This window comes from Melanerpes formicivorus, unplaced genomic scaffold (assembly GCF_026170545.1).
Source record: "Melanerpes formicivorus ecotype bairdi unplaced genomic scaffold, bMelFor1.0.p_v2 SCAF_182, whole genome shotgun sequence".
Lineage (NCBI taxonomy): Eukaryota > Metazoa > Chordata > Aves > Piciformes > Picidae > Melanerpes > Melanerpes formicivorus.
This window is the reverse complement of record NW_027142534.1, coordinates 18,520-88,215: the sequence shown is the minus strand read 5'-3', so window position 1 is coordinate 88,215 and position 69,696 is coordinate 18,520. Positions and strand designations below refer to the sequence as shown.

Genomic DNA, 69,696 nt, shown 5'->3' with positions numbered 1-69,696 from the left:
GAAGGATGTTGACTTGCTGGAACGAGTCCAGAGAAGGGCAACAAAGTTGATGAGGGGCTTGGAACACAAGCCCTATGAAGAGAGGCTGAGGGAGCTGAGGTTGTTCAGCCTGGAGGAGACTCATGGGTGACCTTATTGCTCTCTACAACTACCTGAAGGGAGGTTGTAGACAGGCAGAGGTTGGTGTCTTCTCCCAGGCAGCCAGCACCAGAACAAGAGGACACAGTGTCAGGCTGCATCAGGGGAGGTTCAGGCTGGAGGTCAGGAGGAAGTTTTACACAGAGAGAGTGATTGCCCATTGGAATGGGCTGCCTGGGGAGGTGGTGGAGTCACCATCACTGGAGGTTTTTAGGAGGAGACTTGACAGGGTGTTTGGTTGCATGGGTTAGTTGATTAGGTGGTGTTGGATGATAGGTTGGACGCGATGATCTTGAAGGTCTCTTCCAACCTGGTCTATTCTATTCTATTCTATTCTATTCTATTCTATTCTATTCTATTCTATTCTATTCTATTCTACTGAAGGAAGTGAATAATTCCCAATTGTTTAACCTGCTACAGAAGCTGGTCTTTTTCCTAGATTCAGGGAAACACCCTTATTTTGTAATGCATGTCAGATCTCACACTTCTTTACTAGGATTCATTGTAGAAGGAAATCGTGAGGCAGATTTTATCACAGAATCACAGAATCACCAAGGCTGGAAGAGACCTCAAAGATCATCAAGTCCAACCTGTCACCACAGACCTCATGACTAGGCCATGGCACCAAGTGCCACATCCAATCCCCTCTTGAACACCTCCAGGGATGGGGACTCCACCACCTCCCTGGGCAGCCCATTCCAATGATGAACGACTCTCAGTGAAGAACTTTCTCCTCACCCTGAGCCTAAACTCCCCCTGGTGCAGCTTGAGACTGTGTCCTCTTGTTCTGGTTCTGGTTGCTTGAGAGAAGAGACCAACCCCTTCCCGGCTACAACCACCTTTCAGGTAGTTGTAGAGGGCAATGAGGTCATTGAGCCTCCTCTTCTCCAGGCTAAACAATCCCAGCTCCCTCAGCCTCTCCTCACAGGGCTGTGCTCAAGGCCTCTCACCAGCCTCATTGCCCTACTCTGGACACATTCAAGTGTCTCAATGTCCTTCCTAAACTGAGGGGCCCAGAACTGGACACAGTACTCAAGGTGTAGACTAACCAGTGCAGAGTACAGGGGTACAATGACTTCCCTGCTCCTGCTGGCCACACTATTCCTAATGCAGGCCAGGATGCCATTAGCCTTCTTGGACACCTGGGCACACTGCTGGCTCATGTTTAGGTGGCTGTCAACCAGCATCCCCAGGTCCCTTTCGGTTTGGGAGCTCTCCAGCCACTCTGACCCCAGCCTGTAGCTCTGCATGGGGTTGTTGTGGCCAAAGTGCAGCACCTGGTACTTGGACTTGTTGAATGCCATCCTGTTGGGCTCTGCCCATCTGTCCAGTCAGTCAAGGTCCCTCTGCAGAGCCCTTCTACTCTCTAACAGATCAATATCTGCTCCCAGCTTGGTGTCAACTGCAAATTTGCTGGTGACTGACTCAATGCCCTCATCCAGATCATCAATGAAGATATTAAAGAGGATGGGGCCCAGAACTGATCCCTGGGGGACACCACTAGTGATTGGACGTTGTCAGTGCAGGTATTGCCAGATCGTATTGCGCAAGCCAGGCTTAGCCATTCTTTGTTCCATCAGAATGAAGGAGGACTGAAATGGCAGTTTGGCTCTGCCCTCACAGCAAGCTGCTAACATCATAGCTGTGTCCTGACTGTCAGAAACGTTCTTCTCCTTCTGTTGCAGGAGGAGTCAACCCAAGAAGATTGCAGAGTTTACAATTGTGGCAAACGTTACACACTTTTCTTAATGTGGTAACCTTAACTACATTCACTCCTCTAGTGATGCCTTTTCTGGAGCCTTGTGTGCTTCCTGTCATCCAGGAGAAAAGTCATGAGATTCTCGCAGACATTTGATACAAGCCTTTGCCACATTAGGCATTCCCGCTCAGATAAAAACAGACAACAGTCCAGCATGTATTTCTGCAAAGCTTAAATCATTTTCTGACTCTTGGGGGATCATTCACACCACAGGCATTCCTCATTCCCCCACTGGTCAGTCACTTATTGAGCACTCTCACCAAACGCTGAAAGGGGGAATGGGAAATACAACAGTGGAGGAAAGATTGCAGAATGCTCTGTAGATATTCAATTTTTTAACCTGCTCCTTGGTAGCTAGTAACCCTCCTATCGTTAGACATTTTAGCAGTAATGCTTCTTCTGAAACATGAGAAAAAGCACCAGTGCTAATTCGAGACCCTGAAACAGGAAATATTTTAGGGCCATATCCTCTAGTAACATGGGTTAGAGGGTATGCTTGTGTTTCCATGGAAAGAGGCCCTCGGTGGATTCCAGCTAAGAACATTCGACCTTTTCGAGAGCCTTTATCATCCCCAAAGGAGGAAGCTGAGAAGGAGTAATCGACACAGCAAGACAACGAGCTGCAGATTTCTGATCAATCTTCTGGGAATTTTGAAAATGTTTATCTGTTTTGTTTATTTAATGATATTTGGAGTAGGATTTTTAGAATCCTTGCATTTCCTTCCCTTATCACAAACTAATGCATGGGTAACAGTGTAACTGGCCAAGACACCTTGTGCCTGGCTACAGCTTCTTCCAAGACCCCCTTTTTCTGCTTATTTAGTAGGACTGCCTCTGGATAAGTGGCCAGTTCCTTTTAAATTGCCTGGTAACTGGGGACTTTCTCCCTGGATTCATAGCTTTCTTAAAACAATTATGTATGCTTTTACTGCTTTATTCTTTTTTGCTACCTTTTTTACCTTGTCTGTTGTAATGCTTATCAGGTTTGATTAATTGCTCTGTTAAGAGGATTCTTGTTATTTAATAGAAAGAGGGAAATGAAGGGTTAAAACTTGGAAAGCAGAGCTCCAAGCACTGCTAGACTGATAAGAGGAGACAATGTTAGCCTTGATGGCTCATAAACCATGGGAACACAATGCAGCAGTGTAGTTGAAAGAGCACAGATACCTGATTACAAATGGTTATTATGACCTGAAAGTGTAAGACTTCACACATATCATAGATTGTTAGAACTGGAGTCCCTGGTCTCAATTTTTCTTTGATGCTTGCTGAAACCCTGAGAAGACAGAGGTACCTGTGTGATGCATTTTCTGTAACCAATCACAAACTACTTCTTTTTTGTGTTAGCTATTGAAAATAAAAGATTTTGAATAATAAAGTGGACACCTGGCCTGAATCAGGCTGAGCCCCATCTCTTAATCATGGCAAGGACACCCTCCAAACACCTAACATCCCTTGACATCCCCCCCTGCCAAAACACCTCTGAGATACCCCTAGCAATACACTCTCAAGACTCTTCTGAGAACTTCACTTTGACGTCCCTGAACTGGGCACACAGCTCCAGCCCCATTCCTAGGGAACAGATGTATAAAAGAAAAGCAAACAGACAGAATTTGGTGAGCTGGGATTTTTATTGACACAACTGGGAAAAGGACAGGGAGTTTTTCACCCCAGGGAGATACAAAGGAAGAGGGAAGAACCAGACAAACCATGGGTGGATTTATTTGTGCCTCCCCTGCAGTGTGGCCTGTTCCCTGATGTGGGTGTGGCGGTGTTTGGTGAGGTGTCCCTTTTGTGTGAAGCTCTTTCCGCAGGCGGTACAGCTGAATGGCCTCTCACCCGTGTGGGTGCGGCGGTGCCTGTTGAGATGACCCTTTTGTGTGAATTTCTGACCGCAGTCAGCACAGGCAAAGCCCTTCTCACCTGTGTGGGTGCGGCGGTGTTGTACGAGGTTAGACCTCTGAGTGAAGCTCTTGCCACATTCGGAACAGGTGAAAGGCCTCTCACCGCTGTGCAGACGACAGTGCATGGTGAGTGTGGAGCTGCATGTGAAACTCTTACCGCAGTCGGCACAGCTGTAAGGTTTTTCACCGCTGTGGATGAGTTGATGCTGGATTAATAAGGTGCTCGTGGTGAAATTCTTGCCGCACTCAGCACAGGGGAACAGTTTCTTTCCGGTGTGGATGCGGCGGTGGATGGTGAGGGTGTCATTGCGTTTGAAGCTCTTGCCGCAGTCCTTGCAGGTGAAGGACTTCTCAGTGCTGTGCACACTGTAGTGCTTGGCACAGTCAGCCTTAGTACTGAAGCTCTTGCCGCAGTCCGCACAGCTGTATGACCTCTCACCAGTGTGGGTAAGGCGGTGTCGGCTGAGATGAAAGCTGCGGTTGAACCTCTGGCCACAGTCGTCACAGGTGAAAGGCTTCTCTCCAGTGTGGGTGCGACAGTGTTGGATGAGGTGAGAACTCTTGATGAACCTCTTGCCACACTCACCACAGACGAAGGGATGGGGGCCAGGGTGGGGGCAGTGGTGCTTCACTGGCTCTGAGCCAGGTGGGAAGCTCTGCCCACATTCAGGGCACTGATTCAGTTGCTTGGGTGGCACTGAGGGACCTGTTCTGACTTCATCCTCCATATGTTTCTTCTCCTCATCCTGCTCACCTTCATCCTCATCATTATCCTCTTCATATTCATCGTCACAGTCATCATTTACCTTACCATCATCATCCTCCATCTTGTCCTCTTTTTCCTTCTCTTCCTGATCCTCTCCCATAGGGCTGAACTTTGGCTGGTCCAACTTGTTCTCTGGGTGCTTCTCCTCCCAGCTCTTGTCTGGGTCCTTCTGTGAGGCCATTCTGTAGCAGGAAGGGGTCACAGCTGTGCAATAGGGAAGATGGAAGCACCTGAGCCCAGGGCATCACTGAGATCCTGCCTGGGTCATGACAGTCCCTGACTCCCAACACCACCCAACACCCAGCTGGAGGAAAGAATGCAGCAGGGACCTCAAACCTTCAGTTTTTACCACAGTGTGGGCTCGGACCTCTAATATCTGTGCTGAGACCCCAGGTGCCTGTGATCAGTGGCTTGAGGTACCCTGGGACATATAAGTGGTCTTGTCCAGCTCTCCTTGAGCCTAGTGGCACTGGCAGGGTGGTTCCTGGCCCAGGCCCTGTCCTTTGATCTCTCCAGGCTCAGGCAATGGAGGCAGCAGCACTGACCAAGGACCACCACGCCACCTCCAATTTCTCCCACCACCCTCCACATCCCAGCCCCAAGCATCACCTTCTGCACAGAACTGAACAACCAGCAGCCTGGGGAGTTCCCAGGTTCCCACCACAGCTGATGTCCCTCAGAGCCCATGAAGAGGTGAAATGTGGTGGGCAGGAGGAGCTGGAGGATGTTGAGAGGTGCCCCAGGTGTTGGGGTCCTGCTGTTGCCTCTCTCTGGGTTACTTACCTGCTGGTCTGCTCCAAGGGGCAGATCTGCAAACTCTGCTGTTCCCCAGCACACAGGGGCAGGGATGATGGAGACAGAGGGAAACAGCTCCTGACAGAGAGAAGCAAAGGGCTCAGAGGAGAGCACTGACCTGCAAGGGAGGGATCAGCACTGCGCAGGACCAGGCAGCACAGCTCAGCCTTGATGGAGGCACCTCCCGAGCCAGGCAGCACAGGTACAGCACACAGCCAAGGCTGCTTAAGAGGGAAAGCCTCAACAAGTGCAGACTCAGCTCCTTGCCCAGCACACAGCCCCCAGCACACAGCTGCAGGCCAGCACCACAACACAGCTGCCTCCATACAACCTCTCCCAGGCCTTGCCTCAGCTTCCTCCCACTGCCTGCCCAGGGCTCTGCTGCCTACAGCTGCATTTGACAGCAGATCTTGCTCTGGACCCAGCTCTCCTCCCTGGCCCTGTGTCATGGGTATGAGAAGAAGGCCCAGAATTCTCCCCCCACAAAGAGAAAAAGAAATAAAAACCACAGCTAGCCACAGCCAGAGGAGCAAAACGGGGGAAGAACCTTTTGAACTGGGAGTACAGCAGAGTATCCTGGGCATTCCTGCACTTTTCTAGTCAGTCTTGCTTTTCCCCCCTTTGCAGCTCACAGTGTTCTGGGCGTTCGGCCAAGCCTGACCTTGAAACTGATAAACTGCTAGGCCTGTATTAACTGCTTTCCAATTAACACATAACTGCTTTTAATTTTTTTCTCTTTTCTCTCTTTCTAACCCTCTCTGGGGAAAGGGGGAGAGAAGGGGGAGCAGAGGTGGGGAACCCCCTCAGCAGAGGGGGGAACTCTCATTTCTATGCTACTTTATTGTATATTTTTGGATATATTGTAAATATTGTAAATTCTGTATATTCCCCTGCATATCCTATATTGCTTTGTAAATATACAGCACCCACTGCTTTGCTAATTCAGCTGTGAGGTTTTTTTTTCCTTTCACTCTTCCAGGGGGAGGAGGCCTTTCCCTTCCAACCCCTCGACACTCCTTTTCTTGGCTTACCCAACGTGCGGCAGATAATTAGTTTAATTTATTACTTGATTGATTTAATGTTTTCTTGCTGAATTAGCAAACATGAAGGTGTTGTGGTTTGTAGAGCAATTATTCTTTTCAATTTTTGGGCCTCTGGTTTACAGATATTGTTTGGGTCTGATTTTGGATTACCTGGGTAAATATTTGGTATGGACAATTTATCTGTGGGTTATGTATAGAGTTAGATTATGGTATGGAAAATGCCTGGATTTCTTTTGGCCAGAGAGATACAGAAATGTTACCTCCACCACTCTCCCAATTGAGATAAAGGGTTTTAAGATTCCGCTGGAGGGGAGAGCAACTTTAGGTGATGGCTGGGATCCAAAGATGATTTATGTGATGTGTATAAATCTGCTGCTGGTGATGGTGATTGCATATGTACTGTTTTCTTTGCGATGGGAGAGGAAGATGTCCAGAGCTTGTTTTGTTATTAAAACTAGATCAAAGAGGAAACGGCGTAGCACTGGGTCAGTCCCAGAGACATCTAGTGATGAGGAGTGTGGAGAATCAGTGTCAGTTAAAAAGAGGGCTAAGAAGGTAATTGGTAAAGCAGCCCTAAATGACTTTGCTGCTGATTCTGGCAAGCTGCAGCAAGTGAACAACGTCACTTCCGCCCACTCTCTCGTTGGGACTGGAAGTCACTGACCCAGCAGCTGATTTATCTCAGGACCTGTCAGCTTCTATTAAGGTGGCTGTAAATTCAAACACAGCGCCAGTTAAGGTGGCTGTTTTAAAGACTAGAAGTGGAAAGACCAAAGCTGATGGAGAAGAAGAGCTGGAGACTGATCCTGGTGAGGGGCCCTCTACTCTAAAAGATCCTGCTGAGGAGGAAGAGAAGGTTTGTTTTAAAGATCTAGCTAACCTAGTGAGAGCAAAGCAGGACAGAGATGCAGCTAGGATAGGAGCTGGTTCTCAGGTTAGAGAGATCCTTGAGAAAATGGCAGGAGGATTATTAGGGCAACAAGTTGAGGGGGAGGAGCAACAAGAAGATGACATAACTGACTGTTCCTCTCCGAGGGAGGAGCTAAGAAATGTCTATAAAGACTACACCAGGGCAGATAAGGAGCCAGTTCTAGCTTGGCTTAGTAGGTGTTATGATACAGGTGCTCCAGCTCTAACAGTTGGAGACAAGTCAGCAGCATAGTTAGGAACTCTCTCGAGGGATAATGGAATAGATAGACATCTAGGCGAAGCTCTCGGTAAGGTTAATCTTTGGATACGCCTTTTAATGGCGGTTGCCCTGAGATACCCTTCCCAATATGATCTTCCATGGAATCCTAAACCCTGGACTACCATAGATGAGGGAATTAAGCCCTTGAGAGAATTTGCTGTTAGAGAGATACTCTATGGTGAACATGAAACTCTGAATCCTGATGACATTCCTGTGGGTATTGGTCTTGCTAAAAAGATCATCAAACTTGCTCCTTCTAATTATGCAAACATTCTGGCAAGCAGAATTGTGTCAAGAAATTATGGTGGAGCTTCTCCTACGGTTGGCCAATTCAGTGATCAAATGAGACAATTGGAGGACAGCATGACATGTGGTTCTTTGGTTTCAGCCATTGAAACTCTGTCTGGAAAAATTGAGGGTTGAATGAAGGATCTGAAAGATTCCATATACCAATTGGCACAGAAAGATAATTCTAATTCTTCCTCCAGGTGGATGCAAGTTTCATTTGTGAGGAATACACGTCCTCCAAGGAGGTCATTCCAAAACAGATCAAATCAAAACAGACCACCAAGGCAATCACGTAGGACTATTTGGATAACTCTGCGTGATCAGTTTGGTGAGAACATGAACCGCTGGGATGGCCAACCAACTTCTAATCTTTTCAGGAGACTGAGGGAATTGCAAAGTGGCAGAACCTGAGGTAGCAATCCCAGAAGGGTAGCTGTTACTTCCACAGTTCCCCAGAACAACTCGAGTAGCTCCAACAGTGGCTCCAGTTGTAACATGCAAAGCTCTAACACTGCATACTGTGCACAATGCACATGTGGGCATGTTCCCCATAACTAGGGGTGCCCTGCCTCCCGCCAGGGGGAGGAGAGGGATAACACAGATAACAGAATCTATTGGGATGTGTACATCCAGTGGCCTGGCACATCACAATTTCGGAAGTACAGGGCCTTGGTTGACACAGGAGCTCAGTGCACCATAATGCCATCAAATTATCAGGGATCGGAGTCTATAACTATTCTGGGAGTCACTGGTGGATCTCAAGAGTTAAGTAAGGTAGAGGTTAATATATGTTTAACTGGTAAACAATGGAGGAAGCATACAGTTGTGACTGGACCTGATGCACCTTGTATTTTGGGAATTGATTTTCTGAGAGAAGGGCGTTTCAAAGACCCTAGAGGTTACAAATGGGCTTTTGGAGTAGCTTCCATAGAAATTGATGGACAAAAATTGAAGCTGTCTGCTAGACCTGAGCTTTCTGATGAATCTGCAGTTGTGGGACAACACAAGATACAGGACATTAAATTGCCGGTTGCTTCTCAGACTGTGCATCACAGACAATACAGAACCAACCGTGACTCTTTGTTGCCCATTCAGAATCTGATTCGTCAGTTGGAGAGTCAGAAAGTCGTCAGCAAAACTCATTCACCTTTCAACAGTCCAGTGTGGCCTGTGCGGAAGCAGAATGGAGACTGGCGTCTGACGGTAGACTACCGAGCCCTGAATGAAGTGACACCACCTATGAGTGAATAAACAGCACAATGAATAAACCAAACCAGGTTGGAAGACACCTTCAAGATCATCGTGTCCAACCCATCAACCCACCCAAACAGCTAACCCATGGCACCAAGCACCCCATCAAGTCTCCTTCTGAACACCTTCAATGACGGCGACTCCACCACCTCCCCGGGCAACCCATTCCATAGCGCAATCACTCTTTCTGTATAGAACTTCTTCCTAACGTCCAACCTGAACCTCCCCTGGCGCAGCCTGAGACTGTGTCCTCTTGTTCTGGTACTGGGTGCCTGGGAGAAGAGACCATCATCAGCCTGTCTACAACCTCCCTTCAGGTAGTTGTAGAGAGTGATAAGGTCACCCCTGAGTCTCCTCTTCTCCAGGCTAAGCAGCCCCAGCTCCCTCAGCCTCTCCTCATAGGGCTTGTGTTCCAAACCCCTCACCAACTTTGTTGCTCTTCTCTGGACTCGTTCCAGCAAGTCAACATCCTTCCTAAACTGAGGGGCCCAGAACTGGACACAGTACTCAAGGTGTGGCCTAACCAGTGCAGTGTACAGGGGCAGAATGACCTCCCTGCTCCTGCTGGCCACACTGTTCTTGATGCAGACCAGGATGCCATTGGTCCTCTTGGCTGCCTGGGGCACACTGCAGGCTCATGTTCATCCTACCATCAACCAGCACCGCCAGGTCCCTCTCTGCCTGGCTGCTCTCTAGCCACTCTGACCCCAGCCTGTAGCACTGCATGGGGTTGTTGTGGCCAATGTGCAGAACCCGGCATTTGGATGTGTTCAATCTCATGCCGTTGGATTCTGCCCATCTGTCCAGCCTGTCGAGGTCTCTCTGCAGAGCCTCTCTACCCTCCAGCAGATCAACTCTTGCCCCCAGCTTGGTGTCGTCAGCAAATTTACTGATGATGGACTCAATGCCCTCATCCAGATCATCAATAAAGATGTTAAAGAGGACAGGGCCCGGCACTGATCCTTGGGGCACACCACAAGTGACTGGCTGCCAGCTGGATGTGACACCATTCACTACCACTCTCTGGGCTCAGCCCTCCAGCCAGTTCCTAACCCATTGCAGTGTGCTCCCATCCAAGCCATGGGCTGACAGCTTGGCCAGCAGTTTGCTATGGGGGACGGTGTCAAAGGCCTTGCTGAGGTCCAGGTAGACTACATCAACAGGCCTCCCCACATCCACCAGGCGGGTCACCTGATCATAGAAGGAGATCAGGTTGGTCAGGCAGGACCTGCCCTTCCTAAATCCATGCTGGCTAGGCCTGATCCCTTGGCCATCCTGTAAGTGTTGTGTTATTGCACTCAGGATGACCTGTTCCATGATCTTGCCTGGCACTGAGGTCAGGCTGACAGGCCTGTAATTCCCTGGCTCATCCAACCGGCCCTTCTTATGGATGGGCACCACGTTGGCCAGCTTCCAGTCCTCTGGGACCTCGCCAGTGAGCCAGGACTGCTGGAAAATTATGGAGAGTGGCTTGGCCAGCTCATCTGCCAGCTCTCTCAGCACCCTAGGATGAATCCCATCTGGTCCCATGGACTTGTGGGGATCCAAGCTGCTAAGGAGAGTTCCAACCACCACCTCATGGAACATAGGGAAACTGTGCAGCTCCCTGGCTCCTTCTGGTAGCTCTGCAGGCCAGCTGTCAGGAAGACGTTCTGCCCTTCTAGTAAAAATTGAGGCAAAGAAGGTGTTAAGTATCTCTGCCTTTTCCTTATCCTTGGTTACAATGTTCCCCTCTGTATCCACCAAGGAGTGGAGGTTTTCCTTCCCCTTCCTCTTACTATTAATGTATTTATAGAAGGACTTTTTGTTGTCCTTCACAGTAGAGGCCAGTTTAAGCTCCAAGTGTGCTTTTGCCTCCCTAATTCTTCCTACAAGACCTAGCAACATCCTTAAACATTCTGTGGGTTGCCTCCCCTCTCTTCTAAAGGTGATACACCCTCTTTTTTTCCCTCAGTTCCATTAAAAGTTCATGAACCATCCAGGCTGGCCGTCTGCCCCGGCGGCTCATCTTCTGGCACATTGGCATAGCCTGTCCCTGAGCCTTCAACAATTCTTCATTGAAGTAGGTCCAGCTCTCCTGGACCAGCAGTGCCAGACATGATGGAGCTACAGTATGAGCTGGAATCCAAAGAGGCCAAATGGTATGCTACCATAGATATTGCTAATGCACTTTTCTCTATTCCCATAGCAGAGGAATGCAGGCCTCAGTTTGCTTTCACCTGGAGAGGAACCCAGTACACTTTCAACAGATTGCCAATGGGCTGGATCCACAGCTCAAGCATCTGTCATGCAGTGATCCACGATGCTCTGGAGAAAGGAGGTGCTCCAGAACACATCCAGTTCATCGATGATATCATCGTCTGGGGTAAAACTGCTGAGGAAGTCTTCAAGAAAGGTAACAAAATCATTGACATTCTTCTGAATGCAGGTTTTGCCATCAAGCGAGACAAGGTGAAAGGACCTACCACAGAGATTCAGTTTCTGGGAGTGCGGTGGCAGGATGGACGCCGACACATTCCAGTGGATGTGGTTAATAGAGTCTCTACCATGGCAAATCCCACCAACAAGCAAGAGACCCTACGTTTCTTGGGGATAGTGGGATTTTGGAGACTGCACATTCCTGGATACAGTCAGATTGTGAAACCTCTGTATGATGTGACTCGAAAGAGAAACAATTCCCACTGGGGACCTGAACAGCAAGCAGCCTTTGACCAGATAAAGCAGGAGGTAATTCAAGCAGTGGGTCTGGGACCTGTCCGAGATGGTCCAGACATTAAAAACATTTTGTACACGGCTGCAAGTGACAATGGTCCAACCTGGTGCTTGTGGCAAAAAGCTCCAGGTGAGACACGTGGACGACCTCTTGGTTTCTGGAGTCGAGGTTACAGAGGTTCAGAGGCTAATTATACTCCAACAGAGAAAGAAATTTTAGCTGCCTATGAAGGAGTGAAAGCATCTTCTGAAGTGATTGGAACTGAATCACAACTTCTCTTAGCTCCCAGATTACCAGTTTTGAATTGGATGTTCAAAGGCAAAGGCTCCACACCACATCATGCCACAGACTCCACATGGTCTAAGTGGATGGCTCTGATAACACAGAGAGCTCGAATGGGAAATCTTGAAAGACCTGGTCTAGTGGAGGTGATCTCAAGTTGGCCTGAAGGTACCAACAGTGCTAAACCTCCAGAGGAGAAAGTAACTTGTGCTGAGGAAGCTCCTCCTTACAATGACCTTTCTGATGATGAAAAGAAATATGCTCTGTTCACAGACGGTTCCTGTCGTCTTGTTGGAAACAAGCGAAGGTGGAAGTCTGCAGTGTGGAGTCCAACACGCCGAATTGCAGAGGCGAAGGATGGAGAAGGAGAATCCAGTCAGTTCGCAGAGGTAAAAGCTGTCCAGCTAGCTCTCGACGTAGCTGAACGTGAGAGATGGCCAAAGCTTTATCTCTACACCGACTCATGGATGGTAGCCAATGCTCTATGGGGTTGGCTAAAGGACTGGAAGAAGAGTGGTTGGCAGAGGAAAGGAAAACCCATTTGGGCAGCCGACCTGTGGCAGGACATTGCTGATCGAATCGAGAGAATTCCAGTGAAAGTGAGACACATTGATGCTCACATTCCTAAGAGCAAAGCTACTGAGGAACAGCAACACAACCATCAGGCAGATCTAGCTGCAAGAGTTTCTCAAGTAGACATGGACTCTAATCTTGATCTCGACTGGAAACACCGAGGTGAGATATTCTTAGCCCGGTGGGCTCATGATTCATCAGGGCATCAAGGCAGAGATGCAACATACCAATGGGCTCGTGACAGATCCATAGACATTTCCATGGATGCTATCACACAAGTCATCCATGACTGTGACATTTGTGCTGCTATTAAGCAGGCAAAACAACTTAAGCCCTTGTGGTATGGTGACAGATGGTCCAAATACAAATATGGTGAAGCTTGGCAGATTGACTACATCACTCTACCACGTTCTCGTTCTGGTAAGCAATACGTGCTTACTATGGTAGAGGCAAACACTGGATGGTTGGAAACTTATCCAGTTCCACATGCAACTGCACGCAACACCATTCTCGGTCTGGAGAGACAAATCCTGTGGAGACATGGAACTCCAGAGAGGATTGAGTCAGACAACGGAACTCATTTCAAGAACAACCTTGTAAAGAACTGGGCAAAAGAGCACGGTATTGAGTGGATATTCCATATTCCCTACTATGCACCAGCTTCAGGGAAGATTGAACGCTATAACGGTTTGTTGAAGACCACTCTTAAAGCCATGGGGGGTGGATCTTTGAAAAACTGGGAAAAGCATTTAGCACAAGCAACCTGGCTGGTAAATAGTAGAGGTTCAGTGAACCGAGCTGGACCTGCCCATTCAGATCTGCTACAGAAAGTAGAAGGTGATAGAGTTCCTGTTGTTAGAGAAAAGAACCTGTTGGGTAAAACTGGGTATTTTCACCCTCAGGAGAGGCTAAACCTGTCCAAGGGGTGGTTTCAGCTGAAGGTCTGGGTCACACTTATTGGGTAATGCAAGAGAATGGTGAAATTCAGTGTATTCCACAAAGAAACTTAACTTTAGCTGAAAGAGTTTAATTTCAAACTCTTGTACAGCTACATCACGTCCAAAGGAAGAGTCAATGAGGAATCTACGGTGCACAAACCCTGAGATCCCTGAGAGCCCTGAGTGAACTAAGAGACCCTGAGATTCCCTGTTTCCCTTTTTTTGCTTTGTCAGCGAAGAAACAAACTGTTTTCCATTTTTCTCATTTTCTGATTTTCTTGGACTTTTGAATCATCTACATCTGAGCATAGCCGGAATGGACTATGAACTTTACTCACGAACTGTAAATATCATCTTGGATTGGATAGACAGTATGAACGGCCAATGAAATTGTTTAGAAGGGGTGGACTGTGACCGGTTGAGGCTGTCCCCTTAACAAAGGGAACATTGTAGTCGGATGTTTGTAAACAAAAGATGGATCTAAACTAATTTCATTGGTAGATTGGGGGGAAGCAACTTTTGAACTGGGAATACAGCACAGTATCCTGGGCATTCCTGCACTTTCCTGGTCAGTCTCGCTTTTCCCCCCTTTGCAGCTCACAGCGTTCTGGGGTTTCGGCCAAGCCTGACCTTGAAACTGATAAACTGCTAGGCCTGTATTAACTGCTTTCCAATTAACACATAACTGCTTTTAATTTTTTTCTCTTTTCTCTCTTTCTAACCCTCTCTGGGGAAAGGGGGAGAGAAGGGGGAGCAGAGGTGGGGAACCCCCTCAGCAGAGGGGGGAACTCTCATTTCTGTGCTACTTTATTGTATATTTTTGGATATATTGTGAATATTGTAAATTCTGTATATTCCCCTGAATATCCTGTATTGCTTTGTAAATATACAGCACCCACTGCTTTGCTAATTCAGCTGTGAGTTTTTTTTTCCTTTCACTCTTCCAGGGGGAGGAGGCCTTTCCCTTCCAACCCCTCAACAGAGGTAAAAATCATCTCCAAGTAGGGATGGTGATGAAGGCAGGTCGGCACGGCCCAGCACCTCACAGAACCTGCTGGTTGATGAGGATGAGTCAGATCAGGAAACAATAACTATTACACCTCTGCCCAGAAAGAATTAAGGGAAACTTGTTTGCATTACGCACAGAAAGAGGGTGAGGTGAATACTAAGCTTGGCCCTGAACTGTTGGGATGAGGGTGTGGACAGGAAGGGTTCACAAGGGTAAGGAACAAGGATGGATGGGGAAAGTACGTATAGAAAACCAGTCCTTTGGAATCCTTTGAAGAGATGTGGATGTAGCAGGGACGAGGATCAGGCCTGACCATGTGGCAGAGAAGCAGTCCTCTCAGCCTGGCAAGGCAGGAGTGAAAAAGAGAGAAATCGCTGCAGCATCTTCCTTTTCATAGGCTTGCTGGACAGGGAGCGGGAGTGGAACAGACTAACTCACTTCCCCAGAAACATGGACCCATTCTGAAAGAGAAGGGGAAAAGGAGGCATCACTCCCCTTTTTCAGTTCAGACATGGAGGTCTTGATCTCTGACAATGTCTTTAGCCATTTTTTCTATGGCTGAGCTTAGGGGTTTCTGATTTACACTGTCCTCATATTCCCTTAAATCATTGGCAAACTCACAGACAGTTTTAGGACCTCCAACCTCTCCAGTCAGGAGTATCCCTCCTAATGTGGGTGCATGTTTGTGAGGGGCACCCTGGGTGAATTTCTTTATGAAGGGCCGTCTCATGGGCACCTCATCTGGGTCCGAGGGGAGCTGGCCATCCCCATGAATTATTTCCAGCACAGCCATCTGTCTCAGATACCGAATGCCCTGTTCCATACCTCTCCATCTAACTGGGGCCCAGGGCAGGTTGTCTCTTGAGTGTTACCAGCTCTTGATGGCATTGACAATCTGGGCCCAGAGAGTGTGTGTTCTATTGAGCTTGGCTAACTCTTTGTCCAGGCCAGCATCATGAGTCAAGGAACCTAAAAGCTTCACCTCCCTCTTATCCAGGTCCACCAGAAAATGTCATCTATCTTAGTTCATTCACACAAGGCCTGCACCCACTCTTTACAAAGGAACAGCACAGGCTCTCCAACCTCCTTTGTCCTTCCTCTCTGCTCCCAGGAACATCTTCTGGGATCTCTCTCTGCAGAGGAGCTTTGAGGCCTTGGCAATGCTGCCAACTGCAGCCTGCAGTGGCCTGGCTCACCTGGGAGCTGCCTACCAGAATCTGTAACTGCATCTCTTGGGTATGGGGGGAGGAGGGGCAGAGAGGCATGAGGGAGGGGGAAGGCATTTAGGGGCTGGGGTTCTGGCCTGGTTTGGTGGAGCTTTGGAGGAAGCTTTGGCCTAGGGAGGTTGCTTGGGTCCCGTGGCCCAGGCACACTATGGACTGTTGTGGATTTGATGCTTTGCACTGTAGGATGCAGCTCTGAACAGCACAGCCATGGAAACTGCCCAATTCTATCCAACCCCCTGGGCACAGCTTGGCATCAACTCCTTTCACAAGGCTCAAAGAGAGCCTCTCTGCCTCCTTAAACCTAAGACAATACCCTGCAGAACAAGTTGGAGGAGCTCAAGGGGACAAGCTGCAGAGGGGGCCCAGGGCAACCTCCTGAGCTTCAACAAGAGCAAGGGCAGGGTCCTGCCCCTGGCCTGGCACAATCCTCACAATCAGGACAGGCTGGGGGAGGAGGGGATAGGAAGCAGCCCTGAAGAAAAGCACTGGGGGGTACTTCTGGACAAGAAGCTGGACAGGAACAGACAGGGGGAGCCTGCACCCCAGAAGGCCAAGGGCAGCCTGGGCTGCACCAAAAGCAGCAGGGCCAGACATGGACAGAGGCCATCCTGGCACTTTGCTCTGCTGAGACTTCACCTGCAGCACTGCAGCCACCTCTGGAGCCCTCAATACAGGAAGGACAGGGACCTGATGGAGAGGGCCCAGAGAAGGGACACAAAAAATGATCAGGGGCTTGGAGCAGCTCTGCTACCAGGACAGGCTGAGGGAGCTGGAGGTGTGCAGCCTGGAGAGAAGCAGAGAAGACTCTGGGGAGTCCTAAGAGTGACCTTCTGGTACCTGAAGGGGTCTACAAGGAGGCTGCAGAGGGACTGTTTGCAAAGCCTGCAGGGACAGCACCAGAGGCAATGGCTTCAAACTAGAGCAGAGCAGATTGAGATTGGAGGTGAGGAACAAGTTCTGCACCAAGAACCTGCTGGAACACTGCAACAGGCTGCCCAAGGAGGGGCTTGAGATCCCCTCCATGGAGACGTTCAAGGTCAGGCTAGACAGGGCTCTGGGTAACCTGATCTAGTGCAGGATGTCCCTGCTGACTGCAGAGGGGCTTGGACTGCATCACCTTTGCAGCTCCCTCCCAACCCAAATCACTCTAGGATTCTAGGAGTCTAAGTGCATCCTCCAGGGAGAGCAGGAAAAAGATGAGGCAGAGGAGGACAAGGAAGAGGACAAGGAGGAGGAGAATCAAAATCCCTTCCAAACTCCTCCACAACTCTGCCAAATTCCTGGAAAGCTCTTCCAGCTCTGCAGAGTTCATTCTGAAGAGAGCTGAGGGAGTTGCTAGGCTCAGGGATGTGTTGCACACTCTGCACAATTACTCCAGAAGTGTTCCAAGTGCCCTCAAAACCAGCAGCACAGCTCTGCTGGCACACAATGCCAGGCTGCAAGGGACCCCAAGGCTCAGCTGCACCAACCTTGCCAGCTGACACTGGACTGGAAAGGAGCTGGCCCAGCCCCCTGCCAAGCTGAGCCTTCCAACTCTGCCCTGCAGGGGAATCCACCACTGCCCTGGGGAGATGATTCCAATGGCTGACTGGGAGGGAAAAGCTTTTGCCTCTGCAGGGCACTGTTCCACTGCAGCTCAACTCTTGCAGCTCAGAGCTAGCCCCCAAGCTCAAGAACCAACTCCCAAGCCCAGAGCCTGACCCCCTAGCTCAAGAACCAGCAACTAAGGTCAGAAGCCCCCAAGCTCACACTCAAATCAAAAGTGCAGACTCAGCTCCCAGGCTCAGAGCCAGCAACTAAGGTCAGAACCACTTCCCAAGCTCAAGAACCAGCTCCCATGCTCAGAAGCAGCCCCCAAGCTCAAGAACAAGCCACCAAGCTCAGACTCAGCCCCGGAGCCCGAGAGCCTGCGACTAAGGTCAGAACCACTTCCCAAGCTCAGACCCAGCCCCTGAGCCCGAGAGCCTGCCCCTAAGGACAGAATCACTTCCCAAGGTCAGAGCCAGCCCCTGAGCACAAACACCAGCCCCCAGCTCAGTGTCAGCAACTTAGGTCAGAACCACATCCCAAGCCCAGAGCCAGCCCCCGAGCCCAGAGCTCAAGAACAAGATCCTGAGCCCAGCCCCAGCCCCTGAGCTTGAGAACCAGAAACTAAGGTCAGAATCCATTCCCAAGGTCAGAACCTGGCCCCGAGCCCAGAACCACTTCCCTAGCCCAGAGCCAGCCCCCCAAGCCCAAGAACCAGCAACTAAGATCAGAACCACTTCTCAAGCTTAACAACCAGACCCCGAGCTCATACTCAAAAAATGCAGACTCAGCTCCCAAGCTCAGGAATCATCAGCCAACATCACATCAAGCCCCCAGCTCAGACCCACATCCGAGCTCAAGACCCAACTCCCAAGCTCAAGACCCAACTCCCAAGCTCAACCTCCTGCCCCTCTTGGGGGCACCAGAGCTGCACACAGAACTCCAGCACAACCATTGCAGCAAAAGCCTCAAGGTGTGCTCAGCTGAAAAACCAAAGGGACCTCAACTTGGCCACAAGAGAAAGGACCAAACTGAGCCAAGACACTGAGCCAACACCCAAGGCTGCACAAAACAACCAACAGCTTCAAGCAACAGCAGACCTGGGGCTGGGCTGCAAAGCTCTGCAGAAGAAAACCACTCCAGAAGGGCTCCAGGGCCCCAGGGATTGCAAAGCCCAGGCTCTCACTCTTCTCCTGTACAAGGAAAGCTTGACTTGGCCACAAGAAGCCAAACACTTCCCCACACCAATCCATGCACACCACTTGACTTTCAACCTCCTTCAAGCAGCACTTCCTCAGCCCACAGCTCCAGCAACACAACAAGGCCTTGAAGGCTCTCCTGCACTCCACAGCTCTCAGCCACACCCACACACCTTGGCCACCCACAAGCCAAAAAGCTTCCTGCTCACCACTTCTCTTCCCAAGTCTCACCTCCCTTTGGCCCTCTTAGCACACCACCAACTAACCCCAAAAGGCTCCAGCTGACAGCACTGCTTGCAAGAATCCCAGGCAATTCCAAGGGCAGACTATGAGCCCACAGGCAAAACCCAAACCTTTCCCCTCTCCACAGGATTCTCTCCCATTTCCCATTCTTGCCAGCACCTCCAGCATCTAAGATGTATTTGCTCTGGGGCAGGCTCCTCACACAGCCACACAATTGCCTGGCCTGGAAAAGACCTCTCTGAGCACTGACGGCAACTGCCAGCCCCAACACCACCAGGGACACCAAACCATGGCCCCATGGCCACACCTTGCTGCAACACCTCCAGGCATGGTCACTCCACTGCCTCCCTGGGCAGCCTCTGCCAGGCCCTGACCACTCTGGCACCAAACTCATTCCTCCTCCTCTCCAACCTAAGCCTCCCCTGCCACAATTTCAGGCCACTTCCTCTCCTTCTGCCACCTGAGACTAAGCACAAGAGCCCAACCCCCACCTCACTGCAGCCTCCTTGCAGGCAGCTCCAGAGGCCAAGACGTCTCCCCTCAGCCTCCTCTTCTCCACACTAAACACCCACACCTCCCTCAACTGCTCCTCTCAGCCCTGCTCTCCAGACCCTTCCCCACCTTTCTTGCCCTTCACTGCACCTGCTCCAGACCCTCAAAGTCCTTCTTGGAGTCAGGGGCCCAAAACTGACCCCAGCATTCCAGGGGTGGCCTCCCCAGGGACCAGGACAGGAGGACAATCCCTGCCCTGGCCCTGCTGGACACAGCAGTGCTGAGACTTGCAGAGCACTGCAATTGCTTTGCTCACTTGCAGCAATCATTTCCTTCCCTTCCCAGCTCATTGCACAGCAAAGAGCAGCAAGGGAATTACTTTGTCTTCTGCTGAAGCTCCTCCAAGGAAGCTGCGGGACTTCTCACCACCAAAACCATCAAGAACAGGATGCCCAAAGCCCAAGCCAAACCTTCCAGTCCAAGTCAATGCAGTTCCTCAGCCACAAGCAGACACTCAACAGCTCAGCCTCATTTGGTTGCCTGCCAGCAAGCATTTCCCCAGAGGCAGAGCAGCTGCAGCCAAGCAGTGTACTTCTGACCATGCTTCCTGCCAGCAGAGCTGACAAAAGCTCTGCACAGCTCTCAGCCTGCAGCCACACAGCAAAAGCTCCTCCTGCCCTGAGCCCTTCTGTGCTCAGGAGGCCTGGAGAGAAACTGAGAATCACTCTGCAACCCCCCAGGGAATCTTTGTGCCTCAAGAGATTGCAGAGCACAGAGGCCTTGGATGCCACCACCCCCAGCACAGCCAAACCGCCCCACAGCTGACACCAGCACCAGGCGCTCCCAAGCTCAGGCTCAGCACAGCACCCACGCCTGACACCCCCACGGCACCCAGCACACAGCCTGCCCACAGCTCCCCCCCGCGCCTGGCCCTCAGCCCAGCCGCTGCCCTTCAGCACAGCAGCCGCCCGGCACCTGCCAGCACAAAGCCTCCAAACCCCCAGGGCTCCCCCACACACCCCCACAGCAGCCTCTGCTGCAAGCCACACCCCACGCTCACCACCACCTCTCCGGCACACAGCAGCCCCCACAGCGCCGCTGCCACCTCAGCTCTGCTGCCAGCCCAGCCCCCAGCACAGGGACACAGGGACACAGGGCCAGGGACAGCCCCTGCAGCCCACCAATGGCTCCGCCTGCGACACAGCAGCAGCCAAAGGGGGCCTGCAGCTGCCCCCACCAGGGGGAGGCAGCAGCACAGCACCACAAGGAACCCCCAAACACATGCACCCACAACCCCACATACCCTTCCCACAACCCCACACACCACACCTACCCCCAACACCTCTGCCCTCCCCCACACACCCCCCCCACAGACACACACCTGTGGCAATGCCAGTGACAAGCAGTGTGAGCAATCTGGCAGTGCAGGCCTAGAGCCTGACATGATGGTAGGCCATGCTCAGCATAAATGCAGAGCCAGCTAGCAGTGGAGCAAAACAGTGCTGTGCCTGCAGCATGGAACTAAAACAAGACACTGGTAGCTATAAACATGGACAGTTATCGTGGGGCAACAGGACATGCACCTGCATCAACAACCTCGTTGTGTCTTAGTAGTTGGACCAATAATCTGTAATAGTGCGATGTGTGGTCATCAGAGGGAACTAATGGAGCTATGCCAACAGGGCACTCCGAGTTTATATAAGTTGTAGCCGTTGCCTTGCTACACACTTCTTCCTTTCCTGTCTCCTGTTTCTTCTACACTTTACAGTGCTATACTTGCACTACAGGCCTGCTCCATAGGCCTGCACCTCAGGCCTGCACCATCGGCCTGCAACACTGGAACAATAAAGGAACAATATTCGATCACATTGGTCAGCCGTATTGATTCCTATCTCCGTCGTCTACATCTGGAGCCCGAACAGGGACACTTGGTTCCTCTGTCAACACCATCCCTTACATACAGCATTCAATACTAATTCAGACCTGACTCACAATATGAAGGTAGAAATGTGGATATTTTGGCATTTGACAATGCTAATGAAGAAACTAAACAGGTACTCAGCATTTTATCAACAGGTGCCACTGCCTCATGACTGCAGGACTACAATGAATGAAGGCATCGACAAGCAGCAATGTATCTAGCCATGGCCATAGAAGCAGTCCTGAAATCATCGTGCCTCTGAGAAACCTAGGTACCTTAAAGTGTCTGACTGTTGGACAGACTTGAAAGTGTCACAGACCTAATCATTTTACTCGAGATCGTCGCAAAAGCTGCTCCCGCAGTGCAAGTACACCACGCGACGACACCAAACCAGGGTGCTTGGACCGTGCCCCCCTCCCCCCCGCAGCCCCCTCTGGCAGCACACAGCGGACCTAACAACAGCCGCATATCTCCTTTTGAATCCACAAAGCGTTGTCGAGTTCAATTGGCATGGTCCTTTGGGTCACACACCCTGTGCTCTGTTAATTGGCAGACTGTCTACCTCTAGACAGGGCATTCTTATAATTCCTGGTTCAATACAGTCTGATTATGACTGGGCTATGAAAATTATGCTCTATACCATTGCCTCTCCTGTTAGCACTCTTGTTGGGACAGAAATTGCTCAGCTAATACCATCTGAATCCCGAGTGCCTAAAACTTCTAACAGGATCCAAGGGCAAGAAGGCTTGGGTTCCACCGATATGCCTAATACCTTATTAGCCCTAGAAATCCAAAAGGGAAAACTGGAACAGATTGTATCTGTCAGACACCCTTGTAGACAAATTAGACAATTTTCAATTATTGTGGATACTGGAGACGATGTCATCATTATACCTAGTCATAAATGGAATGGTCACTAGTCATTGCTCATGGCAAATGGTGAAGTCATGTGTTTAAAAGGTATCCAAACAACCTGGGTTAGCAAAGAGCCAGTGCAATTAGCTTTCAACTACGGCAAATCAATCACTGTAAGACCGTACATGTTAACCCTTCCAGTTGCTCTATTGGGCTGATATGCCTTAAGTCAACTAGGAGCAAAACTTGTTACCGTTCCTTCTTTGTAGTGGCTACTAGTCAGCAACCAACCCTCAAGTCAAAATGGAAAACACATAATCCAGTATGGGTGGAACAATGGTCGTTCAGACATGATAGGCTGCAAGTCGTTAAGACCCTAATACAGAAACAACAGCAACTAGGTCACACCTTGCTAGCCACCCTCCCCTACCCCCAGAAAAGGGAGGATTTTCTAGTACTACTCTTGCCAACCAAAGCTCTGCTCTGATTTAAAGTTACAGTGCTAATTTCTTCATTTCTGATTGCAATGTCCTTAAGAGATTTGTTATTTAGAGTTTTGCTGAGTTTTCCTGTTAAACATAATGAATGGTAAGCATTTGGTATTTACAGACACCTAGTACATAGTAATTGTAGTAAGGTGTAAGTACTTCGTAATGAGTTCACATTGTAAGATTTTCTTTTGGTTTGAACTTTCTTAGTTGTGTGCCATGGCATTTCAAAGGAGCTCCATGTAATATAGTTAAGGCTTGTAGTAAATAGGTATTAATTTTAAAAAAAGTATTCCTTAGCTAAGGTAATGTCTTTATATTTCCTTCTTAGACATAGACTAGAAAAAACACAAAAAATGCAAAAAAAAAAGGGTAAACAAAAAGGTAACATGCGCAAAGAAAAAGTGTAAACATAGAAATATATAACAAAAGCACAAAAACTCTGGATACAAAACAGAGTACTAAATAACAGAATAGTAATAAAAAAGAAGAGCAAGAATAAAAACAAATATTAAAACCAAATATGACACTGAAAAATCATAAGGATTACTAACACAGAATAGCTATTAACAAAAAAAACATAAGAACTGTTAGCAAAAAATAAAAATAAGGATTATCAAGACTACTAGATTAAAACAAACAAAAATGTATACAAAGAAAAATCAAGATAATTAAAATGAAAAATGATAATAAAAAAGAATTGATAGAAAAGAAGGTTAAAAAAAATACAAAAGTAAAAATTAAAATTAAAATGGAAAATAGATTAAATAAAACAAACATGCACAATAAAAAATAATTACAATAAAGAATATATGATAAAAAATAACAGATTAAACACTAGATAAAAGGAAAAAATAGAAATTACAAAAATAAAAGACATTGAAAGAAAAAATTGATTGGAATAACAAATTAGAATGCAGATTACAAAATTACAATAACAAAATAAAAATTATAATAAAGAAGGTAAAAAAGAAATAAATTAAAAATGAAAAGTTAAAAATAATAATAAAAAAAATTTAAATAACAAAGAAAATTAAAATACAAAACAACAAAAAATAATTGAATAAAATATATATCAAAATTAGATTAAAATTAACACAACAAAAAAGTTAACAAAAAATAATTTAAAAGTGCAGATTAAAAAAGATATAATAAAATGCAATGAAGAAAAAACAAACATTAAAACAATATAAAAATAATTTTAAAAACAAAAATTGAAATGAATTAAAGATTAAACAAAGAACTAGATTAAAAGCAAAAATATTAAACATATCAAAGTAATAAATTCACAATAGAAAATAATAACTAAAAATGAGGTAAAATAACAAAAAGAAACAAATAATAAAAGAGATACATTCAAAATAAAATGTGAAGCAACTCAAATTAGAATTAAAAAGAAAAAACTATAAAAATAATTTACAAAATCAAATTGAAATGAAAAGAAATTGAAAAATTAAATAAAAACAATTGCAAACATGTAAAAAATAATTAAAAAAACCCATAAATCCATATAATGAAATCAAACAAAAATGAAATAGATTTATTGAAAGTAGATTTCAAAATATTAAAGAAATGAAGCAAAAAATTAATCACAAATTTAAAAATAGCTCACATTAAAAACAAACAGAAAGCAGTCAAAACTAGTTAGAAAATCTGTGGAATCATAGACTCGTGGAATGAGTCAGGGTTGGAAAGGACCACAAGGATCATTTAGTTCCAACCACTGCCATGGGCAGGGACATCTCACACTGGATCAGGCAGGCTAGAGCCCCGTCCAGCCTGGTGTTAAACACCTCCAGGCATGGGGCCTCGGCCATCTCCTTGGGCAACCCACTCCAGGGCTTCACCACTTTCACGGTGAAGAATTTCTTCTTCACATCCAGCCTGAATCTTCCCATCCCCAGCCTTGTTCCATTCTCCCTAGTCCTGTCATTTCCTGACATGCTAGGATGTCCCTCCCCAGCATTCTTGTAGGCTCTCTTCAGATACTGGATGGCCATCACAGTATCACAGTATCACTTAGGTTGGAAAGGACCTCGAGGATCATCGAGTCCAACATATCAACACAGACCCCATGACTAGACCATGGCACCAAGTGCCACATCCAATCTCCCCTTGAACGCTTCCAGGGTCAATGACTCAACCACCTCCCTGGGCAACCCGTTCCAATGACGAATGACTCACTCGGTTAAGAACTTCCTCCTCACTTCGAGTCTAAACTGCCCCTGGCGCAGCTTGAGACTGTGTCCCCTTGTTCTGGTGCTGGTTGCCTGGGAGAAGAGGCCAACCCCTTCCTGGCTACAACCACCCTTCAGGTAGTTGTAGAGGGCAATGAGGTCACCCCTGAGCCTTCATCATCAGGTCACCTCGAGCCTTCTTTTCTGCTAACTGAAATCATCGCAACAAACAACGGCGGAAGAATCAAGACCATGAGGACACAGCATTTCCCATGCAGTCGAACATCGATCACAACAACTGCTATGATGATCTGGGATCAAACAGCATCACTCAGAAGAATGTACCACAGCATGATGTGAATTAGCACTGAATATTGAATACTGTGGTTGCTTGATAACTTTGTATTCTCTCTTGTTAACTAAGTGTGCCTCAGAAGGTAGACATCCTAGAGGATACATCAACCCTAGAAAATGCTGTAACCCTAGAAACATCAACTTTGCAATGTGCTGTAACCCTCTCACCACAAGACAGCACGAGCACGGCACAACTGTCATGAAAATGACAATCAGCAAACCTGCCTAGTACTGACAACAACGACTGCCACAATAAACCAAGATGTCAACAGAAAGCATCTAACTTATAACTGAGTGTCGTGACTGCTTAACTGTTGTGTGAACATTAAGAGATCAGCATTACTAGGATGAGCAAAACCACATTATTCTGTGTAATTTTATATTGGGCAATGCAGTGAAGCTCTTTTCGCTCTTGCTGCTTGCCTGCAAGTTTTCTGTCTGTGAAGCTAGAGCCTGGCCAGATCTACCTTTACAGATTAAAGAAATCTTGCTACCATTAAACAATTCATGATTTTTGACCATCCTAGAGAAAATAAAGATGCAACATAATCCTAAAGCAGATTGTAAGAGACAGTGCTAAGGATTGCATTTGTGCCTCAATCTCAGTGTGCAATGCATTCAGGCACAATCAAGTCTTCTCTGTCAATAAGAGGAGTGAAATGTAAAGATCGGAACTGTTAAGATCTAAGTTCTTCTTTACAATGTTTGTTATCTTTGACCATGTATTATGCCAGCTCTGTAGAGCATTGTAAGTAGTTCAACTTAAGCTTTGTGCTTTGTATGGGTTACATCAGTCTGTTAGACATGCTGCGCTACAGAACTCTTGCTTTTGCTATACAGCTTAGCTTTACCTTGCTTGCTTCTGTGTTTGCAGTAGCATCTTGTATGGGATGAGAACAACTCCCATGACCAGATTGCTCACAAAAACAAAAAGGGGGATTTGTGGCAATGCCAGCGACGAGCAGTGTGAGCAATCTAGCAGTGCAGGCCTAGAGCCTGACATGGTGGTAGGCCATGCTCGGCATAAATGCAGAGCCAGCTAGCAGTGGAGCAAAACAGTGCTGTGCCTGCAGCATGGAACTAAAACAAGACACTGGTAGCTATAAACATGGACAGTTATCTTGGGACAACAGGACGTGCACCTGCATCAACAACCTCGTTGTGTCATTAGTAGTTGGACCAATAATCTGTAATAGTGCAATGTGTGGTCACTCATAGGGAACCAATGGAGCTATGCCAACGAGGCTCTCCGAGTTTAGATAAGCTGTAGCAGTTGCCTTGCTACGCACTTCTGCCTTTCCTGTCTCCTGTTTCTTCTACACTTTACAGTGCTATACTTGCACTACAGGCCTGCTCCATAGGCCTGCACCTCAGGCCTGCACCATCGCCCTGCAACACTGGAACAATAAAGGAACAATATTCGATCACATTGGTCAGCCGTATTGATTCCTATCTCCGTCGTCTACACACACCCCCCCCACAACTCCCCACACCACCCCCAACACCACACACCCCCACAGCTCCCCACACACTGCCCACAGACATGCACAGTAGGTGCAGGGGGTGGCAGCAAGGCCACCCCAGCCACAAAAATTGGCCCAGGAGGTGGTGGGGTGAGGTGAGCCTGGTGGGTTTGGATCTGATGAAGGACATGGACCTGATGGAGCAGCAAAAATGATCAGGGGGGTTGAAGCAGCTCTGTCGCAAGGGCAGGTTGAGGGAGCTGGGGGTGTTCAGATTGGAGAAGAGAAGGTTCTGGCCAAGGGGGGACAACTTAAAGCAGCCTTCCAGTACCTGAATGGGCAGCAGGAGAGCTGGGGAGGGACTGTTTGCAGAGGCCTGCAGTGACAGGATGAGGGACAATGGTTTGGAGGGAGAGCAGAGCAGATTCAGATTGGACGTGAGGAGCAAGTTCTGCACTGTGAGGCTGCTGGAACATTGCCACAGGTGGCCCAGGGAGAGGTGTTTGTGGCCACATCCCTGGAGATATTCAAGGCGAGCCTCAACAGAGCTCTGGGCAACCAGAGAGTAGCCAGGCAGGAAGGGACCTGGGGGTACTGATTGACAGTCAGCTCAACATGAGCCAGCAGTGTGCCCAGGCGGCCAAGAAGGCCAATGGCATCCTGACCTGCATCAGGAATAGTGTGGCCTGAAGGAGCAGGGAAGTCATTGTGCCCTGTGCTCAGCACTGCTTAGGCCACCCCTTGAGTCCTGTGTCCAGTTCTGGGCCTCTCAGTTTAAGAAGGACATTGAGAGCTTGAAGGGCAACAAAGCTGGGGAGGGGTCTGGAGCACAGCCCTGTGAGGAGAGGCTGAGGGAGCTGGGATTGCTCAGCCTGGAGGAGGCTCAGGGGAGACCTTCTTGCTCTCTGCAACTCCCTGAAGGGAGGTTGTAGCCAGGTGGGGGTTGGTCTCTTCTCCCAGGCAAGCAGCACCAGAACAAGAGGACACAGTCTCAAGCTGTGTCAGGGGAGGTTTAGTTTGGAGGTGAGGAAGAAATTCTTTCCAGACAGAGAGATTGGCCCTTGGGATGTGCTGCCCAGGGAGGTGGTGGAGTCCCCATCCCTGGATGTGTTTAAGAGGAGCCTGCATGAAGCTCCAATTCCTTCCACACAACTCACCCCCACCCACCTGGGGGTCCCACAGCCTCCTCCCACAGCTGATGCCCCTCAGGACTGGTGAAATGTGATGGGCAGGGGGAGGCCTGGAGGAGGTTGGGAGGTGCCCCAGGACCTCATCAGCAATGGGCTGGGGTCCTGCTGTTGCCCCCAGTCTGGGTTTCATAGTCTCATAGTTTCATTCAGGGTTGGAAGGGACCACAAGGATCAGCTAGTTCCAAACCCTCTGCCATGGGCAGGGACACCCCACACTAGATCAAGCTGGACAGAGCCTCATCCAGCCTGCTCGTAAACAGCTCCAGGGACGGAGCCTCAACCACCTCCCTGGACAACCCATTCCAGAGTCTCACCACTCTCATGGTGAAGAACCTCCTCCTCACATCTAGCCTGAATCTCCCCACCTCCAGCTTCATTCCATTCCCCCTAGTCCTATCACTACCTGAGATCCTGAGAAGTCCTTCCCCAGCCTTCCTGTAGGCCCCCTTCAGATACTGGAAGGCCACAATGAGGTCACCTCGGAGCCTTCTCTTCTGCAGACTGAACAGCCCCAACTCCTTCAGTCTGTCCTCATAGGAGAGGTGCTCCAGCCCTCTGATCATCCTCCTGGCCCTTCTCTGGACACCTTCCAGCACCTCCACATCCCTCTTGCAATAGGGGCTCCAGAACTGGACACAGTACTCCAGGTGGGGTCTCACCAGGGCTGAGTAGAGGGGGAGGATCACCTCCCTCGACCTGCTGGCCACACTTCTCCTCATGCAGCCCAGGATCTGATTGGCTTTGCAGGCTGCAAGTGCACACTGAGAGCTCATGTTGAGCTTTTTGTCCACCAGCACCCCCAAGGCTCTCTCCTCAGGGCTGCTTTCCAGCCAGTCACTGCCCTGCCTGGATTTGTGCCTGGGATTGCCTCGACCCAGCTGCAGGACCCTGCACTTGGTCTTGTTGAACCTCCTGAGGTTGGCTTGTGCCCACCTCTCCAGCCTGTCAAGGTCCCTCTGGATGGCCTCCCTTCCCTCCAGCGTGTCTGCTGCACCACACAGCTTGGTGTCATCAGCAAACTTGCTGAGGGTGCACTCAATGCCACTGTCCATGTCCCCCACAAAGATGTTGAACAAGACAGGTCCCAGGACTGATCCCTGAGGGACTCCGCTTGTCACTGGCCTCCACTGGGACATGGAGCCATTGACAGCCACTCTTTGGGTGCAGCCATCAAGCCAGTTCCTTATCCATCTAGTGGTCCACCCATCAGACCCATGTGTCACCAGTTTGGAGACCAGGATGTGGTGCGGGACAGTGTCGAAGGCTTTGCTCAGGTCCAGGTAAACGACATCAGTTGCTCGCCCCTCAGCTATTAATGTTGTCACCTGCTCATAGAAGGCCACCAGGTTGGTCAGGCAGAATTTGCCCTTGGCAAAGCCATGCTGACTGTTCCAAATCACCTCTTCACTATTCTTTTGAGAGAGTAGTGACTCCAGGAGGATCTGCTCCATGATCTTTCCAGGCACAGAGGTGAGACTGACTGGCCTGGAGTTCCCTGGTTCCTCCTTCTTACCCTGTTTGAAGATGGGGTTCTTTACCTGCTGGGCTGTTCCAAGGGGCAGATCTGCAAACTCTGCAGACCACTACAAACTCTGCAGACTCTGCTCTTCCCCAGCACACAGGGGCAGGGCTGATGGAGAGAGAAGGACCCAGCCCCTGCCAGAGAGCAGCAAAGGGCTCAGAGGAGAGGACTGAACTCCAAGGGATGGCTCAGCACTGCCCAGCACCATGCAGCAGAGCTGAACCTTGCTGGGGGGCAGCCCCCAAGCCCAGCAGCACAGGCACAGGGAGGAAGGGCTGCTGGAGATGGGAGGCCTCAACAAGTGCAGGTTCAGCTCCCTGCCCAGCACACAGCTGCAGGGCAGCACCACAAGAGAGCTGCCTCCAGGCAGCCTCTCCCAGGCCCTGCCTGCAGCTCATTCCCACTGCCTGCAGCTGCATTTCCCAGGAGCTGTTGCTCTGGCTCCAGATCTCCTCCCTGCTGCTGCCCACAGACCCCAACCCCACCAGCTCTGCCCTGCAGGCAACCCTCCTGCCAGCAGGGCCCTCTCTGTGGTGCCCACTCCCCAAGAGGAGATCAGAGGAGCCCTGATGACACAGAGAAAGGGAGGTTCCTGCTCTCTGGAGATGCAGGGAAGGGGGAAGGGACTTGCCCAACTTCTTGCTAAACCTCTTCAGCCCTCACTTCCATCCTGGGCAAACCCTAGCAGCTCCAGCACCATCCACACATATGCAGCGTGAAGATGAGGCGTGAGCAACTGATATCATTTACCTGGACCTGAGCAAAGCCTTCGACACTGTCCCACACCGCATCCTGGTCTCCAAACTGGTGACACATGGGTGTGATGGGTGGACCACTAGATGGATAAGGAGCTGGCTTGATGGCTGCACCCAAAGAGTGGCTGTCAATGGCTCCATGTCCCAGTGGAGGCCAGGGACAAGCGGAGTCCCTCAGGGATCAGTTCTGGGACCTGTCTTGTTCAACATCTTTGTGGGTGCCATGGACAGTGGCATTGAGTGCACCCTCAGCAAGTTTGCTGATGACACCAAGCTGTGTGGTGCAGCAGACACGCTGGAGGGAAGGGAGGCCATCCAGAGGGACCTGGACAGGCTGGAGAGGTGGGCACAAGCCAACCTCATGAAGTTCAGTAAGAGCAAGTGTAGGGTCCTGCATCTGGGTCGAGGCAATCCCAGGCACAAATCCAGGCTGGGCAGTGACTGGCTGGAAAGTAGCCCTGAGGAGAGAGACTTGGGGGTGCTGGTGGAGGAGAAGAAGCTCACCAGGAGCTCTCAGTGTGCACTTGCAGCCTGCAAAGCCAATCAGATCCTGGGCTGCATCAGGAGAAGTGTGGCCAGCAGGTCAAGGGAGGTGATCCTCCCCCTCTACTCAGCTCTGGGGAGACCCCACCTGGAGTACTGTGTCCAGTTCTGGAGCCCCTATTACAAGAGGGATGTGGAGGTGCTGGAACGTGTCCAGAGAAGGGCCACAAGGATGATCAGAGGGCTGGAGCACCTCTCCTATGAGGGCAGACTGAAGGAGGTGGGGCTGTTCAGTCTGCAGAAGAGAAGGCTCCGAGGTGACCTCATTGTGGCCTTCCAGTATCTGAAAGGGGCCTACAGGAAGGCTGGGGAGGGACTGCTCAGGATCTCAGGTAGTGATAGGACTAGGGGGAATGGAATGAAGCTGGAGGTGGGGAGATTCAGGCTGGAGGGGAGGAGGAAGTTCTTCCCCATGAGAGTGGTGAAGCCCTGGAATGGGTTGTGCAGGGAGGTGGTCGAGGCCCCGTCCCTGGGGGTGTTTAAGACCAGGCTGGATGAGGCTCTGTCCAGCCTGATCTAGTGTGGGGTGTCCCTGCCCATGGCAGGGGGGTTGGAACTAGATGATCCTTGTGGTCCCTTCCAACCCTGAATGAAAGTATGAAACTATGAAAGAGCCTCAGCTGAAAAGGTTTTTTGTTGCCTTCTCTCCCTGCCCCTTTCTCTCTGCAGTTCTCCTGGAGCTGCCACCCCACATCCCCAAAGTGAAGATGAGGTTTGATGGGAGGGCACAGTGCCCAGGGGCTGCTGCTCATCTCCCAGCTGCCACATGCAGAGCTGCAGCACAATTCACTCCTTTGGTCCCCTGCAGTGCTGCCAGGTTCTGGCACTTCCTGCACACACAGCTTCCAGCTGGGCACTGGATCCCTTCCCCTTTTGTGGAGGACAAGGCCTTACTCCTGCCTGACCACCCCCAGGCCCTTCCCTCATTCCCAGCCCATCCCTGTCCCTGGAGTCTTTGCTGTCCTGTGGCCCTGGGAGGGGAAGAAAATTGTGGTGGCTGAGAAAGCCTCTAAGGGACCTGGGCTGGAAGCAGGAGCACAAGAATGGAAGGGCACTGAGGCTAAAGGCTGGGATCAGCTGGAGGGCTCAAGCCAAGGGAGAGGCTTACAGAGGAGGGGTGAGGAGGGACCCTGCAGCCCCCTCACACAGCAGCTGATGAAGGGGGGGAACAGAGAGGGAGTGAGAGCTCAGGTGACTCCTGCCCTGGGGTGTGGGGTGAGGTGTAAGGAGTGGTCTGAAGAGCATCATCTGCCTCATCACTGACATCAGGAACCAGGGCACAGCCAGGGCACAGCCTGGGCGCAGCCTGGGCTCCCCCCTGAGCCTAGCCCACAGCCCAGGCACTGCCCTTTAGCACACCAGCTGCCAGTACAAAGTCTCCAACCCCCCAGGGCTCCCCCAGAGCCCCCCCCCAGAGGAGCCTCTGCTGCACCCCAGCCCCCACGCTGCCCACGACCCCTGCAGGGCACCAATGGCTCCTGCTGCAACACAGCAGCAACCAGAGGGAGTCTGCAGCTGTCCCTAGCAGGGGAATTCAGCAGCACACGGAACCCCACCCGGCCCCCACCTCAACCCCACCCGCGGCCCCGCAACCGCAGACCCCTCCCAGAACAGCACAGACAATACCCAGCGACCCTGCACACTTCTGCCCTAGCCCACAGCCCCACCCCCGACCACCCCCAACACCGCAGACCCCCACAGCCGCACAGAGGTCCCCATAATCACAGTGACACCCCCCCGCCCCCCCAAACCGCACAGGACCCAAGCGCCAAGCTTGCAGAGCTCCCCCGGACCCCACAACCCCCCGCCCCGTGCCCCACCCCCAAACCCCACCAATTCTCTCTAGATCCCCGCAGAGGCTCCCAGCCCCACCGACCCTTACACCACAAACCCTTCCACAACCCAAGCGACCCTCCCGACCCCTCGCAGACCCCCCAAGAGCATTCTCTGATCCCCACCCCACGACCCCCAACTCAGCCTCAGAGACTCCCTCACCCCACCTGGACCCCGGGACAAGAGCGAAGCAGAGCAGAAGAAGGAGAAGGAGGAAGAGCTCAGCGCACAGGGAGCCGCCGGCCCCGGCAGGCTGCTGGCGAGCAGAGAGCGCTGGGAGGGAGACCCCGGCCCGGCCCCTCCGGCTGCTGCGGCCACGTGGGACGGGGAGCGGAAGCAGGGAGCAGTCTGGAACAGAAGTCCCGCCCACAAGCGGAAAGCTACAGCCAATCAGAGAGGAGCCTGGAGCGCGGCAGCCCCTCCCCCTGGGCGCTGCCGAGGCACAGCCAGGAGCTGCCCCTGCCGGCCGCGGCCGCCATTGTTGCTGCCCCGTGGGGGGCGGCAGCGGGGCCGCAGCGCGGGAGAAGTGCCGGAGGTGCTGGCGGGCGGGCTGGTGAGCTGCGGCGGGGCGGGAGGGGCTGAGGGGGCCGGGGAGCGCTGAGGGCGGCGGCAGCGCAGCGGGGAAGGCTCTGGCTGCGTGGGGCTGCCGGGGGGGCGTGTGTGGAGTTGGGGGTCGGGAGGGGCGCGGGGGGCAGGCGGCTCCGTGGGGCTGGGGCAGGCTTGGGGAGTGTGAGGAATTGTTCTGTTTGGCTTGGGCCAGGGGCAGGGGGGTGCCGGCGGTGCTGGGGGCCGCGGGGTTCGCTCCCGAAGCTCTTGGCTGTTTGCAGTCTGTGCTGTGCAGGATGTGCATTGGGACAGCAATGGGGGGGGGCGGGGAGGTGTCAGAGAGCGGCCGGGAGGGACAGGGTCCAGAGCGCAGCTCTCATCCCAGCCCTGCTGCCCGCACTCAGCACCAGGCGGGGCTGGCACCGGGACTGGGGGTGGAGCACAGCCCTGGCAGGAGAGGCTGAGGGAGCTCTGGGGTTGCTTAGCCTGGAGAAGAGGAGGCTCAGGGCAGACCTCACTGCTGTCTACAACTCCCTGAAGGGAGGCTGTAGCCAGGTGGGGGTTGGTCTCTTCTCCCAGACAGCCAGCACCAGAACAAGAGGACACAGTCTCAAGCTGTGCCAGGGGAGATTTAGGCTGGATGTTAGTATCATAGTATCAGTCAGGGTTGGAAGGGACCACAAGGATCATCTAGTTCCAACCCCCCTGCCATGGGCAGGGACACCCCACACTAGATCAGGCTGCCCAGAGCCTCATCCTGGATGTTTTTCCAGACCTGGCCCTTCCCAGCCTAAAGGAGTAAGAATCACAGAGTGCCTGTGGCTGGAGAAGACCTTTCAGGTCCAGGTCAGCCATGCCCTGACCCTGGCACTGTGCCAGAGCTGAAGAGGTCCTTTGCTCAATAGTATTTTGCTGTGGGCTGAGGACCAGAGAGATGATCCCTCCAGCAGTGCCAGAGAGCAGCAAGGGGCTGGGCAGTGCCCAGAGGGTGGGCACAGGACATAGTGAATTGTTCTGCCATCCCATAATCCCTGCAGCTGCCCTGGAAGCAGAATGCACAGCCAGCTCCTCCCCTCTGCTCCCTCATCTCTCCCCGGGGTGGGTGGCAGCTGTTGTGGGGGAGGGATAGGATAGGATAGGATAGGATAGGATAGGATTAACCAGGTTGGAAGAGCCCTTTGAGATCATCAAGTCCAACCTATCACCCAACACCATCTCATCAACTAAACCATGGCACCAAGTGCCTCATCCAGGCTCCTCCTAAACACCTCCAGGGATGGTGACTCCACCACCTCCCTGGGCAGCACATTCCCATGGCCAATCTCTCTTTCTATGAAGAACTTCTTCCAGGTAGTGATAGGACTAGAGGGAATGGAATGAAGCTGGATGTGAGGAGGAGGTTCTTCACCATGAGAGTGGTGAAGCCCTGGAATGGGTTGTCCAGGGAGGTGGTTGAGGCCCCGTCCCTGGAGGTGTTTTAAGACCAGGCTCCTGGAGGTGTTTTAAGACCAGGCTCCTGGAGGTGTTTTAAGACCAGGCTCCTGGAGGTGTTTTAAGACCAGGCTCCTGGAGGTGGTTTAAGACCAGGCTCCTGGAGGTGGTTTAAGACCAGGCTCCTGGAGGTGGTTTAAGACCAGGCTCCTGGAGGTGGTTTAAGACCAGGCTCCTGGAGGTGGTTTAAGACCAGGCTCCTGGAGGTGGTTTAAGACCAGGCTCCTGGAGGTGGTTTAAGACCAGGCTCCTGGAGGTGGTTTAAGACCAGGCTCCTGGAGGTGGTTTAAGACCAGGCTCCTGGAGGTGGTTTAAGACCAGGCTCCTGGAGGTGGTTTAAGACCAGGCTCCTGGAGGTGGTTTAAGACCAGGCTCCTGGAGGTGGTTTAAGACCAGGCTCCTGGAGGTGGTTTAAGACCAGGCTCCTGGAGGTGGTTTAAGACCAGGCTCCTGGAGGTGGTTTAAGACCAGGCTCCTGGAGGTGGTTTAAGACCAGGCTCCTGGAGGTGGTTTAAGACCAGGCTCCTGGAGGTGGTTTAAGACCAGGCTCCTGGAGGTGGTTTAAGACCAGGCTCCTGGAGGTGGTTTAAGACCAGGCTCCTGGAGGTGGTTTAAGACCAGGCTCCTGGAGGTGGTTTAAGACCAGGCTCCTGGAGGTGGTTTAAGACCAGGCTCCTGGAGGTGGTTTAAGACCAGGCTCCTGGAGGTGGTTTAAGACCAGGCTCCTGGAGGTGGTTTAAGACCAGGCTCCTGGAGGTGGTTTAAGACCAGGCTCCTGGAGGTGGTTTAAGACCAGGCTCCTGGAGGTGGTTTAAGACCAGGCTCCTGGAGGTGGTTTAAGACCAGGCTCCTGGAGGTGGTTTAAGACCAGGCTCCTGGAGGTGGTTTAAGACCAGGCTCCTGGAGGTGGTTTAAGACCAGGCTCCTGGAGGTGGTTTAAGACCAGGCTCCTGGAGGTGGTTTAAGACCAGGCTCCTGGAGGTGGTTTAAGACCAGGCTCCTGGAGGTGGTTTAAGACCAGGCTCCTGGAGGTGGTTTAAGACCAGGCTCCTGGAGGTGGTTTAAGACCAGGCTCCTGGAGGTGGTTTAAGACCAGGCTCCTGGAGGTGGTTTAAGACCAGGCTCCTGGAGGTGGTTTAAGACCAGGCTCCTGGAGGTGGTTTAAGACCAGGCTCCTGGAGGTGGTTTAAGACCAGGCTCCTGGAGGTGGTTTAAGACCAGGCTCCTGGAGGTGGTTTAAGACCAGGCTCCTGGAGGTGGTTTAAGACCAGGCTCCTGGAGGTGGTTTAAGACCAGGCTCCTGGAGGTGGTTTAAGACCAGGCTCCTGGAGGTGGTTTAAGACCAGGCTCCTGGAGGTGGTTTAAGACCAGGCTCCTGGAGGTGGTTTAAGACCAGGCTCCTGGAGGTGGTTTAAGACCAGGCTCCTGGAGGTGGTTTAAGACCAGGCTCCTGGAGGTGGTTTAAGACCAGGCTCCTGGAGGTGGTTTAAGACCAGGCTCCTGGAGGTGGTTTAAGACCAGGCTCCTGGAGGTGGTTTAAGACCAGGCTCCTGGAGGTGGTTTAAGACCAGGCTCCTGGAGGTGGTTTAAGACCAGGCTCCTGGAGGTGGTTTAAGACCAGGCTCCTGGAGGTGGTTTAAGACCAGGCTCCTGGAGGTGGTTTAAGACCAGGCTCCTGGAGGTGGTTTAAGACCAGGCTCCTGGAGGTGGTTTAAGACCAGGCTCCTGGAGGTGGTTTAAGACCAGGCTCCTGGAGGTGGTTTAAGACCAGGCTCCTGGAGGTGGTTTAAGACCAGGCTCCTGGAGGTGGTTTAAGACCAGGCTCCTGGAGGTGGTTTAAGACCAGGCTCCTGGAGGTGGTTTAAGACCAGGCTCCTGGAGGTGGTTTAAGACCAGGCTCCTGGAGGTGGTTTAAGACCAGGCTCCTGGAGGTGGTTTAAGACCAGGCTCCTGGAGGTGGTTTAAGACCAGGCTCCTGGAGGTGGTTTAAGACCAGGCTCCTGGAGGTGGTTTAAGACCAGGCTCCTGGAGGTGGTTTAAGACCAGGCTCCTGGAGGTGGTTTAAGACCAGGCTCCTGGAGGTGGTTTAAGACCAGGCTCCTGGAGGTGGTTTAAGACCAGGCTCCTGGAGGTGGTTTAAGACCAGGCTCCTGGAGGTGGTTTAAGACCAGGCTCCTGGAGGTGGTTTAAGACCAGGCTCCTGGAGGTGGTTTAAGACCAGGCTCCTGGAGGTGGTTTAAGACCAGGCTCCTGGAGGTGGTTTAAGACCAGGCTCCTGGAGGTGGTTTAAGACCAGGCTCCTGGAGGTGGTTTAAGACCAGGCTCCTGGAGGTGGTTTAAGACCAGGCTCCTGGAGGTGGTTTAAGACCAGGCTCCTGGAGGTGGTTTAAGACCAGGCTCCTGGAGGTGGTTTAAGACCAGGCTCCTGGAGGTGGTTTAAGACCAGGCTCCTGGAGGTGGTTTAAGACCAGGCTCCTGGAGGTGGTTTAAGACCAGGCTCCTGGAGGTGGTTTAAGACCAGGCTCCTGGAGGTGGTTTAAGACCAGGCTCCTGGAGGTGGTTTAAGACCAGGCTCCTGGAGGTGGTTTAAGACCAGGCTCCTGGAGGTGGTTTAAGACCAGGCTCCTGGAGGTGGTTTAAGACCAGGCTCCTGGAGGTGGTTTAAGACCAGGCTCCTGGAGGTGGTTTAAGACCAGGCTCCTGGAGGTGGTTTAAGACCAGGCTCCTGGAGGTGGTTTAAGACCAGGCTCCTGGAGGTGGTTTAAGACCAGGCTCCTGGAGGTGGTTTAAGACCAGGCTCCTGGAGGTGGTTTAAGACCAGGCTCCTGGAGGTGGTTTAAGACCAGGCTCCTGGAGGTGGTTTAAGACCAGGCTCCTGGAGGTGGTTTAAGACCAGGCTCCTGGAGGTGGTTTAAGACCAGGCTCCTGGAGGTGGTTTAAGACCAGGCTCCTGGAGGTGGTTTAAGACCAGGCTCCTGGAGGTGGTTTAAGACCAGGCTCCTGGAGGTGGTTTAAGACCAGGCTCCTGGAGGTGGTTTAAGACCAGGCTCCTGGAGGTGGTTTAAGACCAGGCTCCTGGAGGTGGTTTAAGACCAGGCTCCTGGAGGTGGTTTAAGACCAGGCTCCTGGAGGTGGTTTAAGACCAGGCTCCTGGAGGTGGTTTAAGACCAGGCTCCTGGAGGTGGTTTAAGACCAGGCTGGATGAGGCTCTGGCCAGCCTGACTTGTAGTGTGGGGTGTCCCTGCCCATGGCAGGGGGGTTGGAACTAGATGATCCTTGTGGTCCCTTCCAACCCTGACTGATACTATGATACTATGATGCTGACCACAGCCATGGGCTGGACCTAGTCAGTGCTGAGCAGCAGATATTTGTCTCCCTCACCTCCCTGCCAAGGCAAAGCACAGAGCTCCCAGAACCGATTCTATGATTGCTTATGGGAACATTTGAAACCCAGGCTGGCTATAACTCAACTGGAGTTTTAATGCTCATCTTAGTGTTTGTTAGGTGTGTTCTTGTTGGTTTGGGTTTTTTTTTCCCCTGGTCTGTATTTTCTAAGCCTTTCAATGTTCACCAGACAAACCCTGATGGTGGTGGCACTTCAGGTGATTTCTGACTGCATCTTCTGCCACATAAACAGCAAGAAATGAAAGAGTGAGCAACGTGCAGACAACATGAAGTGGGAGTGTTGATGTGCTGCAGGGTAGGAAGCCTCTGCAGAGAGGTCTGGAGAGGTTGGGCTGCTGGGCTAAGGTCAGTTCCAGAAGGTTTCATAAGGCCAAGCACTGGCTCTTGTGCCAGCATCACAACAACCCTGTGAAGGCTGCAGGCTTGGGGCAGCGTGGCTGGAAACTGCCCAGCAGAAAAGGGCCTGGGGGTGTTGGTAGACAGGCAGCTGAGCATGAGCCAGTGTGTACCCAGGTGGTTAGGAAGACCTCCATCACCCTGGCCTGGATCAGAAGGGCTGTGACCAGCAGGAAGTGATTGTCTCTCTGGCCCCAGCACTGGTGAGACTGCATCTCAAGTGCTGTGTTTGGCTTTGGGCATCAGTATGAGAAAGTCACTGAGGTGCTGGAGCAGGGAGAGAGAAGGGCAGCAAAGCTGGTGAGGAGATTGGAGAGCAGGTCTGGTGAGGAGAGGCTGAGGGAGCTGGGATTGCTTATTGTGAAGAAGAGAAGGATGAGAGGAGACCTCATTGATCTCTACATGGACCTGAAAGTAGATCAGAGTGAGGCCAATATTGGCCTCTTCTCCCAAGTAACCAATGACAGGACAAGAGGAAATGCCCTGAAATTGTACCAGGGGAGATTTAGGTTGGAGAGGAGGGAAAATCTCTGCTTCAAGAGTGCTCAGGCATTGGAGCAGGCTGCCCAGGGGGGTGGGAGAGTCACTGTCCCTGGATGTATTCAAGAAATGAGTAGAGGTGGCACTCTGGGCCATGGTCTAGTGGTCATGGAGATGTGGGTAGAAGGTTGGACTTGATGATCTTGGAGGTCTTTTCCAACCTTAGTGAGTCTGTCTGTGAAACCCTGTGGCAAACCAGCAGCACTCAGGGGCTGAGAACACAACTCCCACTGGGATACATCCCCAGGGCTCAAGTCTCCTCCTAAGGCAGCTCTGAACCCTCAGCTGCAGTTCAAAGACTCTGCTTCAAGCAGGGCAATGTTCCTCCTGCCAACAGCTGCCAGCTGAATTTGGGGTTTTCCCAACCCAAACTCTTCTCTGATTGGATCAACTCTGCCAGGAGCAGCAGGTTGCACAGTCCTGATGCTTCACATCTCAAACCCCCCAAATTCTGTAGCTGCAGCTCAAGGGAGCTGACAGCTTTGTGCCTCTGGATTCCTGTTTCAGCACTCTGAGAAAGATTTTGACATTTTCCAAACTATTAGAACCTCCTAAACCTCCCTAAAGATGCTTCAAAAGCTCTGTTTGAAGACTTGAGGATTTTAAGGAGTTACTTGGGCACTCAAAATGCTTTGTAAAAAGTGGCTTAAAAAATAATCCAAATCTCTGAAAATCATTCAAAGGGCCTGAAAAGAATCAAAATCTTGTAGAAAAACATAAAATATGCACAAACATAATCAAAATTACTTCAAAACTCACTAAAAGGACCCGGAATGAGTAAAGATACTTGAAAAATCATTGAAAGGGCCTGGGAATAATAAAAATACCTCAAAAAATCATTAGAAAACCCCTAAAATTGGTTTAAATATCTCAAAAAAATCATTAAAAAGGCCTGAAAATGATCAAAATGTCTTCAGTAATCATGGGAAAAAAAAGGATTAAAATACTCAAAAGTCATTCAAAATGCTGAGACTAAGCAAAATCTCCCCAAAACCATTAAAATCAGCCCCAAATGAGGAAAATAGCTTCAAAAGGAACGGAAAGGGGCTGGAAATAATCCTTCAGAAACGCCGCAAAAGGCTGAAAACTGCCGGAAAAGTCCTCAGCACCTGCTGGAGACTCTGGAAGGCGACAGAAAAGCTCTGCCCGAGCCGTTCAGATCCCCCGGAGCTGCCCCAAGCCCCCTCGGGAGGCATCGAAATCTCTTTGCAAGAGTTTGGGAGAGGCTGGGAGGAGGTTTTGGGTTCCCAACCCTGCAGAGAATCCTCAGCGAAAAAAATCCTCCGAAGCTCTCCAGAGCTCCTGGAAACCTCTGCGCAAGCTCTCCGAGCTGAGCCAAAGCTCCTGGGAGCTGTGCGCAGCTGCTGGGTCAGAGCTGCTGCGGAGCTGCCGTGCCCCCTCCCGGCATGCCCCGCGCGGAGCCAGGGCCGCAGCTCCCCGCTGGGACTTGGAGGCGTGGTTGGGGTAATCCGGCGCCTCTGATTGGCTGCGGCTGCCCGGCCGTGGGCGGGACTTCCCCTGCGGCCCCAGCCCCCGCCTGGGCTGGGCTGCAAAGTGGCCGGTGCGGGGCCTCCACTGCATCGCTCTCTGCTCGCCTAGGCTGCCAGGGGGCTGCAGGGGACGGCAGTCGGCAGCTGCCTCTGCTCCGAGCTCTTCCTCCTTCCTCTTCCTCCTGCTCTGCGCGCCTTTGGCCTGGGCTGTGGGGTAGGTGTGGGCAGGCGCGGGGCAGAGCGGGGGCTGCTGGGGTGGGGATCCCTTGGGGCTTGGGGGAGCGGCTCGTGGGGTTGGCATTGGGATGCCCTGGGGCTGAGGGCTGTGTCCTGGAGCTGGGCTTGAGGAGGGCTCGGTGAGGTGTGGGGCTGGTGTCCGTGGGGGGTGGTTGTTGGGGGCTGTGCAGTTGTGGGGGCGTGTGTGAGGTTGGGTGGGGGCTTGGGGTCCGAGAGGGGCGTGTGAGGGGCTGGTGAGGAGCCCGTGGGGCTGTGTGGGTTTGGGGGTAGGAGTTGTTGGTGCTGGGGGAGGCTGTGTGTGGCTGTGGTGTGGGTCGGGGTGGGGAGGCTTGGAGTGGGGAGTGGTGGGGTGGTGCGAGGGGGTGGGTGCGGTTGTGGGGAGCTGTGTGTGTCTGTGGGCAGTGTGTGGGGAGCTGTGGGGGTGTGTGGTGTTGGGGGTGGTGTGGGGAGTTGTGGGGGGGTGTGTGTGTGTGTCTGTGGGGGGGTGTGTGGGGGAGGGCAGAGGTATTGGGGGTGGGTGGGTGTGGTGTGTGGGGTTGTGGGTGCATGTGTTTGGGGGTTCGTTGTGGTGCTGTGCTGCTGCCTTCCCCTGGTGGGGGCAGCTGCAGGCCCCCTTTGGCTGCTGCTGTGTTGCAGGTGGAGCCATTGGTGGGCTGCAGGGGCTGGCCCTGGCCCTGTGTCCCTGTGTCCCTGTGCTGGGTGCTGGGCTGGCAGCAGAGCTGAGCTGGCAGCGGCGCTGTGGGGGCTGCTGTGTGCAGGAGAGGTGGTGGTGAGCGTGGGGTGTGGCTTGCAGCAGAGGCTGCTGTAGGGGTGTGTGGGGGAGCCCTGGGGGTTTGGAGGCTTTGTGCTGGCAGGTGCCGGGCGGCTGCTGTGCTGAAGGGCAGCGGCTGGGCTGAGGGCCAGGCGCGGGGGGGAGCTGTGGGCAGGCTGTGTGCTGGGTGCCGTGGGGGTGTCAGGCGTGGGTGCTGTGCTCAGCCTGAGCTTGGGAGCGCCTGGTGCTGGTGTCAGCTGTGGGGCAGTTTGGCTATGCTGGGGGTGGTGGCATCCAAGGCCTCTGTGCTCTGCAAGCTCTTGAGGCACAAAGATTCCCTGGGGGGTTGCAGAGTGATTCTCAGTTTCTCTCCAGGCCTCCTGAGCACAGAAGGGCTCAGGGCAGGAGGAGCTTTTGCTGTGTGGCTGCAGGCTGAGAGCTGTGCAGAGCTTTTGTCAGCTCTGCTGGCAGGAAGCATGGTCAGAAGTACACTGCTTGGCTGCAGCTGCTCTGCCTCTGGGAAAATGCTTGCTGGCAGGCAACCAAATGAGGCTGAGCTGTTGAGTGTCTGCTTGTGGCTGAGGAACTGCATTGACTTGGACTGGAAGGTTTGGATTGGGCTGGGGCATCCTGTTCTTGATGGTTTTGGTGGTGAGAAGTCCTGCAGCTTCCTTGGAGGAGCTTCAGCAGAAGACATTGTTCCCCGGAAGACATGGTTCCTCTACCATTTGGAGGAGGAAGTTGTCTCCTGGACTGCATAGAAGACAACTTCTTCCTCCAAATGGTAGAGGAACCAAGAAGAAAAGGTGCTATGCTGGACCTTGTTCTCACCAACAGGGAAGGGCTGGTAAGCAATGTGAGGCTCAGAGACAGTCTTGGCTGCAGTCACCATGAAGCAGTTGAATTTAATCTCCTCAGGGCAATCAGGAGGAACTATTCTAAGCTTACGACCCCAGACTTTAGGTGTGCAGACTTTGATGGCTTCAGGGATCTGATAGCCAAAGTGTCGTGGGACAGAGCCCTGGAGGGAAGAGGGACCCAGGACAGCTGGTCAGGATTCAAAGACGACCTTCTCTGTGTCCAGGAGCTCTGTATACCAACAAAGAGAAAAGCAGGAAAGAATGATAGGAGGCCTGCCTGGATGGGCAAGGAGCTACTGGGAACACTATTACTTAAAAAGAAACTCTACAGGAAGTGGAGGGAAGGACAGCTAGAACAGGGGGGATACAAGGAAGCTGCCCGAGCAGCAAGAGACCTGGTTAGGAAAGCCAAAGCAGAGTTTGAATTGAATCTAGCCAGGGAGGTTAAAGGGAACACTAAGAACTTTTACAGGTATATTAATGGGAAGAAGAAGCCTAGGGAAGGTGTGGGCCCCCTCAGAAAGGAAACTGGTGACATGGTCACAAGCGATGAAGAAAAGGCTGAGGTACTTAATAACTTCTTTACCTCAGTCTTCACTGCCAGGGCCTCCAGCCACACTCCTGATGTTATGGAAGACAATGCCAGGGATGGGGAGGAAGAACTGCCCATGGGAAGTGAAGATCAGGTTAGTGATCACCTGAAGAACCTGAAAGTGTTCAAGTCCATGGGACCCGATGGGATACACCCACGGGTGCTGAGAGAACTGGCAGATGAGGTTGCTAAACCCCTCTCTATTATATTCCAAAAGTCCTGGCAGTCTGGGGCAGTCTCCACAGACTGGAAAAGGGGAAACATTGCCCCCATCTTCAAAAAGGGTAAGAAGGAGGAACCAGGGAACTCCAGGCCAGTCAGTCTCACCTCTGTGCCTGGAAAGATCATGGAGCATATCCTCCTGGAGGCACTGCTGGCTCAGAAGAATAGGGAAGAGGTGATTTGGAACAGTCAGCATGGCTTCACCAAGGGCAAATCCTGCCTGACCAACCTGGTTGCCTTCTATGAGCAGGTGACAAAATTAATAGCTGAGGGGCGAGCAACTGATGTCATTTACCTGGACCTGAGCAAAGCCTTCGACACTGTCCCACACCACATCCTGGTCTCCAGGCTGGTGACACATGGGTTTGATGGGTGGACCACTGGATGGATAAGGAGCTGGCTTGATGGCTGCACCCAAAGAGTGGCTGTCAATGGCTCCATGTCCCAGTGGAGGCCAGTGACAAGCGGAGTCCCTCAGGGATCAGTCCTGGGACCTGTCTTGTTCAACATCTTTGTGGGTGCCATGGACAGTGGCATTGAGTGCACCCTCAGCAAGTTTGCTGATGACACCAAGCTGTGTGGTGCAGCAGAAACACTGCAGGGAAGGGAGGCCATCCAGAGGGACCTTGACAGGCTGAAGAGGTGGGCACAAGCCAACCTCATGAGGTTCAATAAGAGCAAGTGCAGGGTCCTGCATCTGGGTGGAGGCAATCCCAGGCACAAATACAGGCTGGGCAGCGACTGGCTGGACAGCAGCCCTGAGGAGAGAGACTTGGGGGTGCTGGTGGAGGGGAAGCTCAACATGAGCTCTCAGTGTGCACTTGCAGCCTGCAAAGCCAATCAGATCCTGGGCTGCATGAGGAGAAGTGTGGCCAGCAGGTCAAGGGAGGTGATCCTCCCCCTCTACTCAGCCCTGGTGAGACCCCACCTGGAGTACTGTGTCCAGCTCTGGAGCCCCTATTACAAGAGGGATGTGGAGGTGCTGGAAGGTGTCCAGAGAAGGGCCACAAGGATGATCAGAGGGCTGGAGCACCTCTCCTATGAGGGCAGACTGAAGGAGGTGGGGCTGTTCAGTCTGCAGAAGAGAAGGCTCCGAGGTAACCTCATTGTGGCCTTCCAGTATCTGAAGGGGGCCTACAGGAAGGCTGGGGAAGGACTTCTCAGGATCTCAGGTGTAGTGAAGGATGCTTATGATCAGGATTGTGCCCCAAACATTTGGGTAGGATATATTTCTGTATGTGTTAACCCTCCTTTGTCCCCCCCTCCTTTCTGGAGGCAGCAGGGAGGATCCTGGCGCCACTGAGTCCAGGTAAACAGCCTACCTGGGCGTGGTCTCACCCCTGCAGCACTAGAGGCAGGCTATATGTTTGTTTCCCCGAGTATAGCATATACTCAGGCCATATTTGGTAGCTGGTAGTTCATTGGTTAATGTTTGCATTGGCAACAGATGCTTATTGGGCCAGTATTCACTGGGGCAAATGGTAAATAGGGGTCTTTGGCAAATGAGCCCCCCCCACCTCGGTGTTGGAGCCTGTGTGTGTGCGTGCATGCCAGCCAGTGCTTCGGGAGGCCTCGTGGTCCTTTTGCCACCGTCACCCAGCTGTGTGCGGTGCCGTGGACAGCACTCCGTGGGATCAACCGCTGCGTGATCCATCGTAGGAGAAAACCTGGTAGACCGTGTGAACCAGCGTTGCTGACCTGCCACTGCCCCCCACTCTGAGCGAGGAATTTTGTATCCTGGGAGAGAACAGCAGAGCCACGCGGTGCGGCCACGCGGCCGGAGCCATTTCCTGCCTCCTTATTACGGCACATCCGTGCCACGTTGTCTGGATTAGAAACATTACTGAGGAAAGACTCCACGAAGTTCTCAGCTTGTGAGTAAGCCAAGCCCTTTTGTAGAGCTTCGTTTAGGATAGCGTTTATATTGCTCCGGGTGGAGGGTTGCCGGTCACTGACCAACCCCTCCCCCGCCACTCTCTGACTCAGTTTAGATTCTAATTTCTGTGAATCATTTTGATTTAAGTGCCCATACATAACATTCTGTACAGATAGTTCCACTAACCGAATATTGATACCTGTGAAGGGCGATTGTAAATACCGCCTTACAGAGTTTGTATATATATAAATAAACTTATATTTTCGTTGATGGATCTGCCGTGCATTTCTGAGGGCATATCCACGACATCAGGTAGTGATAGGACTAGGGGGAATGGAATGAAGCTGGGGATGGGGAGATTCAGGCTGGATGTGAGGAGGAAGTTCTTCCCCATGAGAGTGGTGAAGCCCTGGAACGAGAGACCTGGGGGATTTGTTCAGTCTGGGGAAGAGAAGGCTGAGAGGGGATCTGATCAATGTCTATAAATATCTGAAGGGTAGGTAACAAGATGAAGGTGCCTGGCTCTTTTCAGTGGTGCCCAGTGACAGGACAAGGAACAACAGGTACAAGCAAGAGCACAGGAGGTTCCACCTCAATACAAGGAAACACTTCTGTATGGTGAGGGTGATGGAGCACTGGAGCAGGATGCCCAGAGGGGTTGTGAGGTTTCCTTCTCTGGAGACTTTCAAAACCCACCTGGATGTGTTCCTGTGCAGCCCGCCTAGATGATGCTGTTTTGGCAGGGAAGTTGGTCTCAGTGATCTCTGGAGGTACCTTCCAACATTCTGTGAAACTATTTGGTAGGAAACTATATTTAAAGTGGGACTACAATAAAATCTGCTAACTTTGAAGTTACAGCTTCTATGTGATCTCACAGTCAGGCTTACTGCTGTGTTTTAGTAATAGGATTCATGATCTCTTCTGGTGGCAAAAAGACATTCCTACTCCTAACTTGCCTTGGGCTTTTGGTGCACAGTGAATTTCAACCATTCCTCCAGTGTAGCTCTGTTGTGCAAACTTGAGAAGACCATGCACTTCAGACCTTTGTGTGGAGTAGATCCACTCTGCAATACATAGAAAATAGCATGAGGTTTGGGTTTCCCAGTTCTAGTTCTGATCAGGTCTTTTCCAACCTGGTTAGTTCTATTCTAGCGTTCCTTCTCTTTATATGGAGAGCCCTTCTCTACAACATGGACATGTAGCATGTATCTACAGCACATTTATCTTCCTCAGCTGGGCACGTTCCTTGGGAGACCACATCTCCCCATCTACCCCAAGCACAGCAGCATTGTGTCTCTGTCATGGGTTGGAAGACTAAGGAGAGTCTGGCTCTGAATGGGGAATGGAATGGGGAATGGAATGAAGATGGAGGTGGGGAGATTCAGGCTGGATATGAGGAGAAGGTTCTTCACTATGAGAGTGGTGAAGCCCTGGAATGGGTTGTCCAGGGAGATGGTTGAGGCTCCGTCCCTGGAGGTGTTTAAGACCAGGCTGGACGAGGCTCTGGCCAGCCTGACTTGTAGTGTGGGGTGTCCCTGCCCATAGCAGGGGGGTTGGAACTAGATGATCCTTGTGGTCCCTTCCAACCCTGACTGATACTATGATACTATGATACAAAGTAATTCCCTTGCTGATCTTTGGTGTGTAATGAGCTGGGAAAGGAAGGAAATGATTGCTGCAAGTGAGCAAAGCAATTGCAGTGCTCTGCAAATCTCAGCACTGCTGTGTCCAGCAGGGCCAGGGCAGGGATTGTCCTCCTGTCCTGGTCCCTGGGGAGGCCACCCCTGGAATGCTGGGGTCAGTTTTGGGCCCCTGACTCCAAGAAGGACTTTGAGGGTCTGGAGCAGGTGCAGTGAAGGGCAAGAAAGGTGGGGAAGGGTCTGAAGAGCAGGGCTGAGAGGAGCAGTTGCGGGAGGTGTGGGTGTTTAGTGTGGAGAAAAGGAGGCTGAGGGGAGACATCTTGGCCTCTGGAGCTGCCTGCAAGGAGGCTGCAGTGAGGTGGGGGTTGGGCTCTTGTGCCTAGTCTCAGGTGGTAGAAGGAGAGGAAGTGGCCTGAAATTGTGGCAGGGGAGGCTTAGGTTGGAGAGGAGGAGGAGGAATGAGTTTGGTGCCAGAGTGGTCAGGGCCTGGCAGAGGCTGCCCAGGGAGGCAGTGGAGCAGCCATGCCTGGAGGTGTTGCAGCAAGGTGTGGCCATGGGGCCATGGTATCACCGTATCACAGTATCACTTAGGTTGGAAAGGACCTCGAGGATCATCGAGTCCAACCTATCAACACAGACCCCATGACTGACCATGGCACCAAGTGCCACGTCCAATCTCTTCTTGAACGCCTCCAGGGACTATGACCCAACCACCTCCCTGGGCAACCCGTTCCAATGCTGAATGACTCGTTCGGTGAAGAACTTCCTCCTCACCTCGAGTCTAAACCTCCCCTGGTGCAGCTTGAGACTGTGTCCCCTTGTTCTGGTGCTGGTTACCTGGGAGAAGAGGCCAACCCCTTCCTGGCTACAACCACCCTTCAGGTAGTTGTAGAGGGCAATGAGGTCACCCCTGAGCCTCCTCTTCTCCAGGCTAAACAATCCCAGCTCCCTCAGCCTCTCCTCATAGGGCTTGTGTTCAAGGCCTCTCCCCAGCCTTGTTGCCCTTCTCTGGACACGTTCAAGTGTTTCGATGTCCTTCTTAAACTGAGGGGCCCAGAACTGGACACAGTACTCAAGGTGCGGCCTAACCAAAGCAGAGTACAGGGACATAATGACCTCCCTGCTTCTGCTGGCCACACCTTTCCTAATGCAGGCCAGGATGCTATTGGCCCTCCTGGCCACCTGGGCACACTGCTGGCTCATATTCAGGTGGCTGTCGATCAGCACAGCCAGGTCCCTCTCTGTTTGGGAGCTCTCCAGCCACTCCGACCCCAGCCTGTAGCTCTGCATGGGATTGCCGTAGCCAAAGTGCAGCACTCGGCACTTGGACTTGTTGAATGCCATCCCATTGGACTCTGCCCATCTGTCCAGTCAGTCGAGGTCCCTCTGCAGAGCCTTTCCACCCTCTAACTGACTAACATCTGCCCCTAACTTGGTGTCATCTGCAAACTTGCTGATGACTGACTCGACCCCCTCATCCAGATCATCAGTGAAGATGTTGAAGAGGATGAGGCCCAGCACTGATCCCTGGGGGACACCACTGGTGACTGGCCGCCAGCTGGATGTGGCACCGTTCACTGCCATTCTCTGGGCCCAGCCCTCCAGCCAGTTCCTAACCCAGCACAGAGTGTAGTGGTCCAAGCCTTGAGCTGACAGCTTAGACAGCAGTTTGCTGTGGGGGACGGTGTCAAAGGCCTTGCTGAGGTCCAGGTAGACCACATCCACAGGCCTCCCCACATCCACCAGACGGGTCACCTGATCATAGAAGGAGATCAGGTTGGAGAGGCAGGACTGCCCCTCCTAAATCCATGCTGGCTGGACCTGAGCCCTTGGCCAACCTTCAGGTGCGCAGTTATTGCCTCCAGGATAATCTACTCCATCACTTTCCCTGGCACTGAGGTCAGGCTGACTGTCCTGGAGTTTCCAGGTTCCTCCATCCGACCCTTCTTGGGGGTGAGGACCACATTGGCCAGTTTCCAGTCACCTGGGACCTCACCTGTGAGCCAGGACTGGAGGAAAATGATGGAGAGTGGCCTAGCTAGCACATCTGCCAGGTCTCTCAGCACCCTAGGATGGATGCCATCTGGTCCCATGGACTTGTGAGTGTCCAAGTGGCTCAGCAGGTCCTGAACTAATTTCTGGAGCATTACAGTGCTCCCCGACCCCTTTGCCCAGCTCAGGAGGCCACTCGTCCTGAACTCCTGCCTTGCTGTTAAACATTGAGGCAAAGAAGGTGTTCAGGACCTCAGCCTTCTCCTCACCTTCAGTCACCGTGTTCCCCTCCAGGTCCAATAGGGAGTGCAGGTTCTTCCTGCCCTTCTTCTTATTGTTAATATATTTATAAAAATGCTTTTTATTACCTTTGACAGAGGTGTTCAGCTTCAGTTCCAGCTGGGCCTTTGCCTCCCTAATTTTATTCCTACATAATCTAACAACTTCCTTGAACATACCTCGAGAAGCCTTCCCCTCCTTCCAAAGGTGATACAGCCTCTTCTTCCCCCTTAAATCCTCCAGGAGCTGCTTGCTCATCCAGGCCGGTTGCCTTCCCCGCCGGCTTGCCTTTCGGCACGTGGGAACCGCCAGTTCCTGTGCCTTCAAGAGCTCCTGTTTGAAGTAGGTCCAACCAGCCTGGACCCCTTGGTGCATGAGGGCTGGTACCCAGGGGACTTTGCAGACAAGTTTCTTAAACAGGCTGAAGTTTGCCCTCCTGCAGTCCAAAGTGAAGGTTCTGTTGGTGCTCCTCCCTATCTCCCTGCATATTGAAAACTTCACTATCCCGTGGTCACTGCACCCTAGGCAGCCTCCCACGATCACATCTCCCACCAGCCCTTCCCTATTGCAGAACAGCAGGTCAAGCAGACCCTGTCCCCTGGAAGGCTCACTTAACAGCTGTGTCAGGAAGCAGTCCTCCATTCGCTCCAGGAATCTTCTGGACTGCCTCCTCCCTGCTGAATTAAGTTCCCAGCAGATATCTGGGAGGTTGAAGTCACCAACAAGGACAAGATCTGATGATCTTGAGGCAGCCTCCAGCTGCTTGTAGAACACTTCATCAGCCTCCTCATCCTGGTTGGGTGGTCTGTAACAGACTCCAACAAGGATGTCAGATTTGTTGGGCTGCCCTCTGATTTTAACCCACAGGCTCTCAACTCCCTCAACTTCCACCACAAGTTGTGTGGCAGAGAGTGACTCCCTAATATACAGAGCCACCCCTCCTCCTCTTCTCCCTCGCCTGTCCCTCCTAAAGAGCCTGTAGCCCCCCAGTGCAGCACTCCAATCGTGGGTGTTGTCCCACCAAGTTTCTGAGATGGCGACTACATCATAGTCACCCTGATGGATCAGGACCTCCACCTCTTGCTTATTGCCCAGGCTGCGTGCATTGGTGTACATGCATTGCAGCTGGGTTCCTGACTTCTCAACTGACCCTACCTTGTGCCCTACTCTTTCCTCTGCAGAGGGACCGATTGCTTCACCCACCCCCTTCAGACCTAGTTTAAAGCCCTCCTAATGAGCCCTGCCAACTCCAGTGCCGCGACTTTCTTACCCCTTCTAGATAGATGCACCCCATTGGGACCCAGCAGGTCAGATGTGGTGAAAGTTGTCCCATGGTCAAAGAACCCAAAGTTCTGCCTCTGGCACCATCCCCTGAGCCAATTGTTGATGGTGTGGGTTCTCCCATTCCTCTCAGTGTACACCCCTTCCACTGAGGGAACTGAGCAGAACACCACTTGAGCTCCTGCCCCATCAATCAATTGTCCAAGGGCCCTGAATTCCTTCTTAATTGCCCTGGTGCCCTTCCTGTCAATCTCATCGCTCCCAGCCTGTATCACCAGCAGAGGGTAATAGTCAGTGGGCTGGATTAATTTAGGGAGTCTCCTTGCAATGTCCCTATCCCGTGCCCCTGGTAGGGAGCAGACCTCCCTGTGGGTTAGGTCAGGACGACATATGGGTCCCTCAGTACCTCCCAGGAGAGAGTCCCCAACAACTATAACCCTTCTCCTTTTCTTAGTGGAGCTGGTCATTATAGCTGGTGGGGACCGCTTGGGCCTAGGCTCCCCTCTGGATGGCTGCTCCTCAGCCTCAGCCCTCTCATCCTTACTGCCCTCAGCCTGCAGGGCCTCATACTTATTATGCAAAGGCAGCGGAGGAGGAGGAGGAGGAGAGGGTTGGGGTGGATTTCTCTTGCCACCCCTTGCAGGGACCTGCATCCATCCCTCTCCACTTTCAGGGACCCTTCCCTCAGCAGGGGAGATTTTCAGAGCTTTCTCCCACAAATCTAACTCCCTTTCACTTTCCCTTATTGTCCTTAGCCTAGCTACCTCCTCCTTCAGCTCGGCCACTTCATCCTTCAGCTCTGCCACCAGGCTGAGGAGAAAATTCACCTGCTCACACCTGACACAGGAGTCCTCTCCAACCCCCTCTATTCCAAGTGCCAGGCTGAAGCACTCTCTGCAGCTGGGAGCCTGGACTCCAGCATGCTGGTAAAACAGCTCTGTCTGGGCAGATGCTGCTTTTTTACCCTTCATCCGAGTGACGACCATGATGCAACGTTTGAGGTTTGGTTTTTGTGTTTGGGTGGGGTTTTTTTGTTGTTTTTTTTGTCAACCAGCCGCTAGGAAGCTACTGAACCACAATGGTGCCGCATGCACAGCCTCTAGGCAGCTACTGAACCACAATGGCGCCACACGCACAGCCGCTAGGCAGCTACTGAACCACAATGGCGCCACACGCACAGCCGCTAGGCAGCTACGGCAGCTACTCAACCACAATGGTGCCGCACGCACAGCCGCTAGGCAGCTACTGAACCACAATGGCACCGCGCGCACAGCCGCTAGGCAGCTACTGAACCACAATGGCGCCACGCGCACAGCCGCTAGGCAGCTACTGAACCACAATGGCGCCGCGTGCACAGCCGCTAGGCAGCTACTGAACCACAATGGCACCGCGCGCACAGCCGCTAGGCAGCTACTGAACCACAATGGCGCCGCGCACACAGCCGCTAGGCAGCTACTGAACCACAATGGCACCGCGCGCACAGCCACTAGGCAGCTACTGAACTACAATGGCGCCGCGCGCACAGCCACTAGGCAGCTACTGAACTACAATGGCGCCGCGCGCACAGCCGCTAGGCAGCTACTGAACTACAATGGCGCCGCGGGCACAGCCACTAGGCAGCTACTGAACTACAATGGCGCCGTGGGCACAGCCACTAGGCAGCTACTGAACTACAATGGCGCCGTGGGCACAGCCACTAGGCAGCTACTGAACTACAATGGCGCCGCGCACACAGCCCGCGGCTGACGTCAATTTGGTGTCCCTGGTGGTGTTGGGGCTGGCAGTTGGCGTTAGTGCTCAGAGAGGTCTTTTCCAGGCCAGGCAATTTTGTAGCTGTGTGAGGAACCTGCCCCAGAGCAAATGCATCTTAGGTGCTGGAGGTGCTGGCAAGAATGGGAAATAGGAGAGAGTCCTGTGGAGAGGGGAAAGGTTTGGGTTTTGCCTGTGGGCTCATAGTCTGCCCTTGGAATTGCCTGGGATTCTTGCAAGCAGTGCTGTCAGCTGGAGCCTTTTGGGGTTAGTTGGTGGTGTGCTAAGAGGGCCAAAGGGAGGTGAGGCTTGGGAAGAGAAGTGGTGAGCAGGAAGCTTCTTGGCTTGTGGGTGGCCAAGGTGTGTGGGTGTGGCTGAGAGCTGTGGAGTGCAGGAGAGCCTTCAAGGCCTTGGTGTGCTGCTGGAGCTGTGGGCTGAGGAAGTGCTGCTTGAGGGAGGTTGAAAGTCAAGTGGTGTGCATGGATTGGTGTGGGGAAGTGTTTGGCTTCTTGTGGCCAAGTCAAGCTTTCCTTGTGCAGGAGGAGAGTGAGAGCCTGGGCTTTGCAATCCCTGGGGCCCTGGAGCCCTTCTGGAGTGGTTTTCTTCTGCAGAGCTTTGCAGCCCAGCCCCAGGTCTGCTATTGCTTGAAGCTGTTGGTTGTTTTGTGCAGCCTTGGGTGTTGGCTCAGTGTCTTGGCTCAGTTTGGTCCTTTCTCTTGTGGCCAAGTTGAGGTCCCTTTTTTTTTCAGCTGAGCACAGCTTGAGGCTTTTGCTGCAATGGTTTTTGTGCTGGCAGCATTCTGTGCTGCCAGCTGGAGTGCTGTGTGCAGCTCTGGTGCCCCCAAGAGGGACAGGTGGTTGAGCTGTTGGAGGGGGTCTGTAGGAGGCCATGGGGGTGGTGGGAGGGCTGTGGCAGCTCCCCTGTGGAGCTGGTCTGTAAGAGTTGTGTCTGTTGAGGCTGGAGAGGAGAAGGCTGTGGGGAGAGGTTGGAGCAGCCTTATGGTAGCTGCTGGGGGCTGCAGGAGAGCTGGAGAGGGACTTTTGTGAGGGGCTGGGAGTGATGGGCTGAGGGGGTCTGGATTGAAGGTTGAGGAGGGCAGATTTGGAGTGGAGCTTGGGAGGAAATTGTTTGGAGTGGGGGTGGTGAGAGCCTGGAGCAGGTTGGCCAGGGAGGTGCTGGCTGCCCCCTCCCTGGAGCTGCTGAGGGTGAGGTTGGATGAGGGCTTGAGCAGCCTGGTGTGGTAGAAGGTGTCTGTGGCCATGGCAGGGGGTTGGCGCTGTCTGATCTTTGGGGTGCCTTCCAGCCCAAAGCATTCTCTGAGTGCTTGAATTTGGACACTTAGCAGAACTGCAATGAAGGGAACTTGAAATAAGCAAAGTTGTGAAACTGGCTCTGAGCCTGGGGGCTGGGTGTGAGCTTGGGAAGTGGTTCTGATTTTATTTTCTGGCTCTTGAGCTTGGGGTCTGGGTGTGAGCTTAGAAAGGGTTCTGGCCTTAGTTGCTGGCTCTGGGCTTGGGGTGTGGTTCCTGACCTCAGGGCATGTCTCTGAGGTCAGGGCCTGGTTCCTGAGCTTGTAAATGGCTCTGACCTTGGTTGCTGGCTCTGGAGCTTGGTTCTGACCTTTGTTGCTGGTTCTGGACCTTAGGGGCTGGCTCTTGAACTTGGGGGCTGGTTGTTAGCTTAGGGGCCGGCTCTGAGCTTGGAAAGTGGTTCTGACCTTACTGGCTGGCTCTTGACCTTGGTTTTGACCTTTGTTGCTGGTAGTGGAGCCTGGGGGCTGGTTCCTGAGCTTGGAAAGGGTTCTGACCTTAGTTGCTGGCTTGGGAGCTTGGGGGCTGGGTGTGAGCTTGGGAAGTGGTTCTGATCTTAGTTGCTGGCTCTGAGCTTGGGAGCCGAGTCTGCACTTTTGATATAGGTTCTGAAGCTTGGGTGCTGGTTCTTGAGCTTAGGACGTGGTTCTGACCTTAGTTGCTAGTTCTGGAGCTTGGGGGCTGGCTCTGAGCTTGGAAGTGGTTCTGACCTTAACTGCTGGCTCTTGAGCTTGGGAAGTGGATCTGATTTTATTTTCTGGCTCTTGAGCTTGGGGTCTGGGTGTGAGCTTGGGGTCTGGATGTGAGCTTGGAAAGAGGTTTTGAGCTTAGTTGCTCACTCTGGGCTTAGGGTCTGGTTCTTGATCTCAGGGCCTGTCTGTGAGGTCAGGGGCTGGTTCTTGAGCTTGGGAAGTGATTCTACCTTAGTTGCTGGCTTGGGAGCTGAGTCTGCACTTGTGATCTAGGTTCTGGATCTTAGTGGCTGGCTCTTGAGCTTGGGGGCTGGCTCTTGAGCTTGGAATGTGGTTCTGACCTTATTTGCTGGCTTGTGAGCTTGGGGCCTGGGTGTGAGCTCTGGAGGTGGCTCTCAGCTTGGGAAGTGTTCTGACCTTAATTGCTGGTTCTTGAGCTCGGGGGCTGGCTCTGAGCTTGGGAAGTGGTTCTGATCTTAGCTGCTGGTTCTTGAGCTTGGGGCCTGGATGTGAACTTAGGAGCTGGCTCTGAGCTTGGGAAGTGTTCTGACCTTAGTTGCTGGCTCTGGGCTTGGGGGCTGGGTGTGAGCTTGGAAAGCAGTTCTGACCTTAGTTGCTGGCACTGGGCTTGGGGTCTGGTTCTTGATCTCAGGGCCTGTCTGTGAGGTCAGGGGCTGGTTCTTGAGCTTGGGAAGTGATTCTGACCTTAGTTGCTGGCTCTGAGCTTGGGAGCTGAGTCTGCACTTTTGATCTAGGTTCTGGACCTTAGTGGCGGGCTCTTGAGCTTGGGGGCTGGGTGTGAGCTCTGGAGGTGGCTCTCAGCTTGGGAAGTGTTCTGATCTTAGCTGCTGGTTCTTGAGCTTGGGGCCTGGATGTAAACTTAGGAGCTGGCTCTGAGCTTGGGAGCTGGTTCTCCATTTCTAGATTGGGATTCTTGTGCTTGGGAGCTGACTCTGACCTTAGTTGCTGGTTCTTGAGCTTGGGGGCTAGGTGTGAGCTTGGGAGCTGGGTGTGAGCTTGGCCCCTGCCTTGAATTTAAAATGAGAGAGTTCAGCCAGTTGGAAGTTGAAAGTCAGCTGCTTTTCATTGCAGTGCTTCAGAGTTTGTGGTGCTCCAAAGGCAGATCTCAGAGAGCTGCTGCAAGAGTTGAGCTGCAGTGGAACAGTGCCCTGCAGAGGCAAAAGCTTTTCCCTCCCAGTCAGCCATTGGAATCATCTCCCCAGGGCAGTGGTGGATTCCCCTGCAGGGCAGAGTTGGAAGGCTCAGCTTGGCAGGGGGCTGGGCCAGCTCCTTTCCAGTCCAGTGTCAGCTGGCAAGGTTGGTGCAGCTGAGCCTTGGGGTCCCTTGCAGCCTGGCATTGTGTGCCAGCAGAGCTGTGCTTCTGGTTTTGAGGGCACTTGGAAAGCTTCTGGAGCATTTGTGCAGAGTGTGCAAGACATCCCTGAGCCTAGCAACTCCCTCAGCTCTCTGCAGAGCTGGAAGAGCTTTCCAGGAATTTGGCAGAATTGTGGAGGAGTTTGGAAGGGATTTTGGTTCTCCTCCTCCTTGTCCTCTTCCTTGTCCTCCTCTGCCTCATCTTTTTCCTGCTCTCCCTGGAGGATGCACTTAGACTCCTAGAATCCTAGAGTGATTTGGGTTGGGAGGGAGCTGCAAAGGTGATGCAGTCCAAGCCCCTCTGCAGTCAGCAGGGACATCCTGCACTAGATCAGGTTACCCAGAGCCCTGTCTAGCCTGACCTTGAACGTCTCCATGGAGGGGATCTCAAGCCCCTCCTTGGGCTGCCTGTTGCAGTGTTCCAGCAGGCTCCTGGTGCAGAACTTGTTCCTCACCTCCAATCTCAATCTGCTCTGCTCTAGTTTGAAGCCATTGCCTCTGGTGCTGTCCCTGCAGGCTTTGCAAACAGTCCCTCTGCAGCCTTCTTGTAGACCCCTTCAGGTACCAGAAGGTCACTCTTAGGACTCCCCAGAGTCTTCTCTGCTTCTCTCCAGGCTGCACACCTCCAGCTCCCTCAGCCTGTCCTGGTAGCAGAGCTGCTCCAAGCCCCTGATCATTTTTTGTGTCCCTTCTCTGGGCCCTCTCCATCAGGTCCCTGTCCTTCCTGTATTGAGGGCTCCAGAGGTGGCTGCAGTGCTGCAGGTGAAGTCTCAGCAGAGCAAAGTGCCAGGATGGCCTCTGTCCATCTCTGGCCCTGCTGCTTTTGGTGGAGCCCAGGCTGCCCTTGGCCTTCTGGGGTGCAGGCTCCCCCTGTCTGTTCCTGTCCAGCTTCTTGTCCAGCAGCACCCCCCAGTGCTTTTCTTCAGGGCTGCTTCCTATCCCCTCCTCCCCCAGCCTGTCCTGATTGTGAGGATTGTGCCAGGCCAGGGGCAGGACCCTGCCCTTGCTCTTGTTGAAGCTCAGGAGGTTGCCCTGGGCCCCCTCTGCAGCTTGTCCCCTTGAGCTCCTCCAACTTGTTCTGCAGGGTATTGTCTTAGGTTTAAGGAGGCAGAGAGGCTCTCTTTGAGCCTTGTGAAAGGAGTTGATGCCAAGCTGTGCCCAGGGGGTTGGATAGAATTGGGCAGTTTCCATGGCTGTGCTGTTCAGAGCTGCATCCTACAGTGCAGAGCATCAAATCCACAACAGTCCATAGTGTGCCTGGGCCATGGGACCCAAGCAACCTCCCTAGGCCAAAGCTTCCTCCAAAGCTCCACCAAAGCAGGCCAGAACCCCAGCCCCTAAATGCCTTCCCCCTCCCTCATGCCTCTCTGCCCCTCCTCCCCCCATACCCAAGAGATGCAGTTACAGATTCTGGTAGGCAGCTGCCAGGTGAGCCAGGCCACTGCAGGCTGCAGTTGGCAGCATTGCCAAGGCCTCAAAGCTCCTCTGCAGAGAGAGATCCCAGAAGATGTTCCTGGGAGCAGAGAGGAAGGGCAAAGGAGGTTGGAGAGCCTGTGCTGTTCCTTTGTAAAGAGTGGGTGCAGGAGCTGTGTGTCTCTGCCTGGCTCCTACCTCCAATGGTGCTGGCAGCAGCCGAGCCCAGAAGCTCAAAGCTGCAAACCCTGCCTGGCTCAGAACAGTCCTCTGACCCCTCCTGACATCCAGCACAGCCCAAGCAGCCACTCAGGGCTCCTAGCCGCACAGGAGTCACCTGAGGTCTCACTCCCTCTCTGTCCCCTTTCTCTCACCAGTTGCTGCCTGAGGTGGCTGCGGGGTCCGTCCCCAGCCCTCATCTGTAACCCCCCCTTGGCTTGGTGCTGTTCTTTCAGCCCTCCAGCTGATCCCAGCCTTTAGTCTCAGGCCCCTTCCATTCTTGTGCTGCTGCTTCCAGCCTAGTTCCTTAGATGCTTCCTCAGCCACAGCATTTCCCACTCCACCCTTCCAGCTACAGTGGCAGGGGAGGTGGAGGAGACAGGGCCATGGGACAGCCAATGCAGCAGGAACATGGATGGGCTGGAACTGAGGGAAAGGCCTGGGAGTGTTCAGGCAGGAATTAGGCCTTGTCTCCCCCAAAAAGGATCCAGGGCCCAGGTGGCAAATGTGTGTGCAGGGAATGGCAGAATCTGGCAGCATTTCAGGAGCTGAAAGGAGTGAATTGTGCTGCAGCTCTGCCTGTGTCAGCTGGGAGATGAACAACAGCCCATGGGCACTGTGCCCTCCCATCGAACCTCATTTTCTCTTGGGGATGTGGAGTGGCAGCTCCAGGAGAACTGCAAAGAGAAAGCTGAGAGAAATGGTCAGGGAGAGAAGGAAGCCAAACTCTTTCCACTGAGTCTCTTTGGACTGCAGGTGTGTGAAGGGTGCTGGAGGTGTGAGGTTTGGGCAGGAGCCAGAGACTCCTCCAGCATCCCAGTGAGGGCTGAAAAGGTTTAGCAAGAAGCTGCCCAAGTCCCTTCCCCCTTTGCTGCATCTCCAGAGATCATGAAGGTCCCTTTGTGTCCTGAGGGCTGCTGTCATCTTCTCTTGGGGAGTGAGCAGCAGAGAGGTGTGTGCAGGGCAGAGCTGAGCACAGAGTGAGTGTGGTAGAGGCAGGGCCAGGGAGGAGAGCTGGGACCAGAGCAAGATCTGCTGTCAAATGCAGCTGCAGGCAGCAGAGACCTGGGCAGGCAGTGGGAGGACGCTGCAGGCAGGGTCTGGGAGAGGCTGTGTGGAGGCAGCTGTGTTGTGGTGCTGGCCTGCAGCTGTGTGCTGGAGGCTGTGTGCTGGGCAAGGAGCTGAGTCTGCACTTGTTGAGGCTTCCCCTCTTAAGCAGCCTTGGCTGTGTGCTGTGCCTGTGCTGCTGGGCTTGGGAGCTGCCCCCAGCAAAACTCAGAATCACACAGAATCACAGGCTCATGTTCAGCCTACCATTGACCAGTACCCCCAGGTCCCTCTCTGCCTCGCCACTCTCCAGCCTCTCTGACCCCAGCCTGTAGGTCTGCATGGGGTTGCTGTGGCCAAAGTGCAGCACCTGGCACTTGCATTTGTTGAATGCCATCCTGGTGGACTCTGCCCATCTGTCCAGTCAGTCGAGGTCCCTCTGCAGAGCTCTTTTGCCCTCTAACTGACCAACATCTGCTCCCAACTTGGTGTCATCTGCAAATTTGCTGATGACTGACCCAATGCCCTCATCCAGATGAGGATGGGGCCCAGCACTGATCCCTGGGGGATGCCACTGGTGACTAGCCTCCAGCTGCATGTGGCACCATTCACCACCACTCTCTGGGCTCGGCCCTCCAGCCAGTTCCTAACCCAACTTAGAGTGTTGCTGTCCAAGTCACAAGCTGACAGCTTGGCCAGCAGTTTGCTATGGGGGACGGTGTCAAAGGCCTTGCTGAAGTCCTCTGCTGCCTGGTCCTGGGCAGTGCTGAACCATCCCTTGCAGGTCAGTGCTCTCCTCTAAGCCCTTTGCTTCTCTGTGTCCCTCTTCCTCCATCAGCCCTGCCCCTGTGTGCTGGGGAAGAGCAGAGTTTGCAGATATGTCCCTTGGAGCAGCCTAGTAGGTAAGAAATTCAGAGTGGGGCAACAGCAGGACCCCAGCCCCTGGGGCACCTCTGGACCTCCTCCAGCACATCCTGCCCACCACATTGCACCTCTCCAGAGGCTCTGAAGGGCATCAGCTGTGGTGGGAGTCTGGGAACTCTGCAGGCTGATGAGGGTCAGTTGTGTAGCAGGAGGTGATGTTTGGGGTTGGGATATGAAGGGTGAGAGAAGGTTGGAGGTGGTTTGGTGTTCCTTGGTCAGTGCTGCTGCCTTCATTGTCTGAGCCAGGAGAGATCAAAGGACAGGGCCTGGGCCAGGATCCTCCCTGCCAGTGCTGCCAGGAGGAGAGGAGAGTTGGACAAGAGCACTTGTAAGTCCCAGGGTTCCTCAGGGCACTGATCACAGGAGTCTGGGGTCTCAGCACAGGTATTAGAGGTCTGACCCCACACTGTGGAAGAAACTGAGGTTTGAGGTTCCTGCTGCATTCTTTCCTCCAGCTGGGTGTTGGGAGGTGTTGGGAGTAAGGGATTGTCATGACCCAGGCAGGATCTGAGGGTTTCTGGTCCTGGGCTCAGGTGCTTCCATCTTCCCTATTGCAGAGCTGTGACCCCTTTCTGCTACAGTATGGCCTCACAGAAGGACCCAGACAAGAGCTGGGAAGAGAAGCACCACCCAGAGATCAAGTTGGACCAGCCCAAGTGCAGCACCAAGGGAGTGGAGGAGGAAAAAGATTACAAGATGGAGGATGATGATGCTGAGGAGAATGATGACAATGAGGAGGATGAGTATGAAGAGGATAATGATGAGGATGAAGCTGATCAGGATGAGGAGAAAGAATATACGGAGGAGGATGAAGCCAGAGAAGGCTCCTCTGTGCCACTCAAGCAGCTGATTCAGTGCCCTGAGTGTGGGCAGAGCTTCCCACCTGGCTCAGAGCTGGTGGAGCACCACTGCCCCCATGCTGGCTCCCGGCTCTTTGTGTGTGGTGACTGTGGCAAGAGGTTCAATTGGAAGTCTGTGCTCCTCCGGCATTGTGTAATCCACACTGGAGAGAAACCTTTCACCTGTGCTAACTGCGGCCAGACCTTTAAATGGAGCGCTGCCCTCACCCTCCACCACCGCCGCACCCACACCGGTGAGAGGCCCTTCAGTTGTGATACCTGTGGCAAGACGTTCACACTGGGCTCTGACCTCACCATCCACCGCCGCACCCACACTGGTCAGAAGCCCTTCAGTTGTGAGCGCTGTGGCAAGAGGTTCATCCGGAGCTGTGATCTCAGGCGACACCACCTCACCCACACCGGTGAGAAGCCCTTCAGTTGTGAGAGCTGTGGCAAGAGGTTCAGCCGGAGCTGTGCTCTTAGGCGACACCACCTCACCCACACCAGTGAGAAGCCCTTCAGTTGTGACAGCTGTGGCAAGAGCTTCATCCGGAGCTATCATCTCAGGCAGCACCACCTCACCCACACCGGTGAGAAGGCCTCTACCCACAAGGACTGTGGCAAGAAATTCAAACACAGCTCCAACCTCACCAGCAGCCGCCACAGCCACACTGGAGAGAAGCTGGTCCCCTGTGCTGATTGTGGCATGAGCTTCACCAGGAGCTCTGATTTAATCAAGCATCAACTCATTCACAGCGGTGAGACCCCATACAGCTGTGCCATCTGTGGCAAGAGCTTCACCCACAGCTCTGCCCTCTGCCAGCACCGCAGGGTGCACAGTACTGAGAAGTCCTTCAGCTGCTGGGATTGCGGCAAGACATTCAAACACAGCTCCAGCCTCATCATCCACCGCCGTATCCACACTGGAGAGAACCTGTTCCCCTGTGCTGCGTGCGGCAAGAGCTTCACCACGAGCACTAAATACATCCATCACCAATTCATCCACAGCGATGAGAAACCGTACAGCTGTGCCAACTGCAGCAAGGGCTTCACTTCCAGGTTCAAGCTAATCCAGCACCGTCGTGTGCATACCGGAGACAAACCTTTCACATGTCCTGACTGCGGCAAGAGCTTCACCCAGAAATGCCTCCTCAGCAGGCACCGCCGCACCCACACCAGCGATCAGCCAGCACTGGAAGGGACTCATAACTAGATCCACCCAGAATCTGTCGGGATAATCATGATTCCTCTGAGAGAGCCTTTCCAACACCAAATCACCTCCTTTTTCCTTTGCATTTCTCAGAGGCTGGGGGCTCCAGCAGGAACACCTCCTGCCCTCCTGAACACCAACTAGTGCTGATGAGAACAATTACAGTGCTGCATCAGCACAGCCGGAGCTGCCATTGGAGCTGGGCAGAGCTTTACCAGGGTTTGTCTGGTCCTTCTCCAATTTGTGTCTCCCTGGGGTAAAAAAATCATCTGTCCATTACCCAGTTTTGTTGATACGAGGTCGAAGTTACCCAAATCCTGTCTGATTGTTTGTATCTTAGACATTCCTGCCCACAATGCCAAAATGCTGAGAGTATTTGCTCCCTAGGAATGGGTCTGGAGCTGTGTGTCCAGTTCAGGGAGGTAAGAGTGAGGTCGTCAGAAGTGTCTGGAGAGTGTTTTGCTGGGAGTGTTCTCAGGGACATAGAATGTTTTTTTCATTGTCTCAAGGGATATTAGGTGTTCTGGGGAGTCTGGAAGGTTCAAGGATTGATTTTCAGAATCACTGGAGGGTGTAGAGGGGATCTCAGGGAGGTTTTTGGAAGCCCTTGGAGAGCTTTTGTCAGCTTTCCACTAGAGGACTCTGCTGCTCTTCAGCAGGCCTGGAGCTTCCAAAAGCCTTCTCCCTAGCTCAGCAGTGTTCCTGATGGATTCCTGCTGACCTGGAGCTTCCCTCAGTCTTTTCATCCACCCAGAAGTGGGAAGAGATTGAGTGTTGAGGAGTTTTCAGGATATTTAAGAGTGTAAAGAGTGAAATCACAGCAAGAAAGGATGCTGTGCCTCTCTACAGTGCCCAGAAATGCTCCCCCAGGATGTCTGTCTTACACTTGGCTCTGAACTTAGTGCTGCAGCTCTAAGCAGTGTGCCTGGCAGAAGTGTGAGCTGTTGCTATGCAAGCTGGAGCTGACTGAGCTGCTGCACAAATCCACAAGTTCTGTGCTCAAGATGCTGCATTGGGAGCTGAAAGTGCCTGTGCAAATGTCATGGTCTTCAGCTGGAGAGACTTTGTCCCACAAATAACTGGCACAAGCCCAGTTTGGGGCTATTCACTGTGCAGAGAATAGAATAGAAAAAAACAGGTTGGAAGAGATCTTCAAGATCATTGCATCCAACCTATCATCCAGCACCACCCAATCAACTAAACCATGCAACCAAGCACCCTGCCAAGTCTTCTGGACACCTCCAGCAATGGTCACTCCACCACCTCCTTGGGCAGCACATTCCCATGGGCAATCACTCTCTCTGTGTAGAACTTCTTCCTAAACCTCCACTGGCAAAGCTTGAGACTGTGTCCTCTTGTTCTGGTGCTGGTTGCCTGGGAGAAGAGACCAACCCCCACCTGGCTACAACCTCCCTTCAGGTAGTTGTAGAGAGCAATAAGGTCTCCCCGACCCTTCTCTTCTCCAGGCTAAGCAACCCCAGCTCCCTCAGCCTCTCCTCATAGGGCTTGTGCTCCAAACCCCTCACCAACTTCGTTGCCCTTCTCTGCACACCTTCCAGCAACTCAACATCCTTCCTAAACTGAGGGGCCCAGAACTGGACACAGGACTCAAGGTGTGGCCTAACCAGTGCTGAGTACAGGGGCAGAATGACCTCCCTGCTCCTGCTGGCCACATTGTTATTGATACAGGCCAGGATGCCATTTGCTCTCTTGGCCACCTGGGCACACTGCAGGCTCATGTTCAGCCTACCATCGACCAATACCCCCAGGTCCCTCTTTGCCTGGCTGCTCTCCAGCCACTCTGACCCCAGCCTGTAGCACTTCATGGGGTTGTTGTGGCCAACGTGTAGAACCCGGCATTTGGATGTGCTCAGTCTCATGCCCTTGGCCTCTGCCCATCTGTCCAGCCTGTCGAGGTCCCTCTGCAGAGCCTCTCTACCCTCCAGCAGATCAACTCCTGCCCCCAGCTTGGTGTCATCTGCAAATTTACTGATGATGGACTCAATGCCCTCATCCAGATCATCAGTAAAGATGTTAAAGAGCATGGGGCCCAGCACTGATCCTTGGGAACCCCAGAAGGGCACTTGGGCAAGGAACTGGGAAGCAGCTAAGGAAGTGCAGCTGCAGGTGGGACTGGGAAACTCTCAAACTGTGAGAGCAACTTGGGGATGTGGAGCTGCCCCACTACGGGAAGCCTTTAGGGCTGGTGAGCCAGCGCTGGATGCCAGATGGTGCTGATCCCTTGCTTTAGAATTCCCTGCTTCTCCTCTTTTCCTATCCTGCAGCTGCTGTTCTGCAAACAAGGGCAGCTGCTGGGCCCTGTGTAGAGCCTCTGATTCTCAGCTGACCAACTCCAAGCTGCAAAGTTGTTTTCCTGTGTGAGCCAAGAACAACATCCTGCATGAGCCAGAGGTGCTGGCACCTTTGATTGGAGCATACTTTAGTTGGTACACAGGGCTGGATGCTACTGGTGCTATGAATCCCTTACTTTTGAATTCCCTGTTTCTCTTTTCCTATACTTCTCTATTTTCCCTTGGCACTCAGAAGCAAAGATAAAAGTGTGTTTGAGAACAGCTCCTTAGTTCCATTGTGGTTTTATTTGAGGGGATCCTTAAAGGAACCTTCTCTGTCATGACAGAAGGTTGAGCTAAAACACATTTAAGGTTTGTCTCTCCTACCTCACACTCCCTGGAATGACTGAAGGGCACTGGTGGGGCAGCAGAATTCCTATTGGAAGCACAGGGTCCACAGTAAACAGCAAAACCCCTGCTTGGGCAATGGAAAGCCCCTTGGTGCAGTAACACACAGGGTCAGTTTGTGGTGGCACAGGGTCACCACAAGCACGGCTTCCAAGCCAAGATGTTTCCAAGTGAAAACCTTTATTGTGAAGCCCAGCAAAGCCATTTCTTGTGTTACAGTTAACTTACAGATTCTTCTCACACAGTGTTGTCACACTCTGGTTACATTTCTATTGCCATGCACTTAAGCAAAGCATACAATAGGTTAATCCTAGCAAACAAGCTTCTGAGCATATCCAGCCCAGTCCTGCCTGGGCTTTCTTTTCAGTTCCTGATAAGGTCTATATCCCTGGACTCAAGACAAAACATAGCTGTCCCAAAGCTATCTGAAAACAACCCTTCTCCTACATCTTCCCCTTTTCCTTTTGCTAATAAGACCACACTGTTGGTTGACCTTTCTCACATTCTTTGCATACATAAAAGCAAGCAAGGTAAAATTAACTTTACAGCAAAAGCAATCAATAAAATCAGCAGTCCAGTTTTGATAAGAGGTTGTTTCCACCCTGGTAACAACACATCTCATCACAGTCTTCACACCCATGGCCATGGATAAGGATCAAGGAATCTATAGCTTCCCTCTTCTGTCCCGCAGTGTGTCTAACAGACTGATGGTCAGTAGATAAATCACTGAATGCTGCTGGCATGAGATTGCTTTGTTTTGCCAACCAGAAACTCACTTGGTTGAACTCCAGTGTGATAATTGAAGACATTTATGAGAGCATCTGAGGGTCCTTTTATACCTGCACAAAAATGGGTGATGTAACACATCAAAGATAAAAAGCCCAGAGCTGCACCAATTAGCTCATTCTAACACAACTGACATAAAATATGGGTAAAGAGAACAAGCCTTGCAGCTACACTACAATAACAAGCATGCATTGCTTCCCACTTATCTTACCAGGTCAAGGCAAAAACAGGACAGTTGCCTCTTTCAGACAGAGAGGTTTCATCCCACAGTTTTGAACTTACAAGCACAACACTTCTTTGTTTCCTGCCTGATCTCTCAAAGGAGAACCTAGATTTTTCCAGTTTCAATTCTTACATTTCCCTTTTCTTATTAATAAAGAAGATTAACCATACCAGTTCTGCCCTGAACACACTGCACAGGGATTAAGATACACAGACCTACAAATGCAGCAAACCCAATCTTCAGCATTGTCTTTTACAACCTGCTTCAAGGGCATGAATGTCACACCTTTGCCTTTTCCTAAGATGGTCAAACATCATAGAAGTGTTTAGTGTCAGCAAGGTCCTCCCTTGACCCATGAGGGTAGGGCTGGCCAGGCTTTATCTCCACAGATAAGGAAATTACCTGTGGGCAGACAGCAAGAGTGAGAAGGCCTCTTCGCTGGGTGGGAGATGACATCCTGAATATTCATAGTTCTGCTCAGTGTACAATTAAACACAACACAATAATCCATTTTCACTCTGCCTACCACACTGATCTCCTGATGCTCTGTTTTGCTAAGGAAAGGTACTGAGTCCTATTGTTCCTAGTCCTGGGGTTTTTTTCCTTTCCTTTCAAATTTCTCCCAAGTAAAGCCTCCAAGATCTTTATATCCTCAATAAAGTTTATTAAACCACCCTTAAAACCACATATAAAATGAAAATTTGAGAACATCACATGCTTTAACTTTTCTTTCTTGTGACATAATGCCTGAACTGCCCCTTTTCTGGTTTTTATAACCTAAAATGAAAATGTCTTTTGTGCTATAATCCATTTTGACCTTCACCCAGTAGCACTGACACGGTATTGTGCTTATTCCTTAGGGAACATAACTTAACACAATCACTAAAGATTTATAAGCACTCATTCTTGCCTATATTTTGACATTCTTAGCTAGACCCAACACAAGATGTTTCCAGGTGAAAACCTTTATTATGTTACACAGTTGACTTATGTTTCTAATGCAGTGTTGTCACACTCTGGTTACATTTCTACTGCCATGCACTTAAGCAAAGCACACAATAGGTAAATACTAGCAATCAAGCTTCTGAACATATCCAGCCCAATCTGCTTGGGCTTTCTTTTCAGTTCCTGATAAGGTCTACATCCCTGGACTCAAGACAAAACAAAGCTGTTCCAAAGCTATCTGAAAACAATCCTTCTCCTACACCACCACTGCTTATCAGATGGAGGCTTTGGTGAAAATGTTTGCTGCTGCTGTTCAAGTATGAAAACCTTGTTTCACATGTGGGCAGCTGGGACATTAGAAGAAATCTTGTCCACAAAAAGGTAATGGCAATAATGGGTGTGGGAGCCTGTTCCTCTCTGGCCCCTGCACAATACAGTAAGAATGAAACCTCACTAAAGATGGCTGCTTCAGGTTTAATAACCCAAGATAACCTCCTCCCCAAGAAATAATTTGGGAAATAGGTAGCTGAGTGCCATGGGAGCCTGCACACAGGAACAAGTGCTTCCCCACGGCGCCTTTCAGGCCTTTGGGGTCAATTGTAACCAAGAACCAGTGGCAGTGCCGGAGTGGATGTCACCACAGACATTTCACTCACCATAACACATGAAAAGGTGCATAAAGGTACATGGACCTTTGGGAATAGAATAGAATAGAATAGAATAGAATAGAATAGAATAGAATAGAATAGAATAGAATAGAATAGAATAGAATAGAATAGAATAGAATAGAATAGAATAGAATTAGAATAGACCAGGTTGGAAGAGACCTTCAGGATCATCACATCCAACACCACCTAATCAACTAAACCATGCAACCAAGCACCCCATCAAGTCTCCTCCTAAACACCTTCAGTGATAGTGACTCCACCACCTCTCTGGGCAGCACATTCCAATGGGCAATCACTCTCTCTATGAGGAATTTCTTCCTAACATCCAGTCTAAACCTCCCCTGGCACAGTTTGAGACTGTGTCCCCTCTTGTTCTGGGAGAAGAGATCAGCCCCAACCTGTCTACAACCTCCCTTCAGGTAGTTGTAGAGAGCAAGAAGGTCTCCCCTGAGCCTCCCCTTCTTCAGGCTAAGCAACCCCAGCTCCCTCAGCCTCTCCTCATAGGGCTTGTGTTCCAAACCCCTCACCAACTTTGTTGCCTTTCTCTGGACATAGGACATGGGCTAAGTGCCTTACTGTTAGGAAGATCTAGCACTACTTTGCAAGGACTTTTTGTGCTCCCAGGGGCGATAGATTCTGATTGCCAAGGACAAATCTCTGCTATAGTGTGGATGCTGTCCCCACCAGCAGCTACCCCTGCAAGGAGTCAAATCACACAGTTAGTGCCTTTTACTGCACAGGTCCTGGCAGCTGAAGCCCAGGAAAGAGGAATGTGAGGTTTCAGTTTCACAGGGAAGCCTGAAGGCTTTTGGGCACAGACTATTTCTACTGCTCAGCCAACAATGATGTGTATCCTCAGAGTGAACAGCCTAAAGAGGTGACAGTTAAGGGGATGATTGATACAGGTGTGGATGTTACAATTATATCCTCCAGGCATTGGCCTTCGTCCTGGCCGATAATGTCCACATCAGCTGATGTGGCAGGAGTTGGTGGCACAACAACCAGTCCACAAAGTGTGCTCCCTGTCCAGGTAGTCAGCCCTGAGGGGCAAGTGGCTGCTGTTCATCCTCACATAACTGTGGTGCCTCTGAATCCATGGGGCCAAGACATCTTAAGTATGTGGGGGGTGAATATCACTACCAAGGCCCAGGATTTTTAGTAGGGGCCACTGCAATTGAAGGCACATGTAGGCCTACTATCCCATTACAGTGGCTAATATTGACCTTTGTGTGGATGGATCAGTGGCCCCTACCCAATGAAAAACACAGAGCCATCAAAGAACTGGTAAAGGAACAGCTGCATCAAGCCCATTTAGAACCATCTCAGAGCCCATGGAATACCCTGGTCTTGTAATTAAGAAAAAAATCAGGCAAGTGGAGGCTGCTTCAGGACTTGAGACAAGTGAATAATGTACTGGAAAGCATGGGTTCTTCACAGCCTGGAATGCCCTCACCAGCAATGATGCCTGAGAAATGGAATAGCTGTATTATTGATTTGAAGGACTGTTTCTTTATCATCCCACTGCATCCCCATAACACTCCAAAATTTGCCTTCACAGTCCCTATGACTAATAATAGTGAACCCAGTCAGAGCTATCAGTAGACTGTGTTGCCTCAAGGCATGAAAAACAGCCCCTCAATTTATCAATGGTATGTAGCACAAGCATTATCACATGTCAGAGCACAATATCACACCATGAAGTGCTACCAACACATGGATGCTGTGCTAACTGCTACCTGGACAGAGGATATCCTGAGTGCAGTTGTGCCTGATGTGACAGAAGCATTGAGGAAATATAGGTCAGAAATAGCCCCAGAGAAGGTGCAGCACTGTCATAGGGTTGGGGGGAAAGCCAGGCCCTTCCCCCCGCACTGTGAATAGAGGGAAGAAAATTGAAGGGAAAGGAAAAAAACTCACAGCTGAATTAGCAAAGCAGTGGGTGCTGTATATTTACAAAGCAACATAGGATATGCAGGGGAATATACAGGATTTACAATATTTACAATATATACAAAAATATACAATAAAGTAGCACAGAAATGAGAGTTCCCCCCCCCCGCTGAGGGGGTTCCCCATCTCTGCTCCCCCTTCTTTCCCCCTTTCCCCAGAGAAGGTTAGAAAGAGAGAAAAGAGAAAAAAAAGTTAGAAGCAGTTATGTGTTAATTGGAAAGCAGTTAATACAGGCCTTGCAGCTTATCAGTTTCAAGGTCAGGCTTGGTCCAAAGCCCAGGAGCTGCGAGCTGCAAGCCACCGAAGGAGGGGAAGACAGACTGACCAGAAAAGTGCAGGAATGCCCAGGATACCCTGCTGCACTCCCAGTTCAGAAGGTCCTTCCTCCCAATCTACCAAGGAAATTAGTTTAGATCCATCTTTTTGTTTACAAACATCCGACTACAATATTCCCTTTCTTAAGGGGACAGCCTCAAACGGTCACAGTTCACCCCTTCTAAACAATTTCATTGGCTGTTCATACTGTCCATCCAATCCAAAAATATATTTACAGTTCCTGAGTAAAGTTCATAGTCCATTCCGGCTATGCTCAGATGTAGATGATTCAAAAGTCCAAGAAAATCAGAAAATGAGAAAAATGGAAAACAGTTTGTTTCTTCGTCAACGAAGCAAAGAAAAGGAAAACAGAGATTCTCAGGGTCTCTTAGTTCACTCAGGGATCTCAGGGTTCATGCACCGTAGATTCCTCGTTGATTCTTCCTTTGGACGCGATGTAGCTGTACAAGAGTTTGAAATTAACCTCTTTCAGCTAAAGTTAAATTTCTTTGTGGAATACACTGAATTTCACCATTCTCTTGCATTACCCAATAAGTGTGACCCGGACCTTCAGCTGAAACCACCCCTCGGACAGGTTTAGCCTCTCCTGAGGGTGAAAATACCCAAACAGTTTTACCCAACAGATTCTTTCCTCTAACAACAGGAACTCTATCACCTTCTACTTTCTGTAGCAGATCTGAACGGGCAGGTCCAGCTCGGTTCACTGAACCTCTACTATTTACCAGCCAGGTTGCTTGTGCTAAATGTTTTTCCCAGTTTTTCAAAGATCCACCCTGTGGAAGAATAGTTAAAAGCAAAAGGAGTAGAAGACTGTGTTGCATTTGCAGATAAAAATATAAGGCGACACAGGACCCAGTGTATATGACAAGCATATGAACTGTTGCAATAAGCAAAGACGCTGAGCAAGGACTTTTGTCCCTGAAATAGTCTGGACTTGTTCAAAAACAGGATACATCTGTTGGCCTGTCTGGGTAAGGAACCAGGATGTGCAACCGCAGGAGGTGGGGTTGACATTTAGCAAGTATCCAATAAGCAAGTGAATAGTAGGCATAATTAACTAAAATTGTATATAAGCTTGTCTGATGCTCTAATAAAGTGGATTCGATTGATCACATTGATCTGTATGTTGACCCCTTCTTGCGGCAAAGTGGCGCCTTGAGCAGGGACCCCACAGAGTGGGTCCTGAACCCAAAAGGAGGGTTCTGCAAATCTCCGAAAGGAGTCACGGCGAAGAAGGAAGCCGTGCCGTTCTGAAGAGGACTATCAGGGTTCGAGAGT

The 69,696-nt window shown here is 51.7% G+C and overlaps 2 protein-coding genes across 6 annotated transcripts; one reads left to right on the top strand and one right to left on the bottom strand.

Annotated features, from left to right (window-relative positions):
* Positions 1-3,524: 3,524 nt before the first annotated feature.
* Positions 3,525-9,099, bottom strand: LOC137457526 (zinc finger protein 660-like). The gene is made up of 3 exons (XM_068169394.1): positions 9,030-9,099; positions 5,351-5,440; positions 3,525-4,749 (listed from the first exon to the last, which is right to left on the bottom strand). Exon 3 carries the CDS (start codon positions 4,746-4,748, stop codon positions 3,618-3,620), a length of 1,131 nt encoding a protein of 376 aa, XP_068025495.1. The 5' UTR covers position 4,749; positions 5,351-5,440; positions 9,030-9,099; the 3' UTR covers positions 3,525-3,617.
* A 23,779-nt stretch (positions 9,100-32,878) lies between these two features.
* On the top strand, positions 32,879-63,384 carry LOC137457533 (zinc finger protein ZFP2-like). 5 transcript variants are annotated; one of them, XM_068169398.1, is made up of 4 exons: positions 41,111-41,310; positions 41,876-42,139; positions 42,744-42,838; positions 59,320-63,384. In XM_068169398.1, the coding sequence occupies exons 2-4, from the start codon at positions 42,005-42,007 to the stop codon at positions 60,812-60,814; spliced, it is 1,725 nt and encodes a 574-aa protein (XP_068025499.1). In that variant the 5' UTR covers positions 41,111-41,310; positions 41,876-42,004; the 3' UTR covers positions 60,815-63,384. The 5 variants fall into 5 exon arrangements, with proteins under 5 accessions (XP_068025502.1, XP_068025499.1, XP_068025501.1 ...); XM_068169400.1 differs by lacking the exon at positions 41,111-41,310 and adding an exon at positions 58,677-58,740 and having other exon boundaries at positions 42,056-42,838; XM_068169401.1 differs by lacking the exons at positions 41,111-41,310; positions 41,876-42,139; positions 42,744-42,838 and adding an exon at positions 32,879-32,989.
* Positions 63,385-69,696: the final 6,312 nt, after the last annotated feature.

Bases quoted from the DNA above. Each gene is read 5' to 3' on its own strand.
- LOC137457526 (XM_068169394.1), bottom strand. From the start codon at position 4,748: ATGGCCTCACAGAAGGACCCAGACAAGAGCTGGGAGGAGAAGCACCCA.
- LOC137457533 (XM_068169398.1), top strand. From the start codon at position 42,005: ATGGTTCCTCTACCATTTGGAGGAGGAAGTTGTCTCCTGGACTGCATA. The intron at 42,140-42,743 runs GTAAGCAATGTG...TCTTTACCTCAG, and splicing joins TCACCAACAGGGAAGGGCTG to TCTTCACTGCCAGGGCCTCC. The intron at 42,839-59,319 runs GTTAGTGATCAC...TCCCTATTGCAG, and splicing joins CCATGGGAAGTGAAGATCAG to AGCTGTGACCCCTTTCTGCT.